At 40.0% G+C, this 72,089-nt stretch overlaps 2 protein-coding genes across 4 annotated transcripts; one reads left to right on the forward strand and one right to left on the reverse strand.

Annotated features, from left to right (window-relative positions):
• Positions 1–10,249: 10,249 nt before the first annotated feature.
• Positions 10,250–36,157, reverse strand: CYLD (CYLD lysine 63 deubiquitinase). 2 transcript variants are annotated; one of them, XM_079315803.1, is made up of 17 exons: positions 35,985–36,157; positions 32,072–32,726; positions 30,580–30,882; positions 29,613–29,718; positions 28,478–28,573; positions 27,178–27,294; positions 25,296–25,675; positions 23,732–23,897; positions 22,782–22,923; positions 22,171–22,293; positions 20,796–20,887; positions 19,799–19,865; positions 18,198–18,330; positions 17,701–17,809; positions 16,607–16,725; positions 15,786–16,002; positions 10,250–14,360 (listed from the first exon to the last, which is right to left on the reverse strand). In XM_079315803.1, the coding sequence occupies exons 2-17, from the start codon at positions 32,576–32,578 to the stop codon at positions 14,176–14,178; spliced, it is 2,862 nt and encodes a 953-aa protein (XP_079171929.1). In that variant the 5' UTR covers positions 32,579–32,726; positions 35,985–36,157; the 3' UTR covers positions 10,250–14,175. The 2 variants fall into 2 exon arrangements, with proteins under 2 accessions (XP_079171929.1, XP_079171930.1); XM_079315804.1 differs by having other exon boundaries at positions 30,715–30,882; positions 35,985–36,156.
• A 6,885-nt stretch (positions 36,158–43,042) lies between these two features.
• SNX20 (sorting nexin 20) lies at positions 43,043–49,738 on the forward strand. 2 transcript variants are annotated; one of them, XM_079316440.1, is made up of 4 exons: positions 43,043–43,510; positions 44,353–44,530; positions 46,143–46,294; positions 48,749–49,738. In XM_079316440.1, the coding sequence occupies exons 2-4, from the start codon at positions 44,365–44,367 to the stop codon at positions 49,415–49,417; spliced, it is 987 nt and encodes a 328-aa protein (XP_079172566.1). In that variant the 5' UTR covers positions 43,043–43,510; positions 44,353–44,364; the 3' UTR covers positions 49,418–49,738. The 2 variants fall into 2 exon arrangements, with proteins under 2 accessions (XP_079172566.1, XP_079172565.1); XM_079316439.1 differs by lacking the exon at positions 43,043–43,510 and having other exon boundaries at positions 43,542–44,530.
• Positions 49,739–72,089: the final 22,351 nt, after the last annotated feature.

The raw sequence follows: 72,089 nt of genomic DNA on the forward strand, positions 1-72,089 counted from the left end.
TACCTCACCTGCAGCACCATTTTCCTCCCAAATCATTATTTTGTGTGCTAGTTGCTAAAGATGACCAAGTTCTTAGGAACTAGAATTAGAAAATGGAGATAAGACATGGGCTTATTTTCTGGCTCCACTTTTCAATCCTTGTGGACCTGGGGCACACGAAATGTTGCAGTGGGTCCAGCTCTGTCTCCTGTGATTTATCTCTTCAGACTGTGCATTCCTAATGGAAAGACCACGTCCTCATCTGGGTATAGCACAAAAAGTCCCCAACCTGATTAGAGTTTCACAGTTAAAATTAAAAGTTTTATAAAATCTTCCCCAATCCTTAAAGAGTTCCAGAGTTTTATTGCTCGTTAAAAGTCTGAATCTGAGAAGCAAAACGTATTTGATTTGTAATGAATGTAACCCTTCAGTAAGATCACAGCTGTAATATTACAGAATCAGTCATGTAAAGAACAGTCACTGGAAGAAAACCTGCTTTCTTTTTTTTTTCTCTTTAACCTCAATAGAGCAGTTCTTTTGTTAATTACAGTTACTGCACACTGTGATATTGAAGTGCTCTGTTCTCAAACATATTCTTATTTATTTTAGTCCTTTTTTTCCCAGGTAATGAAATGTCAGAACCCTACTTTTTCTGGTTTTGTAGTATGTTGATCAAAGTGACCTTTGCTTTGCGGCAGACACAAATCAATATAGCGCTCTGCGGTATTTGACAGATAAAGGTGCAACATATAATAAATGGCAATCACTGACGAGGAGAGCAAGAAAATACCTGCCAACTTCAGTTCATACCGGCAATTTTCAGACAATGCCACATGTTATGTTCAAAGTAAAATTCATTCGTCCATCTAATAACAGAGGTGGGGGATATTAAAGGACTCAGTTTTGTTAAAGAAATGTTTCAACTCACAGTAATAATTCAGAGTCCAGTCCAGGTCTACAGTGGTTGGTTGCAAGTAAAGTTATTACATTTTGAAGACAGGTTAGAAGAGCAATTTTCCTTGCCATAAAGGAAAAGACACACACACACACTGATCTTTTGCCCAAGAAATGAAATAGTAATTATATACACTCATACAAACACAACCTTTCTCACCCACAGACACACACACACATTGTCTTAATATCCTAAAGCAGCTCTCCAGTGCAGGGTTTCACAGCTGAGGGTTTGATTTGCTCGTATTCTTCATAACCTGCTGATAATTTATACACAAATGGAATCAATTTCTATTTAAATGCTTAATTGCAAGTAGTGTCAGCAAAGTATCTGCCAGAGATCTGAAGTCAGGAAAGCATCTGTATTTTCTTCTCCTCACAGGAAGCTATTTTTATATTGTGACTGAAAGGCCCTTCTATTTATCTGTTGTTCATAATATATGTAAGTTTACAACTTGCATTTAATGTGTATTTTCACAAGTGCCTCGCATGAAGCTGTTGATACATGTAAAGCAGAAAAAGGCCAATTCACAACATACTTGTGGCTGTTCAGAGCCATTTGGTGTGGTTCAGTGAAGACACAGCTAATTTATGAAGCCCAAGTGTGGATCATGTCCTTGCAAGTGCAGTGTGTGCCTGCTAGTGCATCACCTGTGCAAAACCCAAGACTGAGATGCTGTGTTAACTTTTGATTGATACTGTCAGGGTGTGACCATTTATTAGTACTAATGGTGAAACTCAGTGTTGAGGCTTACAGCTGAGCCTGAAATGTAAAGCCAGCTGATGTTCCAAAAGCAGAGCAGCCTGCAGGAAGGGGATTGCAAACACAGGGTCAGTTCAGGATGTGACCAGAACAGCATTTTGTACCAACATGCAACGTGGAAAGGCCAGCTAAAGGGAATAAGTAAAGCAGCCCAAAACATTGTAGGACTCTTTTTTATCTGCTCTAGATTCTTTTTCATTTAGTGACCTTTTATCACCAGACTTTTCCTGCTTTTTTCAATAGAAATATTTCATTAGTTAATAATTTAATTAGTTATATTCTTCTGTGATAAAAATGAGAATTTCCCTCCTGGTTACTACTGTGCCATTTGTTTTACTATTTTCTTACCCTTTCTTTATGAAAATTTGATTTATCTTTGTTCTCCTTTTTTTGACAAGATATTGAACAGGGAGCAGGTGTTTTTTGTGATTTGTCTGTGCCAGATCTTTTCCTAAGCTGCTGAATACATGATTAACTTTAAACTGATCCTGCTTCTATGTATCATTTTTCCTACATCCTGTTGTGTTAAATTGTACCCATCATTACCTGCATCTTATACCCCAGTTCATGTTAACCCAATCTGACTCTCTCACATTCTAAACTTGTGCAAAACAGATATTTCTATTATCATTATATATTTTTTCAGATGATATATTTACTGAAGTCAGTTACTTAGTGCTGGTTTATAAGGAATATAAGCTATTAATAGCTGATCTCTCCAACCTGGAAAATATAGTCAGTGCAGTAAACCTTTTTGTTCATAGAACACCTTGGTTATTTCAAATGATGATTCCATACTAAGTTATCACAGTCTGGCATGTTGTCAGGTAATTGACAGCTATGAAACGATCACATTCATTCCCTCCAAAGTTGCATGCAGTTGTTCTGCTGCTGCAAAGTGTGAGTCTCTAAAGGAGAGAGTCTCTAAACATCATAACTTTGCTGAGGGGGTTGTTACCCCAACTGGCAAATGCTCAACTGTGAGCAACAGATTTATTACCTGACATAATTAATGGCCTAGATAGTGACATTTCCCATATTATAGACAATCATGAATTATGAGCCCAGCTGCTAGCCTTCTCATTCACTGAAATCGGTTGATAAATATGTTTATTCGAGGTCAGCTTGGCCTCATCCATTAGAAATATTGTTTTTCTAAACATTACATTGATTTAATTTAACTCTAATCAATTTAAAATGGTTCTGACAATTAACAAAAGCTTCAAATATGACCTTAAAGTAATAGGATTCATTAGCTATGTTTAGGATTAAACTTATCCTAATAGGGCTATTTTTCTTCTGAGGGCATGTAGTAGGCCGACCGGTGGTCAGTCAAAATGAGATCAATTATTATAAATTATACAGTTTGGGTTGATTATGTCTTGCCTGCTAATTTGTATAAATAAGGACCTCAAACAATAGAAGCCATTTATTAATAACTGTGTCCCAACCTGTATCACACTTTATGCTACAGCTGCAGGATCATCTGTTACCCATGAAGTATTATACTCTCTACTGCTAGGCATATATGCTAATTAAACCCATAATTAATTGTAACAGTTATAGTTAAAGTCAAAATGCTGACAGCCTTTTTGGCCTATTATTCATGGTAATCAAGTGATTCAAAAGGCAGCGTAATGAACGATTCCTGCACTAGCCAGGGGATCACAGCACAATGGCAGCACCAGTGACAGCTGGCACCCACGGGTCTGTGGGTACAATAGGAAACACAAACCTCCAGAGCTGCAATGCCTCGGTATGAGCAGTGCCCTTTGTCTCTCTGAGGGGGATATCAGTGGAAGGGGTGTTTGAGGATTGCCTCCCCAGGGCAGTGGCTCCAGAAGGGCAGCAGAGCCCACCTGGCCTCCCAGGGCAGGGCAGTGCCTGGGCTGGGCACCATCCCTGGGGTGCACCCTCCCAAAGCCTTCCCTGCTGCAGGGCTGCCTCAGGTCAGACTGGGAACTGGGGGTGGGGAGGTTTTACCAGCTCTCTTCTCATTGAATCTGTGCTGGACAGCGGGCAGTGCCCAAAGGTGTGTGCTGTCCCTGGGTGTGTTACCTGCAGAAAGAGAGAACGTTCTCAGCCTGAGCAGGGAACATCTCCTTCCCACCTACATCTGTCTGTGTACCAGCCTTTGAACCTGTGGGAAATGCCTTTTATTTTGCTCCCAGGCACAGAGGTGGATCCCAGCACCCTGAGAGGACAGGGTGGAGAGAGGAAGGACAAGGGGACAGTGTGACTATTGCCAGCAGAGATCCACAAACACTCTTCTGAGACTTGCTCTGGAGCAAGTGTTCTGTGTGGGCACAACTTGGGGTGACCAAGAGTGGCCTGAGCTCTTCAGGAGGTCACCAAGGGAGTGATGGCCAAATCCCTGGCCACTTGTAGCAGTGCCACTCTGCAGTGCCAGATGGGCCACTTGAACCTGTTGCACCCACAGGGCACCTGTCTGTCCCTCTGTAGGTCTTGTCTCACTTTCTTCCTCAATTTAAAGCCACTCTGGTTATCTATCTCTGCACAGGGCCTCCATCACCATCTCTTCTTGAGCTGCTCCTTCCATGGTCAGGCCTGTTCGTGGCCCACAGCACTGCCAGGCCAGCAAGTTTATATACACACATCTTGAGATGTGCTGCTGCTCAAACAAGGTTAGCCAGAGCCTCATTACTAAGATTTACACTGTCAGTTACAGAGATGCCCATCCAATCCTATAACACATAAATTTATGGGCATCACAGCGAATTTTTTATTGTTAGAGCTCATATACAATGTGTGGCCTTAGTGACACATTTTTAAATAAAATATATTGTACTACTGATTTCTAATGCTTAAAATAAAATAATAATCAACTTTTAGCTATAGTTTCCCCCTGGTTATTGAGCTGAACTTAATGACTGGCTGAAAAGTATTTGTCAACACAACAGCTGGAGAGCAACACTTTCTTGTGGCTTTATGTCACAGCATATGCCAGCCACTCAGAACATGTGATAATTCAACTGGAGCTGGTACTACAATAGCAGATGGGTTGAAGCATTGTTATTCTCACTCTAGCTCCTAGCCCTTGAGGGATCACTAAATAAAATCAAAGCAGATGGACCATTACAAGCTCATTTGTGTTCACTACAAGCACCTCAACCTCCAGTAGTGATATACTGCACCTTTGTATAAAACGACATGTATGGTAACATGGCCTAATGAAAATAGCATCAGACTTGGCAAGTGAGGAATGAGACTGGGAAATATGCACAGATCTATTTATCACTGAGTTCTTACCTTGCAGAAAGGGTTTGTTCCAGCCCTTCTCTCCCTACCCCCAATGTTTATCATAGTATTTTTCTGCATGTTTATAATTTAATTTCCTCACACTTAGCTTTTGGTTCTGTGGAGCCAAGCAGGGCTCCCAGCCCGTGCAAGGACAGGGGGAGTGCTACTAATCCGGAGTGTAAAACTCATTCCTACACACCCTTGATGAATATGCTAATCCCAGTGTCCACAGGGGTCAAGGCTTTAGCACCTGCTGGCACCAATACCTGTAGGGACCAGGACACTGTGACCATTTCTCAGCCTGCTCTTTCCATGAGGTGTTCCACGACTCTGCACTTCTGAGTTTATGGGGACTTGCTGCATAGAATCAACTCCTCTAAATTCCTTCATTTTTTCTGTGAGGTCCCAGTCAGCATCTCTGAACAAACTCCCAGGGCATGGAAGGCACTTGCTTCCCAAGATGAAAAATACTAAAACTGTCTGTTTCCTGAGGAGGATCCTTTGGGGTCTGCTGACAAAGCCAGAGTTTAAACTGAAAAATTTTTCTTGCCATCTTCAGCAGCCTAACATAAAATCAAAGGCACATCCAGTGCCTGCTTAAAAAAAAAAAAAAAAAATCTGAGCACCTTGTGCAGCAATGCGCCAACAATATCACTTGAAGGCTTTGTCCTACAGTGCCCACCCTGACCATCCTGCTCCAGGGAGCTCCAAGATGAAATATAGCAGGAAAATATGGCAACTGTGCTTCTCAATCACACAGACACAAACACACACACAACATATGTGCCTGCAGTTAGTGACAATTTCCAAACTGAACTCCATTCAAATGTGAGCTTTTTATATCCGTATCTGTATATGCATGTATGTTTTCTTTTTTTTCTGCCTGGTTTTGAACAGCTTCTGTGCCCTACTGCAGACACAGCTGGATTTAGTGCTAAATAGAATATACTGTGAGCTTTTTCAAGGCTTTGAGGGTTCTGATTTGTTCCTGTGTAAACAGGAAAAGTGGGAGTAAACAGTGTTTTGGAGAGTTAAACACATTCTGTCTGCATGAAAGACCATATAAGACTCTGAACCTTTAGCAAAAGCTCTAGCTCACCAGACTGCCCTCACAGGTCCCCTCATCCAGCTGCTGCTGGGCTGTAAAGAGCCAGAGAAGTGCAGCAGTAGAAAGCCAAAGAAATCACTTCACTGGGGTTGATAAATGCAGGTGAACTTCAGTAACTGCAGTATGCAGCTGAAAGACTTGTCCAGCTTTTTCTGTGAAACAGATTCTTCCTGAATGTCTGAATTGTATAAAACGATGAATGGATCAGATAATATTTCTCACCTGACCCAGAAACTGCAGGGCAGCTGGGCAGTGTCAAGGACAGTGCTTCCAGGGAACATACTGCGTGCAGCTCGTGCCACATCCTGCTTTGTTTGTTCTTCCTGAGCACTTTCTGCTCAGAGCAGTGACTCATCCTAAACTGCAAATTGGTGAAACTCTGTCAGAGGCATGTGCAGGTCAGGTCAGGCATCAGCACTGCCCCTTATCTGCTGGCCAGCTTTCCTATCAGCCAAACTAATTTGCTAAGATAATTCTGTTTCCTGCCATCTATTACAATAAATCAACCACTGTAGCTTCATTGAATTCTCTGCCAACTGCTGCCCTTGAAATTCTCAAACTGTATGGGGAGCTGGGAGGGAAACCTGTACTCTTCTAAATATAAGAAAATTTTAGATGGACAATTTGATATCCTGGGCAATGCTGTATCTCCTCATCCCCACATTAATGATGTGCCAGAATCAGCTCAGACTGAGACAAGCCCCAATGCATCAATCATTCCTTTGAAAACAAGTTTTTGGAATAATGTGATTTCAGCTGGTAAAGCACGTGTGGGTAAAGACAAATACAGAAAGTGACACAGAGAGATAGAGAATATGAGCACAGGCTCAGGAAAGAGGCAGAGTAAAATGACAAGGGAATCACTGTGGTGGCTGTTGAAGAAAGAAATGAATGTATTCCAATGAAGCAGTAATTCTCTTACAATTAATTTTGAAGAGGAAAAAGATATTGAGAATGAGTGCTAACTGAAGAAACACAAAGCATCCCCAAGCATGCCTACTGCAGGAACAAAACTTCAGGGGAAACTATATTCTGCTTTTCCTTATAGCAACACCAAATTCTGAGAGTAGCAGTGGTATTACAATTCACAGCCATATTTGAAATTAGAAGATACACTAGTTTATCCCCTCATGGTATAGTTTTGTTTAGATTAGATATTTAATAATGCAAATTTGTTGGGTTTTTTAAAACGAGACCTCTCTCCCTCATGACATTTCAGAGATTTCTTGCAAATTATCCAGAAGATCAACACTGGTTTTGTAATGGCTCTGCTGGGATAAAACTCAGCCTGTCCCAGTTAGGTTGCTGAAGGGAGACAACTCCTTCCTCAGCAGCATGGTTGGGTTGAGTTGGGTTCGTTCAGTCAATCATTTGGCAGAAGGCTGTTTAAGCATAATTGCATATCCCCTCCCTGTCTTTAAATATTCAGAGGAAAAGTCACAGAAGAACTGATAATGTAACAATAATAATGGGGCTGGAGAACACTATTATGGTGTGAATTCATCTATCCCTTGGTTTCATTTACATGTTTAACAGCTGCTTGTTTCTCCATTATAGAAAGATCATTACCTGACTTGTAAGAAGAGAGGGGGAGTCTGTTCACCTTTGGGCAACTAGCTCTGCATTTATTAATAGTTGTTGCCCATCTCATTATACATTTAATTGCTGCATTATAATTTATTTATTCATTGATTTATTGTAATAGATGGATAGAAACAAAATTACCTTTGCAAATTACTTTGATAGGTGGGAAGTTTGCATGGTTAAAAATACCCCAACATGCAGTGTGGAATGTGAGATGTTACCCAGTGAATAACATCTTCACACATATGCACTAGCAGAGTCTCATCACAAAGTGAAGGTAAATGCAGCCAATATATATACTGCTTAAAAAATATATATAATTATAACTTTTAACATTTACAATTGTAATTGTAAATGTCTCTGCTTCATGGAACAGGGAATCATCTGAAAAATGAAAGACAAAGAGGATGGAAAGCGAAAACTAGTAAAAAATTAGAAAGCTAAAGGTGTAGGAAGTTTTCAGGAGGTGAAGCCAGGCCTGCCTTGCTGTCAGTGTGGCACTGACAGCCCCAGCACAGCAATAAATGGGGCCAAGGAGAGCCAGGCAGAGCCAGGGAGAGGCAGTACACACACGGAATTGCTTCCAATTTCAGTTATTAATACATATAGGGGAGAGTTAGACCCAGAAAAAATCCAATATTTTTTGTCACTTTATTAATGATATCACAATAATGATTAGTAAATAACAATATCCACTATCAAATTTCTGCATACACAGATCGAGCAGCTGCAAAACTTGTCAGTTAGGGCCACAAAACACAGGCTGGTTTTTGTTGGGGGTGGTGTTTTTATTTTTGTCCTTCAATCCTGCAGCAGCTCCCGGGCGGGGCTCTGGAAGGCAGGGCTGAGCCGCAGCCCCAGCCCAGGTTCGGAGCCTGCTCGTGGGGCGCCCGGCTCCCCTCTGCCACGCTTCATCTGCCATTAACGTTTCGGTGTGAAAAATTATTGCTGTATTCCTGCTGTTGATAATAGTTTTCATCAGAGTGCTGCAATTGCCCCGAGATTTCCTTGGCATGTCGCATCTCCCAGCAGTGTCTGCTTTCCGCACTCAGACACAGGCACCATTCGCACCCAGTTTCCCATAGTGGCGCCGCAAGGGCGCAGCCAGGCCCGGCCCGGGGCTGAGGGAGCGGAGCCGGCCCGGGGCTGAGGGAGCGGAGCCGGCCCGGGGCTGAGTGAGCGGAGCCGGCCCGGGGCTGAGGGACCAAACCCGGCCCGGGGCTGAGGGAGCGGAGCCGGCCCGGGGCTGAGGGAGCGGAGCCGGCCCGGGGCTGAGGGAGCGGAGCCGGCCCGGGGCTGAGGGACCAAACCCGGCCCGGGGCTGAGGGAGCGGAGCCGGCCCGGGGCTGAGGGACCAAACCCGGCCCGGGGCTGAGGGACCAAACCCGGCCCGGGGCTGAGTGAGCGGAGCCGGCCCGGGGCTGAGGGACCAAACCCGGCCCGGGGCTGAGGGACCAAACCCGGCCCGGGGCTGAGGGAGCGGAGCCGGCCCGGGGCTGAGGGACCAAACCCGGCCCGGGGCTGAGGGAGCGGAGCCGGCCCGGGGCTGAGGGACCAAACCCGGCCCGGGGCTGAGGGACCAAACCCGGCCCGGGGCTGAGGGATCAAACCCGGCCCGGGGCTGAGGGTTCAGCCCTGGGCAGCTCCGGCTCCATGGACAGCCCACGGCTCCGGCAGCACGGAGCTACAGCCCGGAGAGCGCTTGGAACGCGCACACCTGGCACAGCTCCGGGTGCACCGCAATCGGAGGGGCCACAGCGGGATGGGGAGCAGCAGGACAAAGCCCTGGGGACAGAGAGGGGATGTCGCGGAGATGGAGCGGGGACCCAGCAGCGCCCGGCCCCGCTCCGCTCCGGCCGGCCCAGCGGGGCGGGCACTGCCCCCGTGTGGCCGCAGGGCGGGAGCGGCCCGAGGCACAGCACAGCGTCCATCGCCGCACTGCGCGGGGAAAGCGCAGCTCGACCGACAAACCCGCCCTCACAGCGCCTGCTCCCTAAAAACAGCCTTTGCACATATTTTTACAAGTGTTTAAGGAATTTGCAGTAAGATAAAGATTTGGAAATTACTTAAATTGACATAATTTTTTTTGCACGCCTTAGTAGGATTTTATTCAGTATACTTATCCCTGGTTTTACTTATTTATTATTACTAAAAGACTCAGGAAAAATAAATAGAAAGGTAAACCTAGTCCCACTAGACAGGATAGTGTGTTTCTAGATTGAAAACATAGAAAGTGGGAGCTGTGGAGTCAACAGCGAAGCTACAGCATTATTCCAGGAGGAGCTGCTCACTACAGTTAGCACGGTGGTGCATTTAAAAATAACCCCACCCAGTAAAAACTCCAGGTAGCTGTAGCTGCTGTTTAGTGGTTTTCCCTTACAGCACCAGATGCTAACTGATAAGACACAATTAGTATTCTTAGACTTGATTTTATACAGCACAACAATTCCTAAGTTTCCTAGAAATGTTGAAGGAAGACTAAAAGAAATGTATAAACATAAAGCCACCTGTAAGTATACAAAACAAGCTAGTTCATCCTGTATTCATGCTTTTTCACGACACTCTCACACTTCCAAGCCCCAAAGAAACAAATACAGCCATAAGAATAATATTTTTAATTAATATTAATACAGAAAGAGCACATAGTACATTCCTTTCCAGCAGCAGCTCATTCAGCCCTACCATTGGAAAAAAAAAAATAAATTAAGGCTAGTTGAGGGCAACCTGCTCTAATGTTTTTTTCCCTTATGCCTTCTTGGAGACAGCCTGGTAAGCTTAAGAGACTATTTGTGCACAAAACATGGGATGTTTATTTAGCAAAACATCAAGAACAGATAAAAACATGCTTTGTTACAGTGGTAAAAATACACAGAGCTTTCAAGCTGCTTTTTACACCAGCTCAGCTGGGAAACCACACCAGTCTGGTGTGCAGCACGGTGGTGCCTTGGTATTGTATGGAACAGGCAATTGTCAGGGATCATGGTGACCACACTCAGCTACTCAGTGGAGTATAAAGTGCACGAGAAAAATAAGTGCATTGAAATGAACCATTTATGATCAAGAGCAATTCTTGTTACACACAGTACTTGCTTAAAATGGGAATATCAGAATGTTCAGTACAACACAGTACTACAATTTTCAAGAGCACAGAATCAGTATCACATATTAGAAAGACCTTTACTGAACATAGAGATTTTTGTATTTCTTCCTCCAATTATCTCCCCGCCCAACAACAAGCCTTCTGATACAATCTATGGTGGGTTTGGATGGGGTTTTCTTGAAGGATTTTCTTTGCTTGAATAAATCTGTAAGGCATCACCTTTAGCTAATACCTCCATTTTGCCCTCTATGTTCAAAACAAGCAATGATTTAGTGGCACAGTGATTTATTCCATTTTGAACCCCTAGTTCTAAAAATATTTAGCAGAATAGGCAAGTTGTATGGGGTGGAGGTTTTTTCCCCAATTACAAAAGTCTATGTCCTACAAAACTTTACATTTTTACAGGCTGTCAGGAACCATGTTGTCAATGTATTTTCCTACTCACAGATTAAGGCCATTGCTAGCAGTACTTATAAACCAAACTATGAAGAATGATCTAAGTGCTATTAATTTGGGGGGACATTCACCATATCAAGGGAAAAAAAAAAAAAAAAAAGAGAGAAAATAATTGATTGGGAGGTCTCCAATTGCATTAAACAACATAAATGTTGGGTGTTTAGTCACTGGAATCTTTGGGCATTACAGTTAACAGCAGTAGATGCTTAGAATGCAAGCTTCAAAATAGCTTATTCAAATCCCCTACAAATATATGCTGAAGGCTAAAAAATCCCCAGAAAACCCCACCTTTTATACCCTTGTATATAAGCTATTTTACAAGTTTCCTTTCACAGTGAAATCACTTTTCTGTTTGTATATTCATTTCTGAGAAAGGAAATAAAACTGGGGTTATTTCTGTAGCATTTCATTTACATTGCCAGATCACTTCCAATGCAGTGCAGTACAGCACACAGCAATATATTTTAGATTAAAAGAAGACTCTTCAATTGCCAAAACAAATTTTTTTGCATGCTATAGAAGACATCTCAGCCCTCTTAAGTGGTAAACAACAAACTAACCATGTAACCATACAGTGCTTACAAAACTATTTACCATTTTGCAATAATCTATAGTACATAAGGCAGGGTGTAAAGCACTGCCTGCCTTTCCAAACACAGTATTAGTCACCAAGAAGTGTGCACAGCAAAGAACATTCTCTATGTGTCCCACAGGAAGGGTCCACACTTCTTTCTCTTCTCCATTGAAAGGCCAGATGCTTGGAGGTAAGAACCCAAGTTCATTTGCACCCATCTGTATTAATTCACTTCTGCTAATCGAGTATGAATCCTGAAAAGCTGGATACTTTTCAGCTGTACAAAAGAGTGGATATTTTGCTACAAGATTATTCACCTAGGAAACTGTAATATGTCTGCCAATTCCAATTCTCTCCTCTGGCCATAGCATGTCCAAGGCTGTTCTCCAAGCTCAAGCAGGAGGAGGCAACTATATATAATATAGTTATAGACTGGGTGGGGGGGGGGAATTTGGAAAGATGACACCAGTGTAAGACATGAAATTAATGCACTGGGAAAGTAAAAAATAAATCTAGGGCTAGGGAAGAGAAAGAATCCAGACATTCACACTGATCTCCTGGGTGCAGGTTTGTGCTTGGGCCTGTGTTTGCTCTTTGTTCAAAGGGGTCACTGCTTGGATCTCCTTCCAGGTTGGGACACAATGGGCCTGGTCACAGAACCCATCACCCAAAACTTCTCTCTATGTTTTTCAGGAGAGAAGGAGGTCAAGAGCTCTGTACTGAAACAAAAGAGAGTTTTGCCAAGGAGCACAGACTGATAAATAAAGCAAGGGAACATACATGAAAGCCAGGAGACTCTTCCAGGCAAAAACAGTTGTGACACCTCTAACAACCTTGTTGCTCTTGAGTGAAAGATTAGAGCACACTTCATGCAAAGGCTAATGGAACAGATCAACCCCCTCAGCACCCCCTGCTTCACACAGATCAGTCCTTCAAGCTCTACTACCGCTCCGTGGTGGAGTGTGTCCCAAAGAAAGGCTCTAGGTTTTCCAAGAAAAACAAAGTAACCACACTTTCTACAATAAGGGATCAGTCTCCCTTGCCTTTAAAACAGTGGCTTTTTCAATGTGGCTTTTCCTCCGTTATATTTTGTTATCTCTTCCCTTCTATAGACTTGATCCCGAAAGGAAGTTACCATACAAAACAGCTTAAGAGTTGAAAATGTACAGTTCAGATAGATGCAATCCGTATGACCAGATGTTACTGTATATATAGAGCTGCATGTTTGCTAGTCAGTGTAGACAGAAGTAGCTAAAAGGCAACTAAAACAACAGTATTTCATTGCAAACAGGAACCAACAGACTTCAAAGTATATTACTTTACATTAACACAGATTTTGCAGTTTTTCAAGTTAGTTTTCATCAGGTACTTGGTACACAGTAAAACTGTTATCTACCTTTATTTATAGTTTCATCTTTCCAGGCAGAGATTTTTAATATTCTCTTTTTAATATTACTAATCCTGAAATGAAGAGTCAGATGTATAACATATTCCCAGGCAGTAGCTTAATGTACTGTAGAAAAGTCAGTTTTGTTTAGCAAGGACTAAAATTCACTTCAGTAACATTCCCTGAGGCAATCCATGATTTTATTGTTTTGTCCTAGAATCATTTGTGTACAGTTGCTGTTCTGTTCCAGACTGCTTTGTTTCTTTAAAAATAGACATTTAGAAAAAGACATCTGTTAACTTTCATTGCTAATTTTATATTTTAGCAATTATGCTTCCCCTTCATACCCTCATCTTTTCCTCTCTTTCCCCTCCAAAAGTTGCAAGTTAACAACACAGCATGTCTGTGTGCTTGATTTTTCCAAGACAGGGATTCAGATATTTAAATGAATGTTAATTTTTTGAACTGAAGAGAATGTAGTAGATAACAGAACATAATATGAAATGAGCAGTCTAAAATTTATCTTACTCAAACTGAAGTTATTCTCTCTTTGAGAGAGAACCTATGGTGCTAAAAAGGTAAAGGGTGAGGAGACATGGTGGGGGTAGAGAAAAACATGAGAATCATCATCCCTGTTCACAGAAATGCACTGAGCTAGAACACTGTTTCTTTACATTCCCAATAGACTAAGGAGATTTCTCCTGATACAATTTCACCTTTAACATTTCAAAAAAGCCTGCGTATCATCAATGCACTTAAAGCTTTTAAGTTTTAGTAACTTAACTTTGTTTATAAAACAAACACACACAAGCACACTTCCTAGAGTGCAAAATGCTTAAATACTTCAGTGACAGAACTCCATATGTAGTTTTTGGAACAGTAAATTCTCTTGATGTCATAGTCAACTTCTTCCATTGCCAGCAACGGTTGCATTGAACTACCCAAAACTGCAGCAAACCCAAGAGTGGCTAACTCTGTACTGTCTCTTCAGTTCTGCAGAGATCTTGGTTCATTTGTATAAACTCATTGTTGGACTTTGATACATGCACATATAAGCATCACAAAGCAGTCTTCGTGCACAACCTTGGATTTTCCTGGAATCCAGTGAGTGCAATTCTTCTAGAGACATCTTCAGGTATTCAGCAACTTCTGGACATGGAGTAACTTGTGGAATGTTAAAGCCATTCTGACCACCTTTAAAACAATAGGAAAGAAGGAGAAACAGATAAGGAGAGTATCTACATATATTTGCTCTTTATAATGTACTTTTATTATGACAACATCACCAGTTCTTGAAAACAGCTTCTAGAAAACTTAAATATACCACACTGGACTGCTGCAGGGTGAACACCTATGAGAAGTGTATTGTTCAAGAAATCACAATCAGAATCAGAATATCCTGTAGTGTTTACCAACAAACCACACCCACACAAACACCATGCAAAACCAGGGAGAACATTGGGTTTTCATTAACACTAAAAATTCTGTGCAACTTTAGGAGAGTGTCCTGAATACATAAACCACCTCACATGCACTGAATTTGTTAATAACATGATGACAACGGGTAACAGCTGATGAATTTCAAACCCTGTCTGTACCTGACTTTCAAGGCTAAGGCATGGTTTGCTCCTGGCCATTTTCCACATAAAAATGAGCAAATTCGAACAACACAAGTATGAACATCCTGCTGCTCCCAGCAGAGATTTTTAGCTTATGAAGAAAAGCTGAAGAAAAATATTTTAAATACTAAACCCACCCCCTAAGATCAGCAGGAGATATTTCCAGCATCTGAAATAAAATGGTTCTTTACAAACATCAGCCATACATATTTTAAGCACTCTGAAATGAAGCTTGATTGTCTCCTGGCTGTTATAAGAAAGTGACTTTACTTCTGTAGCAGTTTCATTTTTAACAGGAGGCAAGATTCTTCTCCCCTACCATACTCACACTGTAACAGAGGGGTTAAAAAAATACTTCATGCAAAAATTGTTACTATGTGTCTGACATTTCATCTGTTACTGTTTTTCTTAGGCATCAGAATTGAGAGTCCCTATTTAAATGGGATCTGTTTAAAAAACAGGATCTAAGAAAGCATTTGCTTTACTGATATTTGTATTATTACAGGGTAACAGTTTTCCACTGATAACTAAATGGATTCAAAGGAATAGCATAGATATTATAATGTGACTATTTCCTTTATTCTAAAGACAGCTACTGTAAGTCATTTAAGAAAAAGTAATAAAAGTATTTGTATGCTAACTGATAATCACGTACATCAAATCAAATATAAACTGAAAGTACATTCCTGCAGTTGATTATTTAAAATTAAAAATTTGCAAAGCATAGAAAAATGTATAAGGAGTCCCACTAGGAAACTTCTGCAGTTACTTCTGTACCATCTAATTACTAAGGTATCCAAATGAGGTGAAATTCAGAATATGCAAATCAGCAGCTGCCCTAAAACGTGCAAAGGTAAGGCTCAGTCAAGATCAGTATCCCAGCATCAAGTACATCAAGTTAAACAACACTAATATCCCCAAAACTTGAGGAAATAGTCCCTGAGATCTAAACTACATATCCAAAACTGTAAGAGAAGTGCAGGGGGAGGCGCGAGGTTACCGTCGCGATCCGCCATGCTGTCGAAGAAGAGCCAGGCCGAGTCGTCCCTGCCGTACTTGACAAAGGCCACGTAGTGGCTGGTCTCGATGCACAGCACTGCAAACAGCTCCATCTTCTGCGAGGGGATGCAGCCGTGCCGCCAGTCCCAGTCTGGCAGGTCCTTGGGAAGTGACAGTGGATTGAATTTATGACTCTGTCTCTTGGGATGAAGATGAACCTACAATTGAAGTGATATTTCAGAAGAGAAAAAACATCCCATAAGATTATTTGTTTCAGTGGCAGACAAAGCTAAAAAGAACATTACTGCTGAACAGAAGATTAATGGCATTAGAGAAGGAACCGCAATAACAGCAGCTGACTAAACGTTTCTTCTATTTTTTTACCCCACCAGTGTAGTTCAGTATTGCACAGAAAATTCAAATCTAAGGTTAGAAGGGAGTTCAGGTTTAATACAGCAGTTTTCAGCTATGCTCAGATTTGAAAACAAGCTATGACAGACATCTTCATGAAATTGCCAAACAGCAAAACACAGCATTTCTGCCATGAATTTATCAACTCTAACAAGGCAGCATGTAGCAGGATTTAAAACACATGGTTACTACTTCTCTACCATGTCCAGTCCCGGATTTGGCAGTTGCCATGCAGACAAACAAACTGCAGGAGTTCCTGACCTGTCACCAAAGGACACACTTTAATTGCTGGGTGGCAGCTACACTGGCCCTGGTGAAGAAGTCTCACTATGCTCGCCCACCTTTCTTTCCATTATTGCAGCATTAACCATTTGCATGGAACCCATGTGAGCAACAAAGACAAGCACTTACTTGTGTATTGCACGTTTTGCAGAACTGCTTGATTTTGCCAGCAGAGATATCAGTGTCTTCATAACACTCCCTGCACTCATACATAGCGAGCCCTCTGCAGATTCGGCACTGCCTGGGAGCTGCATTGGCAACAAAGTATTAGTCCCCACACTGGGGAGGCTTTGTTTTTTAAGAAAAGGAATATGAAAATGAAGGAGAACTATACTTTAAATGGAAAATGACACTACATTAAAAAAAAAAAAAAAAAAGTTAAAATGAGATGGATAATGAAAGAGAAATATACCACTCTATTTAATTTCTCTTTGGTGCAATGTGGATTAAGAGAAAAACATTTACACTGCTAAGTGGCAAAACAAGATGATAAAAATCAAGTGCATAACAAGCAAAACCAGGCTTTTAAATCATGTTAGCTCTCTCTTGTCATAGTGGTACAGCCAGCTTAGCCGCTACAGCTGTGAATACCAGGAAAAAAAAAGAAGAAAAAAACATAAGCTGATGGCCAAGACAGTGAGAGAAAAGGCCATGGCAACTTCAGAGATTATTATTCTAATGAATTTTGGCAGTTTTATTAATTCTTATCTCAAATTTAAAACCAGGTGTCCTTCCTTAGGATAGTGCAATGAAATATTCAGTGAATGACCAATGTCAGAAACTTAGGTCACAAAACCAAGTGATAGTTATGGCTAAAAAATTCCCAGCCACAACATACAGGTGCACATCCTCCTCTCAGATTCCCTTCTAATCTGATAAGTAATGAACAGCCATATTAATTAGCTTTGCTGCTAACAACTCCATTTTAAAAACAGCCCTGAAATAAGTTCAGTTGTACAGGTACTCAAGACTAAAATAAACAAACAAAAATGTTACATTTATACATTCTTCCTGAATTGGAGCTTCTAATTGACATGAGGGAAAAAAGCCTTCTGCCCAGTAAACTTTTATTTCTCCTCAGCCTGAGCATCTCACACTATCTTGGTAAATATCTAATACAAAAAATCCCCAACAAATCCATCAGAAGTATCAGGAATACTTTCATTGTGTTAGTTACTCTCAGCAACTCTCTTTCATTATGCAATGCAATGTTATATACTTACTGTCTTCAAGTAAGTCTGTTATATTTAATTCCAAGGATGGAAAAATTTTATTGAACATTTTGAAATCTTTTCCAAACCGGGGCATCTGGATAATCAGGCAAGAGGGTGCCTAGGTAAAATGCCAGAATATAATGTCATGAACTTGAGATAACATTCTTCTAATGATATAAATATATTCATGTTTTTTAAACTCACAGCCCACTGACAGAGGGATCTCAAAGTATTAGTCCTTAAGACAACTCAATGGCAGCAGCTAAGAAATTATCTTTTAGTAATTCTTTACCTAAATCACTTTGTTCTATTCAAAGAATACATGTCATTAAGTGACCCTTCAAATGTTTTAGTTATGTAGTCATCCTGAATCACTAACACAATATTCCCATTTCCAACATGTCTGCACATTTTTACACTACTTTTACACTACTACTTCTGTCCCATTGCTGAATTGACAGGTATTTATTTATGATCACTTTTAACAGGCAACAGCTGTCACCAACCTCTGCAAACTTCAAGTTGCTGTTGATGAATGACCACTCTAGTAACTGCTGAATTGTAGGGACTCCCACTTTCTCATTTTTGTCCATAAAAATTTGATAGAAGTAACAATCTTGTACTTTCTGACCTGCTGATCTAAAAACAGATTTAAAGAAAAAAAAACCAAAAAAACCCAAAACAACCTTTATTGTAATGATGACTGTATCTTATAGGAAAATAACATCTACACACAAATAGTCAGCAAAACACCTTCTCTGCATTGAAATACATTGTGCTTTAAAAAAAACCCAAACAAACAACAAGCCTGACAAAACACAGCCCCCTGCCTCCAACAACAAAGTGCCAGACAGTCAAGTATTAAGTTTGAACTGATTATGGAATAATTTAAAGAAACAAAATCAGTGTGAGTTTCAGTTTTTTAAAAACATACACTGATGCATGGCTGAACTACCAACTGAGAAATACTTCCTAAGCATCTGCATCAAAAACTCCCAGACAATAAAGCAGCTTTCACTGGAGAGACAATTAGGAATTTCAGTAATAAAATATCAAATGAAACAATAATAATTATCTTCAGTATGATGGGTTTAATGAAACATTTCCTCTAAATCAGGGTGATATTTACACTGCTTCCTGCAGTGGAAGTCTCACACAGATGGCTAATGTTGCTAGCCTTGCTCTATAGTTAGCAGAGAACTCTCCAAAATGATAATCCAAATTTAAGGCTGTCCAGCTCTAATTATTAAGACTCCTTCCACATCTAGGCCAACTCTGAGGCAAATTACCACATAAACTACATAAACTGCTGATACAAGCCATAGGAAGTAGGGAAGTAGTCTGGAGAAACTTCTTCATCCTCACCAAAATAACAAAAAAAAAAAAAAACAAAAACAAAAACAAAAAAAGCTATTTCCACTTCACACACATATCCTTACTACAAACCGATTATCCCCTTCAAAAAACAAGAACCACAAAACCACAACATATTTTGTACGGATAGGGAGAGGGACACAGGATTAAGCTACCAATTTAAGTATGTTTTGAGGTCAGATGTTCAAACCATAGTCAAGTATCAAGCACCAATGTTTTCAGATAGTGTTTCTGTTAAATAAACATAACTGATATATTTGGGAGTAGATATTCAGATAAGCAATTAAACCACCTCTGCAAGTACAAAAGAAAGGATATAAAAGACAGTTGAAATGGTTTTTGCTACTATAGAGAAAAGACATACAGGGCTAACTAGCTCTAACAGCAAAAGAAAACCATTAGGTAGGAGCTGTTTCATCTCAGCATCAAAAGTTCCTGGGAACTTTCATCAAATTTGCTACAAATTGTAACCTCCTCCCATCCCAGCCAACATTTAAGCCAATGTTGCTTTTTAGAGTATTCAGGTGTCAAGAGGATTCTAAAAGCATCATGCTCAGTGTTGTCTAAGTCTACTAAGAAGAAAGGAGACTTCTGAATTGCCCTTGAGGAGTTCAGGTATGTGCACAATACACACACACACTGCTGCTGAAAGCTGAATGGTGGAACATAAGTTTTGTTCTGTGTATGGCACAGATACAACAAAACCACTGAAGACCAAAGAAATAAGATTCACCTTATTTTCAACAGTGGCTCAACTCTTAGAATATGGTGAAATAAAATATTCAAAAATTCTTCTGGATCTGGAGGGAGGAGAGAAAAAAGTTTTGTTAGCATGCAAAACCAGACGCATTATTCAAGACTCATTGAAAGTGAAGGTTTTCAAAATTTTCATGGGAAAAAAGTCACTTTTTACAGCTTTATTACCATAATAAGATTATGACAAACTGTGAATATTTTCATGACAAACCTCTATTTATTCTTCTAGTGTTAAATAGCCCTAATAAAAGGTACAGGCTCAGCAGGGTAACAAAACTTTCCAGTAAATTTAAAGAAGATTCTCTGTATTTCAGAGGAATCATTTGGCACCACACAACTTTTCCAGGAGAAATAAACGCTTTCAAAAGAAAACAGTGAATCTGTAGAGAGCCAGTGAGGAGCAGTGACAAGAACACAAAACCCACACAATAGTCCCAAGTTTCATCTAAACTAGAGACTAAGTTCTCTAACCAAGAATGCATCCAACAGCAGCTTCCCAGAGGGCTGTTCTCCCCCATCATAGTTTGCTGATGTATTTCTCTCCCTGCCACTAACTGCAGTAATTATTGGTTCCAGCATTCAGTATTTACAAAGAAAGTAATATTCTTTTGAATAAAAGCAAAACAGTTACATAATACAATGCTAATTAATCAATATATGCAGTAGAAGAACAAAAAGTTGGGAACTGATTTTTCTAGCAAGATTTGAATATTTTATTTCTTAAAATACTACATAATCATTGTAACAATTAAATGTTGTACTGCAAAAGTTTATTCCTCAGGGATCAAAATGACAATTTGAATAAGAACAAACCTTTCTAGCAGCCAATGGTCACTCAGATCTCTGCCAGAGACACTACTGATGCAGAAAAATATTTGGGTGTTTTGTTCTGGTATAATTATGTAGCAAGGTTCCTCAGTTCCTTCATACTAGATTCTTAAGTCTCAAAGAAAAGCAAACCTCCCCCCTATTACCTTTTTCCTCTGAAGTGAATCCTGATGCAGCCTCAACTTTTTCAAGTATTTTCCTCAGCTTCATTATTTTTGTAGCACATACATATCCATATCTAAGATAAATGGGTTTATTAAGCTATTAGCTATTTTGTGATCAAGTCAGAGAAGAAAAAAAAAAGCCAAAACCAACCACTTAAATACTGAAATACAGGTTCTCAAATCCTTCTTTAACTGCATACAGTATTTCTTCAAAACTACATACTGATTTCTCATATTTAATCTGACTCCCAGTTTTCTTAATGTAGTATCATTTTTATGCAGTGTTCAATGTTCTTTTACAACCTTTAAAAGCATTTTTAATAATCAACTTAGCAGGACAACTGTTCTTGGATTTGTCAGTCAATTGTTTTTGATTTCACTCTGATTTGCACTGCTTAATGTATCATTTCAGAATGTCACATAATAACAGCATGGTGGTAGTTGTTAACAAACAAAAAAAAAATCAATATTTGAGGAAAAAAAAAAGAAAAAAACCAAAACAAAGCTGAGGCTTTGAGTATTCAGTCTTTTCCCCTAAAGTTTTAAGCATGGTAAAAGGACAGTAAGACATTCAGCCACCTTGGGCATCTGAGATTTCTGCTACTCAGCATGTATCCTGCTATCCTACCTGTTCCACAGACCCTGGAACACACCAGGCAGAGCACACACTCCCTGACAAGAACAAGGCTTCAGGGGCCAATATTTTTATTTATCAAAATAAAAGTTGTCAGAAATTGTTCAGTGACAGCCCTCAGAATTTTGGAACTACAACTGTATTATTCACATGTTTGAAAAACATTAAGCTTAAGAAAAATAACTTTTCATGGAGATTTTTGTTGCACCTCCTTTGCTTGTTGTGCCTGAGAAACGACAAAGGTCATATTAACTTCTTTTAATAAAATAATTTTGGCCACTTGCATACCACAAGTAAAAAGTAATGAAACTTCTAAAGTACTGCTAAATCTATTGAACTATGAAACTCCATATAAGACAAGCCAAATGGTTTTCTTGTCAAGCACAACAGCACTAAAAACATGTAGAGACGAATGCTGTGAGCAAACATAACTTGTATTTATCAGTACTTTTGTACTCATACTTGCACAAACTTCACAATAGCTTTGTGCTGATCCATTTGCAAGTAAGAATCTAGTGAAAATATTTATCACCAAACAATGAATAACTCTTTCCAGTAGTCACTAATTAAATCTGCTATGAAGAAAAAGTAAAAATACTTAAAAGAAAAATACACTGAGTAGCAGCAGATAGCCAAAATTGTCAGATTTGCAGTAGGATTGCAAACACTGCAGGATCTCTCTAATTCATGTTAGGCTAGAGACCAGTTCTTGTCTTTACTTACATTCTCAGAGGATTCACAATCTCTGTCCGCAGCAGCTCCTGAGTCTCACTATAATACTCTACATCATTCATTTCTTTAGGTCTGAGCAGCACAGTGTCCAAAACAGAGCTAAAAGAAAAGAGGCTACAAAGAAAAAAGGAAAAGGAAGGTTGTTTTGACCATTCAATGCCTGAGCAACATAAGACAAACCAAGCAAAGCCACAGAAGAATTAAAGAACTAAACAAGCTCACAGAGAGGCAATTATGGACAGGGGACACAGCTGCAACTAAATAGCAAAGTCCATTCCAACCCAGTTTCCTTTCTGCAGCAAAGTACAGAACCAGCTGCCCAGGCAGATTCTGCAAAGAAGCTGTAAGAGGCATTTCCCTCCCTCCACCCCCTGGCCTGTGTTCTCCTTATCCTTCCACTATTTCCAGGCCAGAGACTCTCTCAGACTAAACAAGCAGATCCATGAGGGCCAGTGCAGTTGGGACATGATCAGCACTAGATTGCTGGCACTGGGAGAGCACAGGGACTGCAGCACAGGAATATACACAGACACTCACTCAAGCAAAGATCACATGTTCTGCATTTCTAGCATGGGATGCCACTATACAAATCATGAACTTACCAGAATAAGGTGGAGTCTAAGTAACAGGAGTTGTAATGACCCTGGATACCTTTCTTCTTTCCAATCATTGTCTCTAAACCTTCTTTTTCCATTTTTGGAGGAGTGTTTTCTTCTACCACTTCACTTAAGTAACCTCCAAAGGCTGAAATTTTTTTTTTCAAAAGACACTTTAAAGCCTCAAATTTTATCCCCCTTGAGATTTTCCTATCAATGTTTTATAGCTAAGTTGCTGCCTTAGTGTAAGCATTCCTTCTCTGGATTAGAGTAGCATTTTACTATAGCTGAGACTCACTGTCTTCCAGAGAGTGAACAAGGCTTGACATTCTACACTAGAGTGCTTCAGAAAGCCTGCAGCACTGAATTACATTTTATCCAGTAGGAATGAAGTTCTCTTTTCATTACAAATGCCCTGCTCATACTATCTTACAAGTATCAGACACTTTTCTTTGCTGTTGTCCCAGTCAATCAATACAACATGACCCAAGAAATCTAAAATACTTGAAGTTAGGGAAAAAAAAAAAGAAGTTTTTCACCACTAACTTCCATCATAAAAATATATGCTTTTCTTTGTTAATATTTAAGCAAAATAATTTGATGTTATAGATTATAGAAAAGTAACTGCTTTTATTTCTTTTAATGCAATCATACAGTGTTAGAGTTGCAAATACCATTTTCAGCAAGATTGTTTTATAACTTCTAAAGTAAAAAATGTACAGCATAAAAAATTCCCATAATTTTATGTCATTTCCCTAAATATATAAACATTTGTTTTAAAGCATAGGAGAATTAATTCAAGATTCACTGTATTCTGTACAGACTGACTCAGTCTCAATTAAGTAATACCTGTACAGATTTCCAAGTGCTCAATACAAAGAACTTCTAGCAGGAGTGAATGAACCCAAAGCCCTGCCAGCTCCCAGCTGATAAACAAGAAACAAGCAGATCAGTACCTAGAGAGTTGCAGCGCTCGATCTGGTTGGAAACAGGCTGGAGAGAGGCAAACCTGGAATCTGGCCTGCAGCTTTTGAGTTTAACAAAAAGAGCTTTCTTTGGAGCACACGTGAAGTATCGAGTTCCTTTAAATGTTCCGTCTGTACAGCCTGCACATTCATCTTCCTGAAAATTCAAGTGAAAGTTCACTGTTTTTCTTATTTCTATAATTCTGCAGTAAGACATTTGATAAGGAATTTACCCACAAGTCACCCTTCTGCTACTCTGAAGCATGATACACACTGTTTCTGCAATTTAGTACCCAAAGCCTCAAATGAGGTGTTGTTTAACTGGAATTATTGAGAAAATTAAGACTTGCATGTTTCTTTCTTCATGCTTAAACTTTCACTCCATCCAAAATAAAACAAAAATTCCATCAGAAGCAGCATAGGGGAGATAGGAGGAAAGAATGAATTTAACCTGGTCCAGATTCCTTCTGTAGTTAAAAAGAGCACTTTTTACCACTTGATTAAAATCACTGAGCATGGGGCAGTGTGAACAATTTCAGCATGATTTGGCTGCACAAGTAAAATGCCTGCTTCAGAGCACACAAAATGTACATCATGGAGAGACAACACAAACTAGGAGTGAACAACAAGCTGTTATCTTTGAGAACAGCATTTAAGGTGCATTGCCTGCTTACTAACAACAGCTAGGCTGAAATGCAGAAATGCACAAGTGGCACCCAGGCTAATGCAAGACACCCTAAGAAGCAGGCTCAGAATGCCTGTAGCAAGCTATGGCTTCAACTTCACCCAAAATACCCACAAGGATCAGGACATTGTAACAGCTGGAATTCCAGCCACATTCTCACATACATTGCCTGTGTTTTGCATCATTTTACACTGCTGTATGTAATACTTTAGTGAACATTATCCCAAAATATAGAACCCCGTCTCCCTAATTGTGTACACGTTAATTTAAGTGATGCCCCATCACAACCTTGGCAGCAGCTGCCACAGAGGGAATGGCAGTACACAACAGCAATTCATGTTTGAGGCAACTGTGGGTTTTTTTTTTACAAAGGGCCCACAGAAACTCAAAGCACATGGCTGTCAAAATCAACAATATCTCTACTGTCAATTATCAAAACCAATCTTATGGCTCTGACAGTCATCACTCTGACTGCCTGTTTGCTGATATGCAAACAACAAACAAAAAATTACATTCAACAAAGACAGCTAGAGAATTTTATATAAATTTCCACTTAAAGGATCTTTAAATTTAATTATTCAATTGCAGTCTCCATAATGGAAGGACACTCCTTCAAAGCAAAGAAGTGATTGGTCCTACAAACTCCTTTGCCCATTGTGATACAAACACATCTCAGAGCCTACAAACAGAGTAAGGTGCAGAGCAGTCATAAAAGTCAGAGCTTATCAAAGAATGTAGCTCTAAGGAGATCACTTGGCAACCTGCTTGGGCAAATCCTCCAGACTGGCTGCTTTTGCAGCATATACAGGCACCAGCTCTGAGAAACAAAACTAGTGATTAACATAAATCTAAACTAGAATTTATAGTTACCAGTTCCAGTCCTGCCAATACTTCATTTACTCCAGGGGGCTGCCCAATCCAGCGGATTACTCCATAGAAAGGAGGATTTTCTTTAACTTCAGCCAAGGAACCTGCTTCAAGACCATGTGAGTTTCCAATTGGGCTTGCTGTTGATGGACTCTCCTGGGTAGCAGTAGTAGTCACGTCACCCATGACAGACTGAACAGATAAAGAGAGAGGACTATGTCCAATAGTACCATTAGTACTTGTTGTTTTTGTCAAGCTAAAGGGGAGGGAGTGAAATCTGTTTTCTGTAGACACAGAGTTTGTTAAAGGTTGCTGCAGTGGTGGTGACGAATGCCCAAATCCAGAAGATGAATCAGTAAGTGACTTTGAAGGGTCTTCAGTAGCTGTTAAAATCAAAACCAAGATGTTAGTAAGTGTAGGGGTTGTGTTTTTTCGCCCCCTGTATTAAAAAAGGAAAGACTTGGCTCTCAAACCACCACCATCTGATGCAACAGGTGGGAAGCAATAACAGCTGGGAACTTTTAGGAAGACTTTTGTCACTTGCCAACACTGGAGACAGAACTGACTAAGAAGACACTAAGTCCCACCACCTTTACTACAAGCAGCAAAAATTAACAGCACAGAGAAACGAGATGCTAGAAACTACAGGAAGGTTTAGACTGAAATCTTTTTTTTCATCATCACATGAGCCCTTTTCTTTGAACATGAGTTAACAGCCCCAAGGATTATGACCGTAGGGGGAAAACTAGATAGAGCTCATTGGTCATTGTGACTGAGGAAATTATTTGGTTCACAGCTTATAAAGACATAAATAATTGCTTGCAGACATGGTTTGCAAGTGAAAAAATGCTTATTCCACTGACTCTATCACAACATACTTTGGTTCTAATACAGGGAATCTATCAGTGTCTATAAAGAATAAAGGACTTAAACATGTCATGAGCAATGCAGTGCCTGATAAAAGAGATCACAACTACATGGAACAGCACAAGCACTCTGCTCTCATCTCTCTACACAGTCATAGAATACCCTGAGCTGGAAGGGTCTCTAATACAAAATTGGTATTTACAGAGCAAAAGCCTCTTCATCTTCAGCCATTCTCCCCATGCTGTTTCATTAAATGAAGTTAATGTCTTAAAAATTAAAAAAAAAAAAAAGACATCTGTTGCAGAACCAAGAACAATTTAAATTAATTTTCTTTTGTAGTTCAAGGAATTCAGGGGCTACTGCTGCTACACGTTAAGGTGTAACTTAACAGTTTAGTATTTACCCCTTGAGTCATTGAGCCAGTTAGCTACACTTTTCTAAGGTTTACCAGGAAAAAAAATTAGGTCTGGAAACAAATAGAGAGATATATTGACTCACACTTTTAAAACTTTAAAAAGAGAGATTTTACAGAAATAACTTTTAAAAACTACAGGAAAAAAAAATGTACACATAGATAATTTCCCCGCTCCCACTTCCAGACTGATTAGCTGGCATGGCAGAATATTACAGCTCCCTTGGGTCTGTAACACAGCTACAAAGACAAGCAAAACACAATTACTGTGTATACTTGGCTACAAGGAATATTTCATGTCTTCCATCCAGCCTCAGCTTTTATTTGGCCTGTGAGACCTGTGCATTCCCACAGAACTGCACATGGGTTGCAAAGAACATAATCTCCTACATGCAGGATAAAACCACAGCTCACACCTAGACAGAGTACATTTCCACAGGGGTTTCAAGATGCTTTTTATGATGTGGTATGTATTCCACTACGACAACACAGTCCAACTGTTTTACATTTAATGGCATCCTTGTTTTATTTGAAGAACATGATACACTTTAGTTTTGTTTTGTGGGGTTTTAAAACAAATATACAAAAAATATCCTCTCTCTTTACCTTCATCAATATACCATGGGGATTTTGTTTTTGTTTGAGGCTGAGAGTCAACTGATGAACCATTTAATGTGTAGAAGACTTCAGATCTGCTTCTATTTCCAGGTTCAGAGGTAGATCCTGGAAAATAACATTTTATTAAGAGATTAATCTCTATTTACAAAAGGTCACCTACACTTTTATTTCACAGTATAAACTGGTTAGTACACTTTCAAGAAGAGACAACTGCCCTTCCACAAAGGAAAAAACTCTCCTATCAAGGCTAACACAGTTCTAAGCTTACAAGGTAGAAGTCTGCACCAAACCAACATAGACTCTGAGCTGAAATCTTAAATCACCAAGCTGAAAAGAAGGCAGAAAATACCTCTCAAGAGCAAATTTTTCATGACTAGAAATTAGGGATATAAGAAGGTATTTCCAATTCAGTTACAGTAGGTGGGTTTTGCTTTTAAAGCACTGAAATTTCACAATAGACAAATACATTACTGATCAAATTCTATAACTTGTACCAACATATAACCACAGTTACTATAGTGAAGATAATCTCTGCCAGCATCCAATGCCAGGTAAAATGCCAACTTATAGAATATACTGTCATTTGTATTCTACTACTCAATATAGCCACTAGTAAAATCAAAAGATACTGAATTATTATTTCTGCCTTAAAAACATTGTTTCTCTTTCAGTTTTTTGTTTCTTTGTTTTTTGTTGTTTTTTTGGTTTTTTTTTTTTCCCTGGGAGAGTTTTCAGAGCTGAACAAAAACATTCAAGGAAGTTTATATTCTGGGAATTCAATTCTGGTTTTGAATCACAGCAAAGTTAATACAGTCACTATTAAGTAGATCTGCTCCCAGGCTAAAAATTTCGAAATTACTAGCTCTGCAAGAAGACAACAGCAAACTATTAAAAACCAAAACAAAACTATAAACACATACCACACTTCCAGCGAAACAGAATGCAGCCCTGACCTGGTGATACTAGACAACTTAATAATACAGTCTTGAATTTTTACTAAACCTCAAACTCTTTTTCATGAAAATGAAGGCAGCTTGAGCAATCTTAAACTGTCTACAATTTTTATAATGATTTAATAAATTCATACTAATACTCTGCTTCAGAGAAATTTAACTTTTAACTACAGTTGGATTTGATGGTCTTAAAAGTCACTACCAACCCTGGTGTTTCTCTGAACTTGACACACAACTGAAACAATATATCAACTGATAGAAAAGACAATACTTTTTTGCAAACAATAGAATTTTTTAATCTTACATAAGTAAAGAAAATCCCTTCCCATACATACCTATAGCCTTTGGCTTACTATGATTGAACAAGCTTTTGTCACCACTTCTTGAGGTATAGGCAAGCTTGGGAGGTCTCCTGTCCTGTGACACAGTCTCTAAGACATGGTACATGAAGACAGTATTAGCTTCCCTTTTCTATGTTTTCACTGAGTTACACAGAGCTCACCTTGAAATGTAACTGAACAAAGATCTGTGATCACAAGCTTTAATGAGTGCAACAAAGCCTTGTTTAGCACATAAACAACAATCTGCCTTTGGCACATCAGCAATTGCTCACTGCAAAGTCTACCATTACTTCTTGAACATATCTAATTGGTTTGACTTCACATTTTTTAATATATATATGCACTTCCATTATGGGAAACATTTGCAAGACATTTTAAGTTTTTTCTACCAACATATCTGCAATAAATGCTCTTTTCAAAAAACTGAGAAGTCCCTGTGAATTCTCCAGAGAAGAGCAGAAAATGTGTGCAAAAGCATGCATGTCTTCTAAACCAGCAAGTAGGAGGCAGACACAAGAAAAGTCAGTAAAACTGAAGTGTGAGATCAACAATTACAGACTACAGACTCATTAGAACCTGCCTAGAGATAGTGCCCAAACAAAAGTCTCATACAAACTTTTCTTTCTTCAGAAAACAGTAAAGTAATTAGGGAACTCTGTTAACAAGTTAACACTATCCAATGAATTACTGCAGTGAATTTTTCCACAGTCTTGACAGGTATTTCCAAGTATTTATTCCCAGAATGCATACATAATCCTGCCAACACCTTTCAAGCACAGCAAGAACAGCTTTCTGATCAAGATATCTGAACTCCTGGAGTAAAAGGAACAACAGTCCATAGAAAAGATCCCTACTACAGACACTCACATACTCATGAATATTACACACTGCATAGTATTGTAAAGAGTATACAACGTGACAGGAATTTTGCTCAGTATTAAAGCTTTTCCACTAGTGAGACTGTAACCCAAAGGAGGATGAAACTGAAGAGAAATATAACAGAGAAGGTAATTCAAATGAACTTAGGATATTAATTCTGCAGTATTGTTTTAATCATGTAACCGTGCCTAGACAGAGGATGCCCTAGATGTTATCAAAGTCTGCCTTCTGGTTAAGAAGCAGGGCATACCTGGAATAACATCATTGATATGCAAAAGAAGTGTACTTTCAACACTTGCAAAACTGCACAGCTGTATTCCATTATATCTTCCATCCCAGTTTCCAATCGGATTATCCTAAAAATAGAAAAGTACATTACATGTATCCCAAAAGAAGATTTACATCATACCGAGTACACATATGTCTTTAGGAATATAAAAAAATAGGAAAATGAAACATTTGACAACATTTACTTTTTCCTGTAACTAATTTTGTATTTAGAACAGTCAAACATTAGTCTTTAAAGACAAAAGCTTAAAACGTCGTCTCTTGAGAAAAAGCTCCTACTTTAATAAGCATTTTTCTTCTAAAAAGCATTACTGATAAACAAGCTAGAGCAATTCCGGTGCATTTTTAGGGAACAGGTAATGCAGCCAAGAAAATGGAAGCATCTAACCTACAAAACCAGAACAATCTTGAACTACCAGAAGTTTAAAAGCTGTTAATTTTTAAAAATTCATGTTGCTAGAAACAGTTTTTAATGACAAGCTTCACATTTTCTTTTCTTTTGTACTTGAAACTCACACTTTTAAGGAAGAACAAAGGCAAACAAAACAGTTAAATGAAAAAAAGCTTTTAAAATGGCTAATAAAAGAAAAAGACATCCAGCCTACTTTTTTAACAGCCATAACAAAGCCAGTCTCACAAGACGAACACTTTGACTCCATGACTGACACCTAGCACGGCAAGTAGCTCAGTGGAGGCTCCTCAGAGTAAGCAGAGTATTTCACCTGAACTGTTTAGCATCAAATCTGACACCATTTACCTAATGCCAAGAAACAATTACCACCAAGGGCATCTTTGAACACAGTGTTTATTTCCCATTTTAGGTCAGCCTCCACTGAAGTAGCTTGTGGATAATGTTTCTTCTTCTACGTGCATGTCATTCACTAGCTAACACACATGCAGAAGTTATTAAAGTCAGATTATTTTCTTACCATGTCCACTCCAACAACGTATCCTAAACTTTCGTTTCCTGGTAAGACATCACAGAATATAACTGTCCCATACTCTATACTCTCTCCTATCTTCAGAGAAACCCTGGAGTTGATCTCCAGAGGAGGAAGTTCTACCTGCATTGCATCAACTGGAGCTGCATAGTCACTTTCCAGTTCATTGTCATCATCTTCCACCAGCTCCAGTTTGTCCAAGGCAACAAAAACCCCACAATCCTCATCACATCTGAAAAGCTGCTTGCCTTGGTACTGTCCATCAGTAAACCCCTGACCACGGCCTTCTTCCTAAGAGTCAGAGGAGGAAGAGGAAGGAAAAAAAAAAACAGAAAAAAACGAATTATGTATTCTGTGAAAAACAGACTACTAAAAAAGCAGTAACATAATCCAGTGCAATTTGTCCAAAACACTAAGAATTTGCCTGATGCACTATTGTTATTGAGAGAATTCTGCTGTCAGAATCTGTGGCAAATATACAAACTCCCTATCTTCAGGGAATAAAGAGCAAGATGTCACTAGATTAGAGAGTAGCTGCAGGCAGAAGCCTTTATACTCAGAGAAGCATGTTGTCTTCAGGTGCACATTTTGCTTCAATCATCAAATTTTTGCCATATCAAGACAAGACTATTTAAGACTAGACATAATGCTAAGCATTCAAAAATTCCATTTATGTGCCATATAAAATGAGATGATTTTCAGAAGCACTTGGGCCTGATATTCCCTGAGGTTCTCAGCGGGAATTACAAAGAGTTCAGGAAAAGTTTAAAGAGTACTTTGAAAAATGTACTTCACGACAAGAGGAGAACTCTTCTGAACCTAATCCTTCAAGAGCTCGTAGTTGGCATTAATTTGGCAGAAATATTTCACAAGGAGGACAGAACAGATACATTCTCTATTTTAGCTAATTGCCATTGGACTTTTGGAGGATCTACAAAAACAGCAGCCCTAAAATCCAATCCTGCATATACAGACTGTAAAACAAAGTACTCAACAGAAATCTGAGTCAAACATTCACCATGAAAGGGATGTAGGTATTTTTGCCCAGAGAAGTGGTGGATGCCCCATCCATGGCAGTGCTCAAGGCCAGGATGGATGGAGCTCTGGGGAACCTGGTCTAGTGGAAGGTGTCCCTGCCCATAGCAAGGGGTTTCAGACTGGATGATACTTAGTCTCTTCCAAGCCAAACCATTCCACAATTCCATGAATTAAATTTTTCTGGGCTATAGGACTCAGAGGACACTCAAGTCTTTCTGCCAGCCCATGCATCACATCAAGCTTCACTTAACATGGAGATTACAAGGCTGATGTGATATGGCACGTTCACATAAAACTATCTATGAGAAGACTGAAGCTAATGGATTTTAGGGGTAATGTACTTCTAGAAAAAAAGATTATTGGGATTTTCTCTTTATACTGAAAATATATTTAGCTCACCTCATAAAGTACATCTGATACTACTCCTTAGTAAGTAACTTACCAGCAACTCCACTCCAAAGTATATCCCTGTTAGGGATCTCTCTTGCATTAAGGGTCCTCTGAAGCGAACAACTCCAGGATATTTCTCATCCCCTGATCTCAGCTGTACTCTAACAGGTGAGCCAATATCTATCTGGACGCCTTTAGTTAACCTGCTTTTGCTTTTAAACAAACTGTATCTTTCCTCACAGTTAGTAATAGCCAGAAGCAACTCAGCTAGTTTTTCATTTATTTCTATAACATCCTTCTCATCCACAAACAAGATGGCATGAGGTTGTTCCAGAATCTTTAATCCAATCTGCAGTTTCTTGCCTTTACATGGAATATTTCTGGAGTGTGCCACAGAAGAACGGTCTTGAAAAAACTGCCCAATGCTACCTTTGGGCACTTTCAAGAGCTTTTGAGTTTGCTTGTCTATGACACTGCATTCTTGGAGAAGCAAGTAAAAGATCCTCTCTTCCCAATAGGATGAACTTGCTTTTTCTTGACTCCATAAGCCTGAATTCATTGTGATTAAAAAAGCTGCACAGAAGTCTTCAAGAAAAATAAGTTCTTGATTTATGTGCAGTGATCTTTCCAAATTCTACTGGGGGGTCCAATCTTTGTGAAACAATGCAATATTCATTTTGCAAAGAAACACATTCAGAGTAGAAAGTCTAGAATAAAAAGAAAAGAAAAAAAAATTGAATTAGGTAAGTTCAGCTACTCTTAAGTAAAACATAAACCAATTTAAATCTGTGACCAGACTCATTTCTCATACAGATCAGAGTTCAGCAAAATGCAAGGCAGTGACCACAGTCCCAGAACAGCCACTGCACTGCTGATCATGGACAGACCCATTTACTCATTTCTGTTCCTTATTGCTGAGTATTTCACTTCCTTCTTTAGTTCCTTGGAAAAAAAGGGTTGTGGAAAACATATAATGAAATGCAGTAAACAAAGAAAACGACCATAAATGAAAGCAAAAAGAAAATCTGAGTGTAAATGAACACAAATAAACAACCTGCTCTAGTTTACAAATAATATTTTAATGAAACTTTTCACTATAAAGCTCTTTTCCCGTGCTTAGTGACTACTTATTTCTGACAAAGTGTACTGCATCTGTCATCCTGTATAACATTTTGATTTAGTGAAGCAGAAAATTGTGTTGACAAAATAGAGCAGCAGAAAATGGAAACTTTAGTGACTTATAACAGCCATTTCTTTAATAGAAATGGACAGTTCCAGTAATACACAAAATATGAAAACCAAATTAAGTCAGCATTGCAACATGCAATTCTCAGAAAAAAAACTGGAGGCTCTTATTTTTGTCCTTCTAGAAAGATAATTCACTTCAACAAAGTAAGACATACCTCACTTTCAGTTATTGAAATACCACAGAGCAAATATCTAAAACATCATCTTTAGAAATACAATTCACAACCAAAAAATTGAAAAAGAACAATTTGAAAAGACTTCTTTGAGCATATGTGTCTATAGCTTTGATCATAGTGGATACATGAAGAAAGATCTGCAGTACCTTAGCAAGATTTGCTCTTCTAAAGATGACAGCAAAGGGTAGTATACAAATTCAGAATGTATTGTCACAGAAATTTTCCTGTTCCCAATCTGTGATGCCACAGTTTGCATTCAGTTAAAGGACAATCTCAATGACTATTGATACCTAAAGCCAAATAATCTTTGTCCTGGTGCCTAGGTACCCTATTTCTCCACAACTTTTTTCTGATGGCATTCAAATATCACAAAATCTATTGCTGTTTCTGCTACTCTGTCTGAACCTAGTTTCAGAAGCTACTGAAAAGCAATGAAGTCCAGCAATCCTGTAATTATTTCCTTATCTTTTTAAACGGGACAGGGTATTTAACAAAACTCGTTCCCCAAAGAAAAGCAGTAACTATAGACAACCTGAAATTTGGGCAAAGTCTTATCTCTCAGATGGTAAAATAAGAATGTCACACAAGTTTTGACTCATTCCCTCCTTTAATTTTTTTCACACAATAGGAAAAAAAAAAAAAAATCTGTCTTGTTCTTCATAGCTCCTTTTTATGTTCTCTAGAAAACTTACATTCTTTCAAGAGCTGACACATTTCACTTGCCTTTTTTTTTTTTTTTTTTTTAGAGCCATTCTACAAAGTTTCTCTATTCCCAGTAGACTGCAAACAAGTATCTCTGACAATACAGGGATACTGATTTTTCCTACTTCATTTACAGAAATAATTTATTTTAATTTTAGTAAGTACACATGGAAATAATATATTAAAAGAGAAAGTCTGTTCAACAGTTTAAAGTAGATTGATTTATTTGCAAAATAAGATTTATTTTATTTATTTTTAATAAGTATATCTTGTTTGCAAGTCCATTGCTGCAACAATACAATCTTCACATCTTTACTAGTAAAGAACTCGCTGTGAAAAATTGTCAAAGGCTGCATTTAGATTATGTAATAAATTTATGTGGTGTGTGGTCAGTGTTTCAAAGTCCTAGTCACCCACAAAAATGTTACTAAACCCACTGGCTATAGTACCAAAAAGCTTTCCTTTAATAAGAGTTCATTGTCACTATATAAAAATGCCTTCCTTTAAAAGCTTATCTACAACCACTGTCCCACACAGCTTTAAAAGCTAAAAACCCCTTTTTTAGAATAATACAAGTGATAAAGTAGTATTTTAAGAGTACAGAAAAGTTTCTTAAAAGGACAAATTTTGGCAATCTATCAAAATTACATTTACATACACCACTGATCTTAGGATTAATTTTTACAGCCATTTTTCATGGAATTCTGTGAGTAAAGTAAAATCTTTGCTGAACAAACAGCATAGTTGCATCAGAACTATGATCAGAATAATCTATTGTCACTACAGAGACATCAGAATAACAGTTTGCTCTGAAATTCAAGAGCTCTGTTTCTACCCTGCAGGAGCTTTAGATGAACTATATAAAGATATTTCAACCAGCTATCAGGTTTCAGAATGAACACACGTCTGTGGCTCTGATTCAGAGTATACAATGAAAAGGATAAAATAAACTGTTCAGTTTGTTTTTAAAAACTGACACTTTAATATCAAAAATAATTAAACCACATGAGATGCAAAGTGCTGCTCCTTAACAGCCCAAAACCAATTTTCATAGGAAGGTTAAACTAGGAGCAATGAAATTTAGTTGCAGCTCAATGTACAGAGAATTACATGTCGGCAATACAAGTCACGACTGGAATAAATAGCAACTGTTTCTTAAAACAGTGGTTGAAACTGTAATACAAAGATGTTCGTACTGGTAACATAATTCCTAAAATAAAAGGCACCTGCAGTTGTGTTAGGCGTTATAAATGGGATACAAATAATCTCTGTGAGGAATCGTTCTCTAGGGTCAGAGTGCTGTGGCGTTACGAGATTTACCCACGCGGCCGCTCCGCAGACGCGCCGCGGCCAGTCCTCCCCAAAACATGAAATACGTGATTCCGAATGATACCGAATATCACATTTCACTGGGTTCTCTCACGGAGCGTTTCACGGCAAGGCACGGCCGTGAGACCCACACGGCTCCGCGCAAGGATACGATTTGCAGAATAATTATCCTCCCTCCCAAACCTGAGCTTTTTCTCTCCTCCCCGGACAGCTCTGCGCAGGACGGGGAAGGAAAGTCCCGAAACACTTCTCGAGTCGCCAACGCGCTGCTGGGGATTGAGGCTGAAGTGTGGGAAAGGCCCAGCAGGGCCCGCCAAGAGCGGAGCCACCGCCCCCCCGGCCCGGCCCGGCCCCACGCTGGGCCCGGCTCCCCCCGCTCCGCAGGGGCGGCGGGCCCGGGGTGACCGCCCGCGGGACCGGCCGGAGCGCGCCCCGAGTGGGCGGCCGCGCCCCTGCCTGACGGCGCCGAGGGACATCCCGCAGCCGCGGCCGGCCCCGCTCGCTCCTCACCTCCTCCTGCCCGGCCCGGCCCAGGCTGGGCCTGCCGCCCGCCCGCGGCTCCGTCCCGGCGCCCTCACGCGCCGGCCCGGCCCTCTCGGCGCTGCCCCATCGCCCCACGGCCGCGCAGCGAGCGACCGCACAGCCGCTCCTGCTGCCCCGGCAGGCCCGCCCCCCGGCCATCCGCCGCGCCCGCAGCCAATCACAGCGCGCCCGCCCCACCGCTGCGCTGCGCTATTGGCGACAGGCGCCGCCACTCACGAGCCGATCCGGGGGTTTCCAGCGCAGCGCGCTTGTATGAGCCGCAGGGGAGGGGGCGGTGGCGGAACCCTCCCCCTGGGGGGCGATGATTGGTCGATAGGGACGAGTGGGCGGGACTTCTGGCACTCCGGAGGCGCTGACTGGATGGTGCGCGCGTGCCCCCAGCGGCGGGGCGGGCGCTGCGCCCGGGCTCGGTGCGGGTGCCACGCCCCGGTCCCGGCCCTGCGCGGGGGCTGCGCTCCCTCAGGGCGCCGGGGCCTGGGGGGTGCGCTGCTCCAGCCCGCTCCGCCCCAGCCCCGGCCCCAGCCCCAGACCCAGCCCGCCCTGGGAAGGGACGCGCCGAGTCCTGAACCGGAGCCGCTGTCGCTGTCCCGGTGCGCGCAGCGCGTAGGGGCGGGACAGGCGCTCCCCGGGAGGCGGCCGAGACCCGCGGTGCAGTCAGGAGCCTCCCCGGCCGGGGCACAGCTACCGGCCGGATCAACCCCAGCCCCTCCTGTGCCCTTGGGGGAGGCTAGAACGGTCCGGCCGGGGCTCGGCCGGTTCGCAGCGGCCGCGGAGGCCCCAGAGCCTGCTCGCCGTGTCGGCCTTCCGTCCGGCTTCAACACCCGCTTCTGAAATGTTTTTACTCCCAAAAAATTGAAGTAATGCTACTAAATATTTCATCTAATAAAAGCCAAATGCAGTTCCTCCTTAGCCGACCTACTTTTGATTGTGCCTGTCATCTGAGTGCTGCGCTATTCTATCCACTTAGCAACTTGCACTGTTCCACTTTTTCTATCCACTGCTGTTTATAGATAGTGAGCTCTGCTTAAATTATGAATGAGAGAATGAACCCTGGAATAGAAGGGAGTTTCTCAACAGGTCAGGTTTAAAGGCTCCATTCACACATTCAGCATTTCAAAAAACATTTATTTCAGAGTAAATTTGCTTTTATTCTTGTAGTATTCTAAACCAGTGCTTTAAATTTAAAGTATTTCTAAAGTTTTACACTTTTAGACGTGGACTTCCTACAGGGAAGCATCTTTTAAGGATTAAGCATTTGATCATGTACCTCGGGAGGTTACAATAATATTATAGGCACATAAATAAACTTCCCTGGTTTCTTAGCATCTGTAGCATTCCCTTAATATATGTTTTTCCTGTGATTTAGTAAAGGCGTTCCTTTTAATCCTGTTCCCCATAGCTCTCCAGCATCCAGAGACAGTCAGCAAGCAGATCCAGTGCAGCCCCAAATCAGGCAGAGTGCCCATTTCTAAGCTCTGAAGCACTGTGAGTCACTACCAAGGCTTTTGCTAGGAAGATGGAAAGGCAGAACAGGGGCTTTTATTCGTGTGGGTATGTGCAAGATGGGACACAGACACCAGCAGGGGCTTTTTGGGAACTCTTGAGGAAACAATGAAATTCCATTTACTGTGGAATGAATGCTCACACTAATGATTCCAGCTAGTCCCTTAAAAGAAAAATTACATTTCAAAGTCTCATTTAATTTTTAAACAATAAATAGCATTGAAAAGATACTGTACTTAATATTTAAGATTTATGCCTTCCTCATTTTGCAGAAGAGCACACAGTAACCCCAAGCCATGCTCTGCTGATCCTCAAGGTGGCTATCTACACACAGCTGTTGCAGCCTCTGCTTGTGGAGCTGCCTTTTATGCTACTGCAAACTGCATTAACATGCCATGTTTTCCCAAATTTCATTATGTTTACATTTTGGGTATAAATAAAACACATGTGGAACATCACTAATAAGAATTAGCCAAAGTACACCATAATTATATGTGAGAAGAAAAGGGGACAGACACATTATGAGTATAAAACATCAAACTGCTTGATAGGAATGACTACATGTAGTGTTCCTAACAGCTCACAACCAAATATTTTAAATAATCTGTATTCCATGTAATTATGCACTTAATCTCTATGAATTCAGCAGGACAAATGACCAACATGGCCCATTCACAAAGGCTGTCATTCTGCAGGCAGAGCAGTGCTTGTGACATCTAACCCAAGTTAATATCCTATTGACCCACTGGGCTTGCACACAGCTCCGTGTCACTGACAGACCACAGATGAAAGGCAGGCCAAGACTGCTGTTTACTCTAAAGCTCCTTCATACTCCTTTAGAAGTATAAAGGAGTTGTAAAGTGATAACAGGACTTTGGCAGTGTACAATGGGCCTGCTATGTCTCTTTTATGTTGACAACCCTGTCAGTAACACCAGCACGAGACATTTGCCATTAAACAGCGAATGATTTCTTTAAACCACACTCTTGTTAAGAGAGACATGTTTTGTAATAATGAAATATGGTAAACAAATTCCACTTCCAAGTGACACAACACTGTGCAATTACATATTAGAGCATAGCATGGAACAGAATTTTGTGCTGTGCCAGGATAGGAGTATGGTATTCATTTATCACAGCATTGCCCCAAAAGTGCAGAATATTAATCAAAACAGATGGGTTTTTTTTCTGCTAATTCAAACATAGAAGTGGTTGGTATTTATCCAGCTGCCTTAAAAAAACAGAGAGGAAAGGTTCTTGTAGAAGCATCAAAGACAATATGACTGCATTTTCTAAATATTAGTTATGTGATGGAAAGAGGCTTGGATAAATATGTCAGGTTTTTCTGCCTCCGCTTGTTTGTTTAGGGCTTTTTGTCATTATCTACTGTTCTAATGAACAATTTAGTCAAATAAATCATGTTCAGCTAAATAATTTGGGCCTTGAGATGGAAAAGCAGCACAGACTGTGAGGCTGCCTGAAGCTGCCTTTCTTAGGACAGAAGCTGAAGATAATTTGCAATAGGGATATTACAGCTACATTCTTTAACAAGAATTAGATCTTGCTCTGCCTGTGATAAAATGTCAATAAAATCTGCCAGAAAACTGAACTTCATATATGACTTTGGTTTAGCTCCCAAGTTTTCCAGTTGATACCAGCTTTGTAGTCTGTGGTTAAATATTGTGTCTGGGTTTGTGTAATGTGTATGCTTGGGAAAAAGTGAACTGCCCAATTTGGGGTATAAGTCAAGGCAGAATGTTTGACACTGGAGCAGGAGTCTCTTTTGGTTCTTTAACTATTAAAAGCACACAGCCTTTCAATAGTTGCAGGCATCCTTTACATGGAATCATAATGCTGCCACATCTCTCTGCTAGTCACCAAGTTTTGGCCATAAACTTTCCAGTTATTCTTCTTAAAATGAGTCATTTCATCTCAAATGGGTATGGAGGACATAACTCACATGACAACCACCTTTTATGCACTACACTGTTATGGTTTTAACCTTGCCTCCCTCCTGCATTATTGCAGAGCACACTCCTCCCATATCCCTTGGCAGGTGCATTTTAACACCAATGCTCTTTATGTCTGACAGAGTCAGTGCTTGCACAGAATACAAACTCGGAGTGAGCCACTGCATCAGGATCCCTTTTCATCCCTGACAACAACAGAGAATGCTTTTCCATTAAAATTTACCACAGTTTTATGAGTATTAAGGTAAATTGATGGTGTAAGTGCACTTGCCCATCTCTCAGAATGCTTTGCTGCCTTTGTGAAAAATTTCTTTTCTACTGCTTAACTTTCACAAAATATTCGACTTTTGGAAGCATAGCTGAAAATATAAAAGGAAATATTAATTATGCATTCTGCTAGCAAACAACACTGGGTACTGCAGTGTGTTTTGCATGTGCTAATCAAGTAGACACCTAGGAAAGTAAAATGCTGCTAGACTAACAGCACTGGGTCCCAGTGAAGGGCAAGGTGCTGTTTGGACCACACCTGAGCTCCTGAGAGCAGGATGAGGAGTAGCAGCCTCCAAACCTGCTGTGGATGTCACAGCTCCTGGGCATGAGGAACACCCTCAGGAAACAGCTGTGACCATAATATCTAACTCTACTGAGGCAGACAGAAGCCTTGTGGAGAACCCTTGATTTGTGAATATAATAATACATTTCATTTCTTTCAGTCATCTGGGTCAATTTTACTAGAACTTACTTATTCTGAAATAATTGAAAGTAGAGGTCACACGTAATGTATTGAAAAATGTACTTTTTCTTTTCACTTTACCAAGAGCAGGACAATAGCACTAAGCATCACAAAACAATACACTGCTTTTTGGCAATACACAAATTAACTGATTCTGAATTCAAAGTTTAGATACATCGGTAAACTGTCAGCATGAGTGAAATACACTGAAATCCCCCTTGGTTCTTGTTCACAATTGTAACCAAACCCATAAATCTACCTTTGGAGGAATCAGAGCAGTGCCAAAAAATCCATGCCTTTTCTACACTTAAAAGAGTTGGCTGGTATAGCTACACCTTAGAGCTGAATTGGCACGCACAGATTTCTTTTTGGGTATAAATTAAATCACTTTTCTCAGGGAATACACTAAAGTGGCCGAAGGACTCTGCCAATATAACAGCACCTACTCCAGGGCTTTTGCCAGTGTGGCTGTAGCTGCGTGCAAAAGATTTTTCATCATTCTGACAGCTATTTTGGCAAAACTCCTACATTCAGACCAAGTCCAAGTTAAAGCTGGCATTGTTGTATGTTGCAAATAGAGCAGAAGAGAAGCATTACCAGTTTAGGGCCCTGGTTTTACATTATTTTAAATTGTTTGTTCTAAAGGAATGTGTGGGGCAGGATCCATGTGGTCCTTTGGATGCTTGCCTCCCACATTTGTGCTACATTAAAATTGCTTGGTTTTCAGTGACTGAGCTGTGTCAGTGGGGAAATTTACCCTACTAAAAAAAAAATAATGTCCATATTATTTACCCCAGAAATAGCTATCCTGATGGTTTAAAGCAAATTTCCAAACTGAAGTGAGCTCCGAAAGGAAGCATCTGGGCCAAAGGACATGCAGATTAATACATAATTCTTCATTTTGTCCTCAGTTCAACAATGAATGTAAGCACATAAAGGATTAATTTTAGGCACACTCGTAAGCCCATCTCAAGTTTAGTAATCATGTCAGATATGATAATGCCCCTATTTGAATTTTAATTGAGCAGATTAGATTAATCATGTGTTCTGCACTGTGCAGAATCAGGATTCCTGTCAGAACTGCAAGTTTACACAGGGCAAGGATGTTTGTTGTGATGCCATCTGCATTTTCTTTCCTGAACTGGATGTTAAGCCTGTGTTTTAAACATAACTCAAAGAGCATTATTTTACCACATAAGTACATTTTACGTACTTAGCTCTTTCCCCCTAATTTCGCTTTTCCTAAGTGTTGTTTTGGCCTCAGAAGTGCGTGCAGAGCAGTTTGCAGGGTTTGCTGGTGGGGTGTGCGTGGTGCCCGGGGATGGTGCCCCGGGTGCGGTACCGGGGATGCTGAGCTGAGTGCGGTACCGGGGATGCTGCCCCGGGTGCGGTACCGGGGATGCTGCCCTGGGTGTGGTACCGGGGATGGTGCCATGGATGCGGTACCGGGGATGGTGCCCCGGGTGCGGTACTGGGGATGGTGCCCCGAGTGCGGTACCGGGGATGCTGCCCCGGGTGTGGTACCGGGGATGGTGCCCGGGTGCGGTACCGGGGATGCTGCCCTGGGTGCGGTACCGGGGATGCTGCCCCGGGTGCGGTACCGGGGATGGTGCCCTGGGTGCAGTACTGGGGATGCTGCGCCGGGTGCGGTACCGGGGATGGTGCCCCGGGTGCGGTACCGGGGATGGTGCCGCGGGTGCGGTACCGGGGTTGGTGTCCTGGGTGCGGTACCGGGGATGCTGCCCCGGGTGCGGTACCGGGGATGCTGCGCTGGGTGCGGTACCGGGGATGGTGCCCTGGGTGCGGTACCGGGGATGCTGCCCCGGGTGCGGTACCGGGGATGCTGCGCTGAGTGCGGTACCGGGGTTGGTGCCCGGGTGCGGTACCGGGGATGCTGCCCCGGGTGCGGAGGCGAGGCGGGGTTCATGCGCAATGGCCAAGGGACGGGGAAGTGCGAGCGAGCCGAGCGTTCTTCCTTCCTTTTTGTGGCACTCTGAACGTGCACGCTCGAAGAAGGCACAGACATCTTTTCCTGCCCCCTGGGCTGTGCGCGGCCTCGCTCGGGGCCCTCATGGTAAAAGAACTCCGCGATTTCGGCGGGGCGCTCCCGGGTCTGGGGCTGCCAAAATACAGCCAAGGAGCCTGAGCAGCGCCTACCCCGAAACCGAGCAGGTGAGTGTCTGCTCAAGATAAATCGTGTGCCTTGAGGCAGAGAGATTGTGTTGTTTTGGATTTTTTTTTTTTTTTTAATACGAAAAAATGAGCAGTAGCTTAGTTAAAAGAGCTTGTGATGAGTTTTAGCTGTGAAAAATGAAGCTGTTTACATGAAGTGCAGTTAGTATTCAAGGTAAATATATTCGAGGCAGAAGACTTGTGTGTCATAACATCCACTTCTGTATTCTTCTCCTTACAAGTTTGTTATATATCCTAGTAAACCATATTTTAAAATAGTATGTATATATACACGTATATAGAGATGTATGTATGTATATTATACACATATATATGCATATATATATTTATGGATATAAAACTATGCACTTACAATTATTTTTTTTCAATGTAAATACAATTTTTCTTATAAAGTTATCCCAATTTATAACCAAGAAAAAAAGTTGTCATTTAAATCTGTTTGGCTGTTTTCAGATTCCTCATTTAATCTGCTATACATCCTCTTGGGATAAACTCTTGTGATTTTCAAAAGACTGAGCAGTTAAACAATTCTATTGACTATAGTCTATGACTATTCTTCATGTTCAAAAAGCAGATCATAAGGAGAACTGAAGAACAATAACAACTTTCACTCCAACAATAAGGATTTCCATGATGCTTTCATTAAGGAGGATGACAACATCTGTATACTTGCTTGTGCAAGCCAGCCAAAGGAAAGGTTCTGTTAGAGGAAAGTGGTTTGCACTTCCATTATTTCCAGTGGGGAAAGCAATTTCTTTTCTTTTTATAGCCTTACAGTTTGCCAGAAATCAGTAAGTCTGCTGAAGGAGTTTCCTCACCTCTGTACCCAACATTGCACCACTGTGTGGTAAATTGGAGGCAAAATTATGTGTAGCAACAACCTTCTAAACCCTCCTATTACTTAATAACCCCTGCTTGGGCGTTATTTTAGCAGGGTTTCTTGTAAAACTGTATTGTTCTGTTATTTGGTTTTCACTCCTTGGCTGAACTGTGAGCAGCACTCCACTCATGCTAAGGGAGCACAGCACCTTGGCAAAGCTGTTAGGATGTTCTTAGAACTTTTTCAACTGCTCATATAACACAGTGATGCAACAGGTAGGTTTTGTTTGTTCTTAAAACCCCCAACAAAACAGAAAATATCCTTAAATGTGGAGATATTTAAGCAGCAGAACAGCCAACCTGGTCTGTGGAGTAGGAGTATATTGTATCAAGCATTTTGTCAGTGCATGGTAAAATAGTCCTAGCAGAACAGACCTAATATAGCTCAGTATGTGTAGGGTAAAAGAACAAGTAAAAGGAGAATACTTATATAATAATTAGAAAATTCAGATCTCCTTCCACCAGGCCATTGTCAAAGTCTGTTGTTCTGTTTTCACAGCACAGACACAATTCTCTGGAGGGAACCTAAAACTGTGAAATATGCTAAAAACTTTATAGTATTTTAGATATCATCCTGTTTTGCCCTACAGGTTGTGATTAAGAACAGACAGTAAATTTTTGAGTCTTGAGAACAGTAAATATTAGCAGTGTAAGAGAACCAGGCTGCTGGTTATACTAATTATCTCAAAGATTTTTAGTTCATCTGAGATCATAATTGCAAACTTGAAGGTAAAAGACAAAGAGGAAGAAATCTGCCCACACTGAAGTTCATGACAAATTTCTCATAGAAAGAACAGAGTTTCCCATCTAATATTATTCATCATAACTTGTAGTTTTCTCATTTAATTTTAAGCTGCCAGAAAAACATCCAAACACTTTCACTGGTAACAGTAATAGGAATGGTTCTTCACTGTGTAGATATTTCTATTTGTTACTTTTATTTTTAGGAATTTGCATTGATACAAGTTCATAGAGTATAATGAATAATATAAAAAATTACCAAACTGGATCTCCTAAAGACGTGATACTAAGAAAGTCATGGGGTCTGTATCTTTCAGTGATAGCAAGCAATGGACCAAGATTCACACTGCACAGCAGAAAAGAAACTGTTGGAAGCTGTAAGCACAATTACTATATCTTCTACCACAAGTCCATCTAATGAAGAAGAAAATCAACCCAAAGCTGAAATTTCGTGTCAAGTGAGAAAAGAAAACCCAGAAAACGATGATGCTGAAGGTTGATGCTACCCTTTAATTTTGTTTTTCATGTAGCTGTTTATGCTGTTATCTTTTGTATTAAAAACTTTGCTTATTTATTGCAGCAGTGGTTCAAAGCTGTACTGCCACACTCCACTAAATATAAGCCTTGATTACAGTTGTAGCAATAATGTAGCAGTAGTGAAACCGATGCTCATCCTGGTGTGTATATACAGACACAGAGGTTTCCTTTCAAATAGTGCCTAAAATGTATCACAATTTAATTTACACACTAGGAATGAAAGTGGTGATCAGATGGCTGGTCTTGGGAGTGCACTTTCTGTGAATCACCAAATCTGAACTTCTTGACAGTATCAGCAAGGGCACCAAACTGAAGCTAATCTCAGGCTGGCAGCTCTCACATGCCTTTAAAGAAGCAGCACTGAACATTTACCATGCCTAAGATTGCTCTCATCTGTTATTAAATAAAATGTTATGTATAACCCAAAATATATATAATCTCATCAAGATTTTAAATCTGGAAGGATGTCATAAAAACCACCTCTCCTAGGAAATAGATGTTTTGTAGGGATTGAGCCAAACCCCCAAGGCCTTGATAATTGAAACTGTATGGTTAAATGATTAAGAACATGTAAAAGTGGGGCCACTGAAAGAGTACTGTGGTGCCTTTACAAATCTATTTCTGCATCAAACTGTTCTTTTATCCTTCCATTTTGCTCCTTCACTTCCATTGGCAGAGTGTTAGGTACATCCTTGATTAGAAACTGGGACCAGTGTGCTCACTGAGATACAGATATTCCATTTATTTTATCTACTTTGCTGCCTATGTGCTACCTGATGAAATCTATTGTCAGTAGATTTCAAAGACAGAGGAATCACCTTTTTGAAATTCTGCATCAAATTCTCCTTTAAGCAAACTCCCCAACCATCTGTCCCATATTTTTTATATATGCATGTATATATACATGTGTATATGTGTATAGGTGACTGTGAGAAGAGAGAGAGGGGAAAGAAGGAAGGTATATAAAATATCTGTGGCTGAACTCTGCCATCAGTTCAGCTACAAAAAAAAAAAAGAGAGAATGTGAGAATTTCTCCTTCAGCTGAGCTGGTTATCCAGCTTTGAGGTTAGGATATTCATGTTTTCTCAGCTTTCTCCTATTACTGCACAAACCTCATATTTGAGTAGGGTCAGTTTTTTAATATATGTCTGAATTTGCAGCTGCATTGTATTATCTCATCCATCTAGCAACAAAGAAGCCTGGAGAAACATCTGACTCAAAAGATTCAGTCAGTGTTTCTTAGGGCTACTTCTGGGGTGATGAAGCCAATCTCCTGCTCAGATTGCGCCCTGGGTTACAACCCTGACATACAATATTTCATGACAGTATGTTCCCTATAATTTAGTGTTCTGCAGGTAATATATTTTCTTTAAAAATTTCAGACCCTAATAGCTTTCCTCAAAGCATCTGCTCCTGACTATTAGCAGTGAAATCATTTATTTTATCAGTCTTTTGGTCTTGCTGTTATAGCAATAGAAAATCTAGTCTGTCCTTTCACAACAAACACGTAAGAATTTTCTTTCCAAATGGAAAGAACATCATCTGAAATACTAAATATATTGATTTTAGATTCCAGTGCAACCCTAAGTCCCAACTCTTCGATGACCACTAAGGAGCTTCAGGAATACTGGAGGAATGAAAAACGCCAGTGCAAACAAATCAAACTCCTTTTTGAAATCCCATCAACCAGGATTGTAGAGCATCACTTATCGAAATATGTGGTAAGCTAAGAAATGAATATGTAAGAAGATCATTAATTTTTATCCACTCTACAGGGGTCTGCACAGCACACAGCAGGACTCACTACATGAAAGCCTCACCAAGGGCCAAGTTTGGCAAGCCATGATCACACTGAGTAGAACCTGTTCTCACTGATTGTATGGGCCTGGCTGGTGGAATCTGCATCTAAAAAATCCCTGACAGTCACTTCACAAAATATGCTGCAGTGGAAAAGTGTTATCAAATAAATTAGTATCTTGAGTATCCTTGAAAGAGAGTTTTGTCAACATTAAGGAAATTGACACAAATGTAAAATTATCTGTATATTTACACTTCTACTGAGCTAGCCAGCTGTAGCAGCAGCAGTGCATTTGTATAACTTCCACATCAGAGATTTCTCTTAGCACAAGAATTCTTTGATGTTGACAAAGTCTAAGACATCCTCCAGCTAGATTGCTTGGGATTGTTCCCCTTACCTACTTAGAGCTCCCTTAGGTGGCTCCTAAGAAAAAATATTCCTGTCATGTTTTTAAGACGTTAAGAATGAGGAGTATGAGGAGTGGGAACAACCAAGTAGGTTGGATTGTTGTATCTTTTTTCACAGTACTGGCACTTAGTTTTTATTTCTGATTCTGCTCCTGGCCTTGATCTAGAGTAAGTGCCTCCCAGTACTCCTGTGAAATTCAGATAGGGATACTGGATGATCCAGTTTGGTAGAATTTGAAGCAGGTAAATATTTTGGAGACTGTCCTAAGATCTTGTTGCATGCTGGACACACCTACTTAGTTGCTGCTTTTCCTGCAAACACTCTTGAATATTCAGTTTCAGAATAGCTAAAAGTTGGTTTTGTGTAACTGCATGAGAGCAAGAGTATCATTCAGCATATGTACAATTAAACTTAGTCATAAGTCACAAGCCTAGGCAAAAAAATTTACATTACAACAAAATTGAGCCAATTTGAATGACAGTCTAATTAAGTGCTACTTCTTACCTTTTTAATGCACACTGCACAAATAAAAAAGTAATTACTTGTAAATTATTCACTTAGATGCCCTTGATGGAATGATAGCTTTAAAAAATTGCTCTTATGATAGTTTTAGGATGCATCAGGCATATATACACTTTTCAGCAGGGAGCAGGACAAAGTATAGAAAAATGTCACAGTGCTTACAAATGAAAAGAGATCAGAGAAGTCAGCTCAAATTTAGAAACCTTTCAAGAGGTGCCTGTAAAGATCATTTATGAAGATTAAAAGAGAGAATTTCTCTTTAAGGAAAAACAAAGATGAGAATCAGACAGGCATAGTGTGAGTACTGGTTTGCATCCTTCAACAGCAGCAAAGAAAATAACAGCCATGAGCAAAACTCCTCCAGCTCCTGTGTAAATCAGTGGGACCAGGATGAAGGTGAATGTGAACATGGTCATCATCCAAGAGGTCACAGTCTGTCCTCAGCTGGTGTCTGGTGACACAGTTAAACTGGCCCCCATGGGCTACCATGGTTTACACATCAGGGACTGGCCCTTCCTCAGCACCACTGTGCTTGGATCAGAACCAGAAGAGATTATTTGGACAACACAACACAGAATTTTGGTTTGCAGCTATTTGCCTAATACCACATTTATTATGGTCTTTTTGGGGCTAGTGAAGAGCTGAGGAAGATGTGCTCTTGAGTACTGTTAATGCACAGCTGTTAGCTGCTAGTGAAGGGCTTTGGATAGCAGATTGTTGTAGAAATGTCACTTTTTTGGTATTATTTAAATGTGAGGTAAGTTTGAATACAGGACAATGAGTTAGAGGGGGGAAAAGGATTTGGAATCGCTCCATCTTATATTTGCACAGACCAGATATATTGCCAAATACTCCCTCTTCTTTCACAGCACTACCAACACTCCAAATCCCTAGGAATGGCTTATACAAAGAGCATTTCTGAATATTATGATGGACATAAAATAGATTCCATTCAATATTAAGTCTGGGAAATCCATTCAGTTCACTGAAGATGATTGATTGCAGCAGCCATGGCTGTTATAAACAAAGTACAGCTACAGAAATGTTTTTTAAATGTTTTTATGTGCTTCAGTCTGCTGCTAGTTTGCTTCCCCAGCACCTTGCAGGATGGGATCTGTTAGTGCCCTGTTTATGTACAACTTATTTACGTGCTAAGCCTGTCTGGTGACAGAAGTACAGAACAGCAGGAGGTGGGAATTTTTAGTTTGATGGCTGCAGATCTTTCACTCTGCACTGAGCATGCACCATAATGCCAGGCTGTAACTAATTTAGCAGCACTGCCATAGGAGTACATGAGATTACACACAGCAAATTGGTGCAGGAGTGTTTCAGCTGGGGGACTGAACAAGCACAAAATCTTTTCATAGCACTACCAGACAAAATCTGACTCTGCTGGGGCTATAATGGTCACTTCTCATGCTTACTTTTTCCCTTTGATTGTGTTTAGGTATATAAAATCATCATTTTGCAAACAGGGAGTTTTGACAGCAACAAGTCTGTAATTGAACGGCGTTATTCAGATTTTGAGAAACTGCACAGAAATCTGCTGGAAGAATTTAGTGAAGAAATGGAAGATGTAACCTTTCCCAAAAAAACTCTAACAGGGAACTTCACAGAAGAAATAATCAATGAAAGAAAATTAGCCTTCAAGGATTACCTGAGACTCCTATATTCCATGAAATACATCAGAAGATCTAAGAAATTTATTGACTTTTTAACAAGGCCAGAGCTTCAGGAAGCGTACGGCTGCCTGCGGGGTGGCCAGTACACCAAAGCTTTGGAAATCCTTGTAGAAGTCATTGGGCTGCAGGAAAGGCTGACCAGAGGGAACCCTGTTGCAGTTGTCCCAACTCTCTGTGCCATCGTGGTGTGCCACAAGGACCTGGAAAACCCAGCAAGTGCCTTTGAATACGGAGAAAAAGCTCTGTCACGCCTCCACGTGCACACCAGCCACAGGTATTACATCCCACTGCTAGAAACAATGATCACTCTGGCCTATGAACTTGGCAAGGATTTTCTGTCTTTGCAGGAAAAGCTGGAAGAATGGAAGACAAAGAAAGATCCCGTGCGGGTTTTTACCCTGAAGGAACTTGCGGTTCGGGAGTATGTACGGTGAACACCAGAAACATTTAATGGAAAGTTCCAAGAGCAAACTCTTGAAAGAGTGAGCACTGGAAATCACCTGCTTGGCTTGCATAACACTGTATTAATAGGAAAAAAATCTGTGTTCAAAGGAACATTAATATCTATGTTGAAATATATTGTATCTACTGTACAGATATGAGAAGTACATGAGGAGTGCCTTAAGGTTTTTTGAAGGAAATTTTTAAGAAAATAATCATTTATGATTTGGTTATTTAAGCACAGCTAATTTTGTGTGAAAAGTCAGAATTTGAAAATACAATTAATAAAGCACTTGAAAATCTACACAATCAGAGGCCTTACTTGTTCATGTGGAAACTACTTCCTTTCAAGAAGAATATCTTCTCAGTAGATGCCATCTAAAGGGTGCACCGTCAGGCACTGAGTGTAGTTTTTTACTCCTCCAGCTGGGGCCTGGTCAAATGGCATTTTGCCATTTCTGAGGATGATGGGGTTGGTCCTGTTCCCACTGAATTTAGCTGTGGACAGGAGGAGAGGGAAGGCTTAAAATCAACTTTGGTGGGAGCAAAAAATACAAGTAATGATCTTTCCATCACAGATGAGGGAATACACTTCATTTCCCTTTTGTAACTAACACAGTTTTATGACTTTCTGCATTGAAGGCACGTTCTTGTTTGCTTGCCTGCCTTGGTAATTTGCCTCAACTCTAAGGTCTCTCCCATACACTTATTTTAACAATCTGGTAAATTAATTCTCATGAATATTACAATTAGCATGTCATTATCTAGCACGGGTCACTATTCTCTGCTGAATATAGTCCACTGAGTACTTTCAGCCCTGTACTCCCATTGCAGATACTACCTGCACCACAATGACATTGTCTGTAAATTAGGAATAACTGTATTAATTTATCTCCCCGAGACATGAAAGATTCAGCAAATTGAAAGTGTACTGAAGCTGAAAAACTTTGTTGTGCATTGTTACAAGAAGGATGTCTTGAAAAAAATACAAAATAATAGGTCTGTCTAGGGTGGAAAGTTAATATTTTAAGTAGCTATTAAAAGCTAGGCATTACAAAACACGTGGATTATTTGTTATTTGACAATTATTATTTTTTCCAGTTATACCAGAAGTAATAGAATTAAGAGTAATTAATTAAGAGACTTAAGGGCTAATCTTCCCACAACACAGCATATTGCAGGACAGTTAAAATGGATCAAAGGTAACACTTTCTTAGAGACTGTGTGAATCAGCAACAAAGCACTGAGGAAAAAAAGCATGTCTGGGGTCTGCATCACACTCAGCAGATTCAAGTTCAGGCAGAAAGGAAGCATGGCCTTCACACTGCTCTAACTCCACCAGAGATTGTGATGATTAAACAAAAGAACAGGGAAAAAATTACTGTCTGCCCTTTGCCCCCTTCCATCCTTGTGTGCAGCATCCCAGGCACAGTTCTCTTGGATTCTCCTCAGTTTCTATGGGATGGTCCATGAACCTGCACCCACAGACCCTCACCTTGCTGCTGACCACAAGAGTAGAGGGTCCATAAGTACTTGATGTCTAACAAGGACAATACCAGGAAAGCAGCACATCTGTAAGATGTAAGATTTATTAATCTCCCCAGAGGTTACATTAAAAATCCTCAGAAAGAAAAAGCTGGGATAGTTATGGCAAGAAAGGGGAATCCACAGAGCCTGGAATTCACCTGAAGCTCTGCCACAGACTTGCTCTGAACTTAGCAGAAGTGACTTAATCTCTGTGCCCTATTTCCTCACTCAGGACTTCCCCATAAAGTTTCCTCATTCAGGTTTTTGGTACTCATAGAACAGGACAGCTGTGAAACTTGACTAAATAAGTCCAGCATTTAACTTGGAAATGTGCATTAGGATAGAGGCAACTTTGATTTATACAAGTCTCCAATTCTCAAGGATATCTTGAGGCAGAAGAGAATTTAAGAGGTACTGAGTTGCCAAACCTGTGTGCTTATTGTGGATTGCAGCTTCTGTTCCAGTGAAGTCCTATTTTAGAATCAGGTATTATTTCCTTATGAACTAGAGAAGTTAGAAAGTTATCTCTATATTACATTGCACTGTAGTGAGATCAAGATGGTCTGGCTGGGCTGATCAGTCCTGCAGACAGTCAGTCACCTCTGATTTCTTAGCTGTAAAATCCCAGAGAGTGGTTGGACCTGCCTAAAGAATTCTGCTTCCTTTTATATGCGTTTCAAGAGTCAACTTCTGCATATTCTTTTTTAGTTGATTTTTACAGCAAAGTGAGTTATATGTTGTTAAACTAGAAGGTAATGGCACTCCTGCTCCCATAGTGTCTTGCACTGGTAAGGACAGCCTGCAAGGACCAGGCTCCCTCTGTCCCTACATGGCTTTATCTGCCACAGTCAAAAATGTGTAGGCAGGTAGGACAGATCTGCCACAGTCAGACAAGATCAGCATCTTCCCCTTTACCTTTGCAGCAACAGAGCAGTGCTGCTGCATTGTCCTGGCTTTTCCATACGATGTATAACAATGGAATGGGTGCTCCACATCAGCTGCCTCATCTTAGTTCTCCTCTGAATATTGTTTTGAGAACAGCTCAAAAGAGAAATTGCCACCATTCCTTGCAATCTTCCTGTCTTGCTTACCTGTTACCCTCCATCCACTCCTGCTGAGAAACCAAAGGACAAACATTGGCCAAAATGCCTGTGCAGTCTCTGAGGGGTTCCTGTGCTGTTCAGAGCACACATCTCCCCCTCCAGGTGCCAGGCCAGCACAAGGGAACAGCATTGCATCAGCGAGACAATTTGGGGAGAAGGAAACATTGTCACTGCCACACATGCAAGAGCATGATGTAAATTAACTAAGCAAGTGGTTCCTGCTTCCCCACAGCCATTTTACTTTCACTCTTCACTGCTGTACAATATTTGAGTGATAAAAGCATGTTTTATAAATAAATCCATTTCATCCTTTTCCTGTCTCCCCAAACAATGTGTCCTTTTTCACAAAACATTTCTTCAGTTTAATGAAATGCTAACATTTCAAGCATTTGCTGGCATTTGTCCTGTTTGCATCATTAACCTTCCTCAGCTGTTCTCCATACCTGGGAAGTGGCTGGAGCCAGTTTCCTGCTGAAAGTCTTGAGACCCAAGCTCTGCTCTTGGCAGTGTCACAAGCCCACTGAGTGACTTTGATCAACTAATCAAATCTCAGATTTCTTCTGAATACCAATATTGCTTTGTCCTCTTGTATAAAGCTATATTTTCCTCATATTTTAGCAGTACATTCCAACATATCATTTTCCCCATTTTACAGCTGGGGGAATTGTGGTACAAGTAAGAGAAGTGATTTTTGCCAAAGTCTAATACAGCAGTCTGGAGACCACACTGACTGCCTGAAGAAATACTGAGGCACAACTGGCACCCCAGCTTTGCAAAAAGAGATGTGTCACAGTTGTGTGTTCTTAAGTACATCTTGCATGACCAGCCACAACACAGCTTCACTTGTGCCTGGTGTCATACACCTGAGAAAACTGCCTGAGCTGCTGAGGCAAAAGAAAACATTTCTGACTAATTAATATATTTGAAGAACTAATAAGCGGTTGAATAGCACAAATATTTTAACCACTACTTTACAAAAATAAAAAAGCAAAAGTCTTGCCTAAGAGATTTTTAGAATATATAAAAACCTACAGACTTCAGCTTTACTTTCCACAAGAAGAAATAGAAGAAATATTTTCAAATACATTTTTCCAGTTTTAAGTATTTCTTAGAACTTTGGAATTTCTTTGCAGTGCTCTCGTAGTGTAGAAGAATCACACAACCACTACAGAGAGCTGGATACATCAGTAATCTGTTATTATCCACTTTTCTCAACAACAGCACACAGTACATCACAGCTTGGCAGCATGGTCTTACTTTTCCAATAGCTATTGGCATCTCTGAAGTATGCCCATAACAGATAACAATCTAAGGATAAATTCCCATTTATCTTTTTCCCAGGAAAAAAGGTAAAAAATAAATAAATAAAAGGCTGTCCAACCAACATCTGCCTATAACATCTAACAAACCACAGTCTGCAAACAAGTGAGAAGAAAATTTAAATAAAGTCTGGGCAGATCATCTCCAAGAGTCCATGGAGAGTTGCATCACGATCTATTGAGCTTTGCCCCATTTCCATATCAATTATTATATCATTTGGGGCATTAAGTAGATAATACTGTTTACACAACTTTCTAAAATAACTAAAGAAGCCCATGAGGATGCCTAGTTATTTATGAAACATATGCAGACAAGATGCTGTCTGTGCAATGCAGCATCTTGTTTACAGGGAATCCTGTGATCTTTATCACATACTTGTTATTAACTCCTGTTATCTGCTGCATCACTGGAGGATAATATTTGCTTTCCTGAATCTTAATAAGGCTAAATACATTTATTAAATTCAACAGATTTGTACAATCAACATGGGAGTCGAGTTCAGGGCACAAGATGAAATCTAGGTTTTGTGGCTGAGACAGCAGCTGAGCAAATCAAATCAGGAATGTTTATTTTTTTATTAGATCAAAGGCAGGAGCAAGATGTGTTGAAAAACTAAACAGAGTTGTAATGCTGTAAAATACTGAATGTCAATTCCCATCTGGATGAGGTGAGAACCCCAAAGAACCAACCTATTTATTTTAAGATCACATTACAACATATGTTCATCACACTTTGTGAATATGTATATTGTCTATAGATACACAGGACACAAATTTTCATGTCAGACCAGCAAGAGCTGAGAGTAGCTTCACTGAAGTAAATGAAGTTAAAATGTAGTTAAGAGCAGAATAAGCTCTACTGACTGTACAAACACGTGCACAATCTCTATGGAGATGTGTGGTGGATGTGTGGATGGACAGATGGTTGATGAGGGGAGGGAGCAAATAAATTTGAATGTTTGATGCTTAATAAATGTTTGCCAAGTGTTTAAGAAATTCAGCTCAAAGTTACTTTTACATGCACCTCATGGTTTTATAAACCTATATATATAGAGAGAGAGAGAGAAAGAAAAAGAGTGTTAGTTTTAAATATACAACCTTCTTTTATTAGAAATAGGAATGCATATGTAAGTCTGTGATTATTCAGAAAAATGCTGCAGAGAAATACACTGGATGAACTTCCATATGCTAATCTCCCTAAACTAGTGTAATTTAAATACTTTTCATTCCAGACATTGCAAGAGATTTAACCGGAAGGAAACATTAAAACAATTACTGAAAATGAGGGTTTAAATCCCCTGTTTTTCCTGGGTGGCAGTGATTCCAGGGTTTGTGTGTCCTGGCAGGGCTGCATGCCACTAGATGGAGCCACAGCATTTCCAGCAGCCCAGGACCCTGCGAGATCAAGGGGATGGAACACAACTTTTTTTAATGACTTGAATTTTATTTAAAAAAAAAAAATCTACTCTAAAGTCTAACATTTAAATTTTAATATGATTAAACTAAATATATATCTCTCAGCTCCATTGTGGGTTCAGACTGTAGTGCCTTGCTTTCCAGCTGTCCTTCAGGACAATTTACCACAGCCCTTTATCAGGCAGCTCTAGGAGCTGGCTGGAAAGCTGAAAGAGAAAATGTTCTTGCAGGCTTTTAGACCTGGTGAGTTCAAAGCCAGAATCACTGCAGCGTCTCAGTTCCTACAGTACCTTTTCCTTCTGATCAAAAGGAACCTAGTAAAACTCACAACTCTTAAAAGAACTATCAAATAATGGGGGGAGGGAAGTAAAAATAAATGGGCCCATAATGCTTTCTGAACAGTGCTGGGGAAAGTTCAATGACTCCATTTTAAAAAGCTGCACTCCCAAGTATGAAAACGAGATCTGATTCTATTTTAAGTCCAACTACTATGAAATACATCTGTTAATTTACGTACAGGCATAAATAAACTGCAAGCAGTATCCATGTTTTGATTTTGGGCGTTGTCCTCTGGTTGATAATATAGAAGGGGAAGAAGTGATGATTAAACCTGGATCATAGTTCCCAGTCATCTGCTTTATCTGTGCTTTAAGCAGCAAAACATAGAAATGTTTTTGGAAGCAATCCCTGAGAAACACAGCAAATCCAGCACAGGCCAGCAGTTCCTTGAGCTGTGCTAATGATTTTTATCAAGTTGCTGGGATGGCCACATTTGGAGGCTGGCTTCTCCCCCCACTGACTGCCAGCTGCAGACCAGAGCTTGAAAGCAGCCTCCCCCTGCATCAAGATATTTTTTTTCCAAAAGGTTTCTGCAGAATCTGCTAGCTTTTAGAAACAGCATGAAGGGACTGGGCAGTCCAGAGGCAGTAAAAAGCAGGAAGACTTTGCCAAAGTCTTTGAAAGAATAGTCTCAGGAGGTAAAATCTTTGAAGGGGTGTCTGCCTCCCTCCTATTCAGTTTCTTCTGGAAATCATGGAAGGAAAAACAGAAAAAAAGGGGGAAAAAAAGAAAAAAATAAAAAGATGCTGTGCTTTTATAGTGTTTCATATGTTCAGAACATTTTATAAATACTGGGCAAGATTAATCCAGGCTTTAAATCTGCATAAACCTTGGCAGAGGGCTCTGGTGCCCATGAGATTATAAAGTCTGTCATGAAACTAAATTGTGATGATTCAAAAAGGAGACTCAAAAAGGTGTAGCCAGGAAAAAATGTTTGTTATTTGCAAAACAAGAAGACAGAGAAAAAAAAATCCAGGAGAAGAAACAAATGCTTGGTCTGTTGCATAAGGGTATAAGTTTTCATTCATTTCATCTCCTTTGGAGAACAAAGGGTCGTGCAGATCTCTATGGTAAAAACAGTACCCCAGAGAGACTGACAGGGAAAACTGGTTTTGGTTTATGCATTTATACTTTTCTTATCATAAGAAGATAGTAGTGAGGATATTTGGTTATAAGTAAACGTAAACAATAATTTAAATGATACAGTCTTCACAAGCAGCAGTAAGCCTAACTAACTTATTCCTTGATTATTATGCTCCATGTTCATCTGACTGGTCCACGTAGCAGCTGTAAGAGGCTTGATTTATACTGCATCAGAATGTATTTTACACATGCTTAGATTTGAAATGTATTTAAAATTATGATTTGTCCTGCTGTGCAGTAGCTTAATGATAACTGACCTAATTTGCCATATAAATCTTCTGTATAGGAAAGGAATTCATTTTCCTTTTGGAAGACAGAGCAGACTGAAACAACCTTTGTTCACTACTGCCACCCTAAGCCCCTTCAAAACCTAAGGTAAGAGGCAGATCATGAGGGCAGAAGGATATTCTTTATCTCAGCATGTTTTCCCTATGGGCCACTGATGCCCACAATAGAGAGGAAGAGGGAGCAGTAAATACAGCAAAAGCATCAAGTGGAAAGTTGAGACAAAGCTCAATTACACAGCTAACCACTGTCAGAGGAACCATGTGGCAGAGCTGGGCAGATTGTGTGTCACTCCAGAGGTTCAGTCATTCCCCTGGATGTATTTATAGCTGCTATTTTGCATCTGTTTCACAACATCACTGTGTGCCTCCAGAGACCTCTCTGCTCTCTCCTCCCATCCCATTCTCTCTGCCTCAGATACTGCAATTATATTTGGAGCAAAATATATTTGCTAGCTATGGAAAGTCTCTAAATCTAGAACGCTGACCTTCTCTCCCTTCACCATTACCTCATTTGACAATTGATTCACCACAGCATAAGGACAGGACTGGCTGCAGCAGGACAAGCTCCAGAGGTGCCCTGAACTTCCCTGCTGACCTGTGCTCAGGCAGATGGGATTCATTCACTCAACACTATAGTCTGAATTGCTATACTTACAAGAGCTTATGTCTCCTTGTACTGATGCATTTAAAAATCTGACTTTCCTCTACTATTTTTTCATTTTTTGTAACAAATGCCAGACTTCAAATATTATCTTTCCTAACAGTGCAGCTTCAAAATGTCTCTTCCTTTTCTCTACTGCCACTTCAGGCTTTCCTGCCTGTTGAAGATGACCCTGAAGCATCTGCACTGACCACACAGTTGCCATGATGTGAGGTTGCCACTGATACCCTTTGTCTTACTGCTCAGAAAGCAGCAGGGACAAGCCATGGAGGGGGATTTCCAGCAGTCTGACCTTCAGGACAGGCAGAGCTGTTACCAAACATGCAGGACCACTATTGGTAAGAGCAGCGAACCACCTACCTTAGGTTCCCTTGCTGTTAGTCTAGACCACCTGCACCTCTTCCAGGCACCATCTCTCTTGTATTTTGATTTATCTTCACAACTACAGTTCTCTTCCATGAAGACTCAATAGAGGCAATTGAATTACTGTCTTAAAGAGACATTCTACTTATTGAAAAGGATCAAAGGAATTCTTGCAACAATAAAAGAGGTCATATGCTAGTCTGATTTTCATTAAGATCTCCAGGTCTAGGAAAAAAAAAAAAGGAACTCTTATCCTCCTTCCTCAGCATGTCACCCTGTCCCTCCTGACAGCTTCTGGCAACAATCTTCTTTTTCCAATTCTGAGAAACCAATTGAAGTTTCCTTTATCTCCAAGCCCCTTGCTCTGCAAAAACATTTGTATCATTTTGGATCCATGGGTCATGTCCCTCAAAACTATTTGTTTATTTCTCCCACTGTCTTCCTTGTGGATGACTGAGGCCATGTGTCACAAAGAACTGTGTGGCTTCCCCATCCCTTATCAGAAGCAGCAACATCAGAACAATGTGTACATAAAGGGAGGTGTGATAACCCACCCTTGTATTGCCTCACCTGCCCCCTCCAGGTCACTCACACCCTGGTGCAGCTCATTCTGGCCAGCAGAGTCAGTGCAGAGCATTGCTCTGCCTCCAGAATCACACCCCCAGCTTGATAGAAAGCAGCACCTTGAATCACCTCATCCTCTGACTCTGGCAATTTGCCCCTCTGCCTGTTTGAACTTTGAACTGACTGCATAAAATTCTACATTCTCTTTACCAGTTATTAGGGGTTTTTTAGTAGTTGTTTTGTTTTTGGGGTTTTTTTAAACAAATCTTTTTGGAATTTGCATATTGTTCAGAGCTAATTTTCACTTGATCAGAAAGTGCTCTGGGATGTTTGCACAAAAGGTGCTATAGTGTTACATTGCATCCAAATCAAAATCAGCATAATTAAAAATTAGCTATGGTAGTAAAAAACCCTGCATGGACAAGGCTGGCACAGAGTCCATGCTGAAAAATTGCCTAAATAGTTGTGATCTCTGTATTTTCACAGGTTGAGAAATGGACTTTCAAGGACAATTTGAATCTGATGTTTTGAGACATGAGCTGATCACACATAGAAATAGAGAAGGGATTTTTAATCAGTGGGAAACTGAGCTGCAGCCATACAGAAAAACACCAGTGGATCAAGAGTACATAATGCTCATTAGCTGTGGGTAGGAAGGTGGATCCATTTGTCTTTGTCCATGCCCTGATAATGATGTATGGCACAAGACAAGGACAGCATGGTAGGTGAATCAATACTCAGAAAAAGCTGTTTTCTCCATAGAATGAAGAAGCAGCAGCACTCTGAGGTCAGAGCTAAGCTGTCTGGTACACATGGATAATTGCAAGCATTGCAGTTCATATACGCAGTCTTCACAAACATGCATTGATTCACCACAGAATGCCTCCTAAAGAAAAGGAATTCTTAAGATTTCTTAACATTCTCCCATGAGAGTGTGTTTCTTTTTCAATCCATTGTGCTGCCGTCACAACTTTATTTTTATTTTCAAGAATTTTCATTGAATCGCAGAATTCTCTCTGACACAGCTCACCTTTTAGAGATATTTTTCAATTGATCTGATCCATCCATTCTACCTAAGAACTCCTTTGCCTGTAAAAAAAAAACAACAATCGAAAACAAAAAAAACCCCAAAGACCTAGGGATGCATGTAAAATGTAGCATCATTAACAATTCTTTAATATATACAAGCAAATCTGGCAACTTTAAATCATGTTACTACTTTGAAACATGCCACAGACTGTCTTTTCCACTTTCTACTTAGTGAATCTTCATAGGGTTTTTAATACTCTTTCTACTTTTGCCATGATCAAAGGAATTGCTCTCCGTTTGCTTGTTCCTCTGATAAGTGATAAAAGATGTCAGTGAGACTAATGAGAACTGCCTCCAGCTTCCTTCATAAAGCCCTGTAGAAAAGAAATCACAATGCATCGTCAAACCTGCTAGTCTTTTAGGAAATAAAGTGTGGAAAAATACTAGGCACAAAGACAACAGGGGGATGGGAGTGGGGGAGGAGGGGGGAAAAGCTTTTACAAAAGAAACAAGGACATTGGTTACTCCCATCAGTAGTGCTTATTGGGGTAAATCCTGAAACAGCTGCACCTTCAGTTCTTGCACAACAGTATTTGCCTTTTCTCACACACACAAGTTGGAGAAGTCACATAACAATTCCCCCTCAGCCCATGATACAGCAGTGTTAAAAGTCAGAACCCAAATCCAGATTAGGCCTTTACTCTGCAGTGCTCAATGGCAGTCCACTTTTAATTTTTTCAGGATTTGCCAGGACCTTTTCAGTTCCAAAGTGTATTTTACCTGCTAGTGCAAAGGCTTTCAGTGAGGCTCTTCAGTTCCTGCAACCACTGATGTGTTTCCATTTACTGACACTGAACACAACTCAAATAAACTCCATGGATGAAATAAAGAGTTCATGCATCAAGATCAGTCCCAAATAAGGAGCAACATTTTAATTTGGGCCTTCTGGATTCTTCCTCCCATTTGTGTTTCCTGCAGATTTGCTGACCAATATCTTATCTGCTGAAAGTTTTCTCTAGCCCAGATAATGGTCAAATGCACCCAGGTACCTTGCTAAGGAAGGAGAGGTAGTCTCACTTCTTGGAATGAAGGAAAAATGAAGGATGTGTGCACATCAAACAGCAGCTCTGCCCACATGCCATCCTCCATGGCAGGTGTCTGGGGCTCCTGTTTCTCAGGAGTCAGACATGCCAAAGGTGGGGCAGTGCCACTTTTCCAGTGTAGCCTGTCCTATTACACCTTACTGGTTGATTGCACATTAAACCCTGATGAGCTGTGCCTGTTTTACCAGGTTATGTGAAGGCTGAGAACAGAACAGTGTGATAGAGAATCACAACCTTTAAGTCAGCAAGAAGAAAACTGCTTTGGTTTTGTCTTGTTTTGTATTGCTATTCATATTATTTTCCTAATGTGAGGCTGGTTATCTCAGGCTGATTAATACTGATTTATGACTAAGTATAGCAAATTCATTTTGTCAGTAGATAGAGCTTTCTAATTATACACATCTATTAAAGCAACTATAGAAGGTAATAATGTACAAAAATGTGGATTATAATTCCATATTCACGAATTAAAATTAATCCAAGGGGAAAATATACAGTTATCCAACTATGTCTTCCTTTTCAGATTAATTGTTTTAATCAACAAAGGAAAGTTTGACTTGCAATGGTTGTTTCCAACAATTGTACCTATAGTAAACAAGCATCTTGCTTTTTCAGAGACTCAGTGACAGGGCAATATAATTAAGGATATATTTAATTTTGAGACAAAATTTTAATATCATTACCTTTTTTAGGAAGATAAGTGAAGAGTACACAATGAAAATGTCTCTCACTGTTCTACATATTGACTTTAATCACTGAGTGAAGTTGTGTAAATGGAACATAAGAGAACTGTGTTCTTTTCACTGGCAATGAATAGTGATTCACTGACCTGACATGAGCACCTTGCCAGCAACACATTTTAGGTTTTGCCTTTTTTAAATTTTGAATTATTTAATGAATAAGAATAAATTGGACTCAGTGTGGCTTAAAACTTAATTTTAAAGTTTCACTCAAGAAAGACTTTTTTTAAACTGAAATTAAAAGCCTAATTTATTTTTAAGTCATTGATTTTTTTATCCGTCCTGCTGTTTCTCTTCATTAAGTGAAGAATGACTCTGATGCCTCAACAGAGCAGAAACTCTGATCTTTCTCCTGGGGCTCTGTTTCCTCTTTATACTAATACTAAATATGAAGAGTCTACGGAATCCTAAATGAGGAAAAAAAAATGCATTTCTAAACTGGATAGGGGAGAGATTAAGCCAGGGAAGTAGCCTAGGGGAGAGTGGAGCTACATAAACAGACACCCTGAGGCAGCTTCTATCACCATTAGCTCCACTGGGCTGGGCACAATTAGCACCAGCCCAGTTCTGACCATGCCTCCAAATCTACAGTCCCACAGCTCTCAGGGCTCCTAGAACAGCACAGTGCAGTGTCAACCACCAACCCAGCAGAAGTGATTCTGTTTGGATTCCTGTTACCTTGTGAGAGAGCCAGGGAGTGCCCTAATTAGCATGGGAATAAACTGATGTTTGAATTCCATTTCCTTCGTGATCATGTTCACTGGAAGAATCATTGGTGGGGGAAGACAGACAGTTCTGTGCTTATTATTAAAGCTGACAAATGGTACCCTTGCAGCCTTCCCTCCTGCAAACACCTGCAGAGAAACAGTGCCTCTTGTGTTCCAAACAAAAGCCCTTCTATGGCTTTTGTCACGTGAACTGTCCCTTCTGTGCATTTTACTAAAAAAACAGGACACATTTTTTGGCCTATTTTTACAAATCTCGAAGTACTGAAAAGGGTGTTTAGCAACAACTTGCTGGTAGAGATTGAAACTCACAAAGAATTTCAGTAGTACAAGGTCATTATAACATCCAGTCCTGCAACAAGGCAGAGCCATGTCTCAGAGCTTGCACAGGTGCAAGAGGCACTGAGGACTTTAAGGTTTGTACCCTCAAAAGACTGATCTGGAAGCTCTAGATTGTAGAAGAAAAGTTTTTATGATATTGGGAACAGTACTGATTCTGTTTTAGGGCCACCTCAGAGCTAAATACCAGGTGAAAAATTGTCTACTTGTCAAAACTTCCCAGAGTACTTCAAGAGATACTGTTTGATGTATGGATAATTTCTACACCTACACAGCAAAACTCATTGTCAAAGGGAGGAATCAGGGAGGAAGGAAAATCTACAGATTAGGAGAGGAAATGGCAAAATGAAGAGTGTCCTTCAGAGAAGGAAGAAAGGAGGTTATTGAGACCTCAGGCTATGCACATTAATCCTGTCCTGCAGAATTTTTAAAAATGGAACTTATAAAAAAAAAAGTTAAGGAAGAAGAAATGAAAGAAAAGAAGAGGATATAGACAAGGGGGAAAAAAATGAAGGAAAGCAGTTGAATAAATCTATCAAGATTTAAAATTACAAGGGAAAAAAAAGAAGGGATTTAAAAGAATAATGAAATACTGATATAGAGAAAAATTTTAACAAATAAATTGCACAGGGGAAATAAGAAGGTGGCTGCTATTAAAATAGAAAAGAACCAAAGTGAAAAAAATAAAAAAATAAAGAAGACTAACATAAGAATACATGTCTCAGTTACTATCACATTATAGGTAGAAATCCAAAATGGTTTTCTTAAAGCTGCACTGTGAATCTAAAACTGGATCTCAATCTCTATTAATTTTCAGAAAGAAAATCATTACTCTTTTTGTGTTTCTCTTCTTCCAAAAAAACATGACTGGAAACTTCCAAGTATTCTACAAACTGCAAGAATTTTCACTTGAAAATGAAATTGTACCAGTGAAAATTTTATTGCAGCTCCTCATCAAAATATTTTTGACAGCTCTAAAAACATCACCAACATTTCTTTGGCAAAGGAAAATAAAAAATCTCAAAGGTTTGCATAGAAAATGTTTAAAACTTATGGGAAAGCTGGCAGTTTTCCAAAGGTGTTTTTGTTATCCTCACACAGAAAATGTAAAGGCAGATGAATGATCACATTTCAAGTCTAGTAGAAATTAGATCCTAGATGTCTGCACCATCTGCTCAGCATATTTTGCTTATTATTCATTCAGGTAACGTCCCCTTCCTTCAGTGGATTCATGAAAACCATTCCAAAAAGCCATTCCTGAAATCATATTAAACCTAGAGAAATATGTTGAAAAATTGCTGCACACACAAGCATTAGAGGTGTTCCAGGCAAATAAATTGATTTAAATTTTGTTGTACCACTTCTGGGAAACATCTTAGGCAAAGCAACTTTTTATACTTGATCATTTATTATGGTATTCCTCTCACTAAATAGGTTTTTCAATATGTGTAGAGGTCTGGGGATTTACCTGTGTTATTTTCAGGATATAGAGGCTGGTAGTTCAAGGAAAGTATTGGAGGTGAGGGCTTGTATCAGAAATGTCCTAGAAATGCTTATTCTTGTGATCAGTTCCATTTCAGGGCTGTTAGCCAGACCTCTTGTAATAAATTGAGGCTTTCCTAAACAGGAAACCTCAGAAAAATTCATTTGCACGAGCTGTAGCTGTGAATTAATGTTCCCCAGTGCCTTCACACAGACATGCACTTAAGGATTTAGCAGACCACAGTGCAGTAGAGTTTGGGGATGTGTCTGATATAGCTGGGAGACACCACAACCTCAGCAGTAATTATTTTTTAACAACGTTATTCAAATTGGAAGGCTCAGACTGTTTTTAGTATCTTCAGCACTTCAATTTCACTTAAGTTGTACTTGTTTTTATCCTGGAGAGACCCAAGGTAATGAAGTGGAGAAATGGTTTTCCCTAGTAGTGCATGGAAACAAGGAAAAGGACTCCATTACCATAAAAACCAACAATGCAAAACTGGAAGATAGAATCCCTGTGCTTGGGGCTCTCCCCAGAATGGAAAGCAGTGAGCATTCCTTAGTTCTGGAGCTGCCTGGACAGACACAGGAGCCCCATGCTCAGAGGCTTGGGGAGGGCTCAGGGTCAGGCACAGATCCTGTGGCCAGAGCTCCACTGAGCCTGTGCATGGCCTTCCTTGCTATTCACATACCAATTTTCAGCCTCATTTCACAAACCCAGTCTGGAACTGCACCCTGCAGCCCCTGCCCCCTCAGAAGTGCTGGGCACAGAGGTGAGTGCCCTCCCCAGTGCATTCCCTGCACACATTGTGCATTCAGTGCCTTCCCCACCACACACACCTTGCACAGCATCTGCTGCACAGCACCACTCAAACACCAGGCCACATCATGACCCCTGATACTTGATTTGGTTAAATAACAAGAGATTTTATGTTTCTGGTCCCAACTCTCCTTTGCCATCCCAGTCCTGGAAGGACAGGTGCCTTTGGTTGGAATCCTGCCACCAGCAGTGATGCTGCAGTGAAAAAGGCTAATACAGCCTTCACACTGATCCATGCCATTCCTGGAAACTGCTGCTTGATGAAAATGCCTTTTAACAACTATTGCAAGATAAAATCCATACGTTTCTAATTATTTCATGTTTTCTATAGATTTACTAGAGTATTCTTTGTGTAATAGTCACAAAATTTAGAGAAGCTGCAATAGATTCAATCTTGGTGTAAACAAATATTTTCATTCCCTTCACCAGGTTGATACACAAAAATTAGTGGGTGCAGGAGCAGCTTGTGGTATATTTTGATTTCAGATACTTAGATTTCAGTTTGAAACATCCTCAAAATGATAGTTGCTACAGAATGAAAACATTTGAGACTGCTGTAGAAACCAATGTTATGGAGCACAGAGAGCAATTTAGGTCAGCATTTAGTGTAACATTCTGGGGCACACAGCCTGCAAGTGCCACCTCCCACTCCCAGAATGAGCATGGACCCAGCATTTACTGAAATGGGGAGCTAGCAGCATAAATCTGGAGCTTGTGCTCTGTCATTTTTGTGTACACAGGCTTTTCGATCCAGTGTCTTTTTCTCCTCATTATAGTTATTATTATCATCTCACATGTGAAAACAAGACTTTCCTAAAATATTTTAAAGCTGTTCTTAGCTGAAGTTCAGTTTAGTTATGTTTAGTGCTCTTCAGCTCAACAGCAAAATTCCTACTGATGGTGAGGATAATTCTTAGCAAGCTTTTCAAAAGGAAGGGGTTTTCTATGGCTGATAAGGCACTGATCTCAACTGTAAGAACCAGGGTTTACTTCTCACTCTCCATCATCCTCAGAGCAAAGCAAAAAAGAATTTAGGCCTTTCAGAACATTCACTGCACAGAAGCTCTAGAGAATAGAAACACACACAGAACAGCAAGGCAAAAGCCTGGTGTGCTAAAACCATGTCTTGTCCATCTCTACCTTACACACAAATTCCTCCAGAAAAATTAATACCCTCCATCTGGCAAAGGAGGGTGCTTTGAGCACTTTGGAGCAAAAAGGCCATTATAGCTATAAGCTCATTATATAAAATAAAACATATTTTTTAAATTTATAAATTAACAATATGCTCAGAGAATAGAGCAAATTATTAAATATTAGGAACAGATGGAGAAATGTCAGACCACAGCTACTTGTATTTCCTGCATTTCACAGCTGGTTTGCAAGTATGAAGCATGCAAAGCCTTAAGCCACTCAGATCAAATGATCACAGTGGACCAAATTCTGTGTCCTTTACTCAGGCTATTTATTCTGCATTTGATTCAAGTGTTGTTTTGCCTGAAAGCTACACCTTCTTCTGCAAAGTGCTTTCACTTAGAACTGATTTTAAACCTCTTTAAGATGGTTCAGTAACTAAACCAAGTTTCCCAACCCCACCAGACCCTTTGCCTTCAGCTGTACGTCAAGGAGAGAGGACTGTCCTGGCATTCCCAGTCCCATCTAAAAATCCCATATATTTTCCTAAAGAAAATGGTAGTTACAGCAGGTCTCTTCCTCCTTTCTTTCAGTTTATCCTGTATCTTACCCTCTTCAACATTGTCAATCTCAGAAAATATGAAAGGCATCTTTATTTCTTTGGAGAGGAAAAACAGGGGCTGTTTAGTACCAAGAATATTTTCTCCTTGTTTAGGCTGTTGTAAACACAGTTCCTACAAAATAAAAATAAAACCCACAAAAAAAAAACCCCAACAACAAAACACAAGTCAAAATCCTCCCCAAGAACAAATCGCTGGTGTCATTATATTTAAAACAAAAAAAAACCTAGATGATAGATGCAGCCAGACACTGTGTTCCTTTTAACCTGAATCTCTGCCTGTGGGCCATATCCTCCTAAAAACTCTTTGATACAAGTTGGGAACTAATGCTGGGGGCGTATCCAGCCCTGCACACAGGTACCTGCTGATTTGCCAGCTCCCAGGTTTCAAAAGTCTCGTAGCCTGCTCCTGGCACCTCTTGTCAGTCGCTGACAGGAAGATCTTCCTCTGTGAAGGGCGATTTGCACAGCAGGGGACCTGCAAAGCAGCTGCCGCAGGTACTGAGAGAAAATATAAGAAGCAAATTATATAAAAATGATTTTTTTTTTTTTTTTCAAGGATCAGGAGGGAGAGGGGAGGAATTTGCTCTCATGAAAAATGGGGCACAGAGCAAAGAAGGCGGAAGAGAAGGCAGACATGAAAATGCCATAAAAACCTCAGAGTGCAATTGATGTAGCCAGTGAAAGAGATGAAATGTCCCCTGGTGAGGGATTCGATGGCACACACAGGTGTGTCTGTGCATCACAGCTGCACTCCAAGCACCTGCCTGGCTGTGCCCCCACGGTCCCAGAGCAGCGCCTGCCCCACCGCCCATCTTCAACACACACTGCAGCCCTGGCAGCTCACAAAGCTCTGGAGAACACTGCTATGGGAGCACAGGGACTGTCTGCACATCTGCTGTATTCCCCTCAGAGACAAGCCTGAATTATTTAAAGGCATAAGAGGGAATACTTAAGCTTCAGCTTGTCATATATGGAAAGGAAAAAACATAAAATTGTGCATTTAGTCTTTACAAGCCACAAATCTAAAACCAAACACAGGCTTAATTTAGGTTTTCTGCTTTACAGAGCAATATTATAGGTTTGTCCAGAGCACACTTCTCTTTCCCATCCCCAAGCCAGGCTTTTACTGTTCGGTAGCAACAATCAATCTCATCAGCACTTATCCCTTTTCCTGCCTATTTCCTCTTCCCTAAATCTGCTGTCACAAAGAATTCTTCTCACACCCGTAAAAAGGAAGCCTGAAAAATCTATTGTAACAATCATATCTTCATACTTTCTTCCTTAAAGGTTTAAAGATAGAAAAACTGGTTTTGTTATGCCACTGTACAATATAAGCAGAAGATGAACAGAGTAAATTAAATAATAAAAAATACACACAGAGATAAAAAGCTAAGTAACAACTTGATTTTTTTCCAGTTATTTCAGGGATTTTAAAGTGTTTGCCATTTTACAATGCTAGTTGTAAGGTCCCTAGAAATTCAGGTAAGGCCAGTTTTGGGAGATGAAGCAGTGTGTCCCCAGCAGCTGGTGGTGGGGGCTCTGTGGCTGCAGTACCCCTGGGTGGGCTGTCAGCTCAGGCTGGCAGTGGTTGAGATAATTGTGTTTCACAGGATGGAAAAGAGCAGGGAGGTGACACCCTTGGCTCCTGCCCGTGGAGGGAAGCAGGAAGGGACAGGCAAAGGCTCTGCTGCCATTTCTCAAGGAGGGCCATGGAATGGCTCTGCATGCCTCAGCCACAGCTCCTCTTCCTGACTGGAAAGGGGATAAGGGGATACTTCAACCTGCTGAGGACAAAAAGGTGTTGTTTGTCTCCCTCATTAATATCATCAGAAATATGATTATTTACAGGACAGCTTTTATCTAAATGCATGATTCCAAGGAGTAGCCAAAGGTAACCCAGGCTTTCAAACCTAACACTGCATCAATTTTGCTATATTTAGAACTTAGACCAGCCTTGACATTTGCAGCCTTAAAATCTGAATTTCTGTCCAGAAATTTCTAAATTCCAGTCCAGAGCTGCAGCTTGAGGCATGGCAAATAGCAGGTAGATTCAAACAAGTTCTTCATCTTTTTTCTGGAAGTTCAAGTTAAGAACAGACAAGAACTAGAGAAGGAATCACACAATTTTGATATTTTAAAGATAAAGTAGAGCACCTGCAGGTCTTTTACATGGCTATCCCAAGCTGTTTCCAGTAATGTGTACTTAACAACAGCTTGAACCTGATACTTTGCATTTTTTTACACCAACAGCTGTGTGCCAGCACTTTAAACAATTCACCTGAACAGCTATAGTTAAAGAAATCCAATTTTCTGAATCAGCTGGGAAATATATTTCATAGCAATACAGAATTAATATTGTCCAACTTGTTAGAATTAGTCATGACTGTAATTAAGAGCATACACAGGAGTAACCATGGGAAAAACAGATCTCTGGAAAGTATTTTGGGAGATAAAATTACATATTGATCCCTAGTGATAATGGGATAATGCTTCAAGCTTGCAGGCAGAAGGACAGGTCTTTTGAACCATGAAAAATGAACACACCAGAAGCTAAGTGAGAAAGTTAATAAGTTACAGGAAAAGCTGAATATTTTTCTAGGTTCTAGAAGGGCATCTTCAATTATACAAAATTTTTTGTCAAAGTAATTTACATTTACTTTGCACTAAATAAATCTAGAAGGCAAAGCTTATGACATAGGCAATTCTGAGGGACTGGATGGTCTGCAAATAAGGAGGAGGATGCTAAAACTAAAATGAGTCATTAAAAATAGGTCATTTGCTGAACTGTATGAGATGCCTTAAACTAAGCATTCAAAATGATCAAAAAAGGAAGCAAGAAGTAAAACAGAGGTGGAACATATGTCTGCCACTGGCTGTGGTGGTGACAAAAAAGGAACAAAAATCAGGCATGCTGGGAAAGAAAAAAGGGGTCCAGAGTATCATTAAGTCAACAACCCTCAAAGAGCAGGATTATTTTATAGCAGGAATTCAGTGCTGCTGTTTTCATTAGGACCCAGAGAGGTCAGCTGCACACATTTCAAACCCACTCAGACTTGTGGGCTTAAAAATGTGCTCCTGTAAGCAAGCCTTCTGCATTCCACAGAGAAGCAGACCTCTCATGTTTCCTGAAGCATTAGAAGTTGGAGTTAACCTGGTAAATCTGTTTATTGTCATAGTTGTGTACCAGAAACTGTGCATAGCAATTCCCAACCCTACCATCACCTGGCACCTCATGGCAGTGTGGAAAAGCATTCAGGATCAAAATATGCTAGTAAAATATTGACAAGAGGATGAACAAGGTTTATACAGAAAACTTGTACAATAGGCTTGTTTTTGAAAAGCAGAAAGAGAGGTCTGAAATGCACTTGCATGATTTCTTCATTGACCTGTTCTTGACCAGGATCCCCAGAGAATACATTTTAGCAGCTTGCTGTGTACCATAAAACTAAAATAATCTTTAAATTAGAAAGAGAACTCGCCCATTTCTCTGCTGACAAAGACTCTCAAAGACACTTCCCAAAACCCAACCCTTTCTAGGGACAGATACAGCAAATGGGAAAATAAGGATGTTACCTGTTTTCAGGCCAAATCCTGAGCTGGTGCACATTGACAGGACCACTGATTAAATTGTTTTCAGCTCTTCTCTCACTGAATGAAAGAAACATTTGAACAGGTGCAGGTGAGGGCACTGGAACAACAGTTTCTAGCCTGAAACATCAATTAGTAGTTTAATTAAAAAGCAGAATATTTTGTGGCTGAGAGGAGGAAAGATAAATACAAACCTATAAAATCTAAAACCTGCAATAACAGATTTTTTTGTTAATCCTTCTGAATCAGACTGTTTTCATCAATATTATTATTTCCTATGAGGTGTTGTAAGAAATTTGTGCGTATCAAAACCATAGAAGATGCATTTCTCATTTTTGTGTTTCACACTGAAATGCATATTTGTGTTTCATTTATCTGTGAATAGAAATATGGTGTCAGCTTTTTAGCTCTGAAAAACCTGCCTTCAGAGATAGCAGTTTTCTCCCAAATGTCTATGATACTTGGAGAAGAACTACAAGATAATATGAAACCAATTTTCCTCCCCCTTGGTCATTATGTTATTCCCCCTGTCATTACTTTATCTAATTTAGAAAGGTAAAAGTAACTAATATTAGTATACAGATTTCATACAGATGGTGATTTAGCCAAAATGTATTTTTCCATAATTTGTCAGCACTGATTATGAACTGCACAATGGCCTCCACAGAGCCCATTTTCCTCCAGCCAAGCTCAAGTATTTCAGCTTCAAATTCTGCAGCATTGTCATGAAGCATTATTACTGCTATAGCAAGACCAAGGCACTTTTCTTTAGCCTTCCTTTCTAAATAGCATATTGACTTATACACAAGTACAGAAAAATGTTGCAGAAAGCCCTTTCTGAAAGATGTTTTTCATTAGGGTTTCACTGCTGGTAGGCAGCTCACTAGAAGGCATCACAGGGATCATTGTGTCTGGCCTCAGTGTCATTGCTGAATTTGTTTGCTTCCCATGTTCTTCCAGGCACCTGCATTTAGATTATATGTGTAATCCCGGCCCCCTTGATAAATGAAAAAAATTATATTGACTTTAATGGGGCCTGGATTTCTCCCCATTAATGTTTGAATCATAGAATCACAGAATGGTTTGGGTTGGAAGAGACCTCAAAGGTCATCTAGTTCCAATCCCCTCTGACAATCCTTTAATTTTATTCCAGGCTTAAAAATGCATGGAACACAATAATTCTCTGCAAATTAACAAATACATCTCAGGAATAAGGCTCCTGTAGCCTTCTGTTCCTATTATTTCATTAATATTTTGGTTAGTTTGTACAGTATTTTGACCTCCAGTGCTTTCAGCTCAGATAACACAAGTACTTCCATTGGACAGCCTTTGGGACTACTCATGCCTAAGAGTTAAATGCAGGTTTAAGCGATGAAATGTCAAGTTAGCTTTTTCATTAGAGTGTATTTGATAGCCTTCTGTTGAATCAATCTAGAATGCTGTTGCCATTAATAACTTCTGCTATGAATCGACAGAAATCAATGAAAATAGTGAGAGGAGCAACCTTTGTGAGATAATTTATCATTCAACTGCTACAAGGAAAATTTTTTAAAATTTCTTTAAAAAAAAAAAAAGTGAATAGGCCTTGACAGGCACTTGACAAATAAACCAGCATGAGGGCAGGTACGAGGGGCAGGGAGGCAGCACAAACACAGGAAACCACTCAGAGAGGGACCTTGCCAAAGACCCCCACCAGCTTGCAATGCCCATGCATGTCCAACTCAAAATTACAAAAGGTGTAATGGACTTTTAGGAGATCAGTTCCTTTTTATAGCAAAAAATAGCCATGAAGATCCACCAGCCTTTTCTTTCACCAGCCTTTTGAGAGATATGCCTCCAAAGCATCTTGTTTGAAGCACCCAGCTGAGAGCATTACCTGTCTCCTCTGCCACACTGCATGGAAGACTGAGATATCATTCAAAACTTCTGTTCCTGCCTCTCTGTAGGTATCATAAAGGTAATTTTAAAAATCAAAAGTAAAGATTAAAACAGTTGTAAGACATTATTCTTCTGCTCTGCATTAGTCTATGTAGATCATGAGTTATTTCAAGGAGACCCTGTCTATTTTTAATGGTCTGTCCAGAGTCTATAAAGCCAGAGCTCTGATGCTTCTGCTCCTATTAAGTAAAAAGAAATATACTGCATCTGAATGTTGCAAGTATGATTTTAGCATGTGAGCACACATGCTAAAAAAGTAAAGATGTTTCTTGTTCTGCCTTTTCTTTTTGCCAGGTCAAAAGACGAGGACACAGACTCTAAAAAGAGGACATTTTATAAAAATTCCTCCTGTGCAGAGATGAATTGTCCAAATAATAACTAATATTGATTAATTCAAAACTCACTGTACTGCAGCAAAATCAA

This window comes from Erithacus rubecula (genome assembly GCF_903797595.1).
Source record: "Erithacus rubecula genome assembly, chromosome: 12".
Lineage (NCBI taxonomy): Eukaryota > Metazoa > Chordata > Aves > Passeriformes > Muscicapidae > Erithacus > Erithacus rubecula.

Coding starts and splice junctions, on each gene's coding strand:
- SNX20 (XM_079316440.1), top strand. CDS start 44,365: ATGGACCAAGATTCACACTGCACAGCAGAAAAGAAACTGTTGGAAGCT. Junction 44,531..46,142: donor AGAAAACGATGATGCTGAAG/GTTGATGCTACC, acceptor TATTGATTTTAG/ATTCCAGTGCAACCCTAAGT. Junction 46,295..48,748: donor ATCACTTATCGAAATATGTG/GTAAGCTAAGAA, acceptor GATTGTGTTTAG/GTATATAAAATCATCATTTT.
- CYLD (XM_079315803.1), bottom strand. CDS start 32,578: ATGAATTCAGGCTTATGGAGTCAAGAAAAAGCAAGTTCATCCTATTGG. Junction 22,294..22,781: donor TTAGACTCCACCTTATTCTG/GTAAGTTCATGA, acceptor TTTTCTTTGTAG/CCTCTTTTCTTTTAGCTCTG. Junction 19,866..20,795: donor ATTCACTTCAGAGGAAAAAG/GTAATAGGGGGG, acceptor TCCTCCCTCCAG/ATCCAGAAGAATTTTTGAAT.